The 72,089-nt window shown below is 44.0% G+C and overlaps 2 protein-coding genes across 10 annotated transcripts; both read left to right on the top strand.

Annotated features, from left to right (window-relative positions):
- Positions 1–7,826: 7,826 nt before the first annotated feature.
- Positions 7,827–9,143, top strand: LOC136355650 (uncharacterized). The gene has a single exon (XM_066308479.1). The coding sequence runs from the start codon at positions 7,827–7,829 to the stop codon at positions 9,141–9,143; it is 1,317 nt and encodes a 438-aa protein (XP_066164576.1).
- Positions 9,144–30,074: 20,931 nt separating this feature from the next.
- On the top strand, positions 30,075–49,640 carry LOC107277724 (protein virilizer homolog). Of its 9 annotated transcripts, none has more exons than XM_015775209.3 (29): positions 30,075–30,326; positions 30,480–30,599; positions 31,971–32,059; positions 32,757–32,880; positions 34,571–35,242; positions 35,320–35,691; positions 35,777–35,878; positions 36,005–36,187; positions 38,378–38,519; positions 38,599–38,780; positions 39,267–39,352; positions 39,923–39,971; positions 40,050–40,116; positions 40,201–40,679; positions 40,768–40,867; positions 40,979–41,112; positions 41,223–41,290; positions 41,374–41,593; positions 41,692–41,907; positions 41,999–42,151; positions 42,732–42,785; positions 42,861–43,072; positions 43,160–43,229; positions 45,243–45,559; positions 46,505–46,670; positions 46,739–48,169; positions 48,266–49,009; positions 49,106–49,177; positions 49,339–49,640. In XM_015775209.3, exons 2-29 carry the CDS (start codon positions 30,525–30,527, stop codon positions 49,357–49,359), a joined length of 6,600 nt encoding a protein of 2,199 aa, XP_015630695.1. In that variant the 5' UTR covers positions 30,075–30,326; positions 30,480–30,524; the 3' UTR covers positions 49,360–49,640. The 9 variants fall into 9 exon arrangements, with proteins under 9 accessions (XP_015630695.1, XP_066164524.1, XP_066164526.1 ...); XM_066308427.1 differs by having other exon boundaries at positions 48,248–49,009; XM_066308429.1 differs by having other exon boundaries at positions 38,375–38,519.
- Positions 49,641–72,089: the final 22,449 nt, after the last annotated feature.

The following is a 72,089-nucleotide window of genomic DNA, read 5'->3' as shown; positions in this document are numbered from 1 at the left end:
GATTAAATAAATACGATACCCTTAGAATACTCTCGGGTGAAATGCTACAATGGTATATTCGTGCGCTTGTGGATGAACTCTGTAACCATAATATACCAGGAGTATTTATGTGCCATTGCTGGGAATTATATTTCTATTAATGTCGTTAAGGAATACCAACACTTGCTTAGTACATTGTACTCACCCTTGCTTCAACCCCCTTTTTCAGAGTCCATTCGAAGTTCTTATCGAAGCCGGGAGTTCAATCATATAAGTTAGTCTCATTCTAACTTAGTTCTCAAGTATATATTAGATAGATGGTTTAAGTCTATAGCAAAACAATAGAATTAAGTTATTCTATAGCTTCTGCTGTAATAGTTAGCCACAATCTTGCAAATACCCTATCATTTTGTGTAAAGAAATCTCCTGTGGAGCCTTGATCAAATGTATGCAATGAAAATCCAGATTGTTGAACCTGTATCAATCTATTGATCCAGGGCTTGATACAGTTAAACATGTCGGTTTCCGAATCATTAGTTTTGGGACCCGACACATTCACATTTGCCAATATATAGCAATATCGGCATTGAATTACACAAGTTCGTCGCGCGAGTCACGGAGAGAAATTTTGAAACGGACGCACCCAATCCATTCCGATATGTCAAAAACTAATGGTTTGGTGCTTTTTAAAATTTTCCGTTCTGACAAAAAACATTGCACCCACGTATGCCAATTTCGGCATTTAATGACAATTGTTCGCCGCACAAGTTACAGAGATATTTTTAGAAACGAACGCACCAAATCCACTCCAATATGTCAAAAACTCGTGTTTTGGAGCTTTTTGAATGTTTTCGTTCCAGAGAAAAACATCGCACCCACTTGTGCCAATATATGGCAATATCGGCATTGAAAGACAAAAGTTCATTGCGCGAGCCACGGAGAGACTTTTCGAAACGGACACACCTAATCCACTCCGATGTGTCAAAAACTCATGGTTTGGTGCTTTTTGAAATTTTTTGATCTAGTAAAAAGCATTGCACCCACATGTGCAAATATCGGCATTTAATGACAATGTTCACCACGTGAGTCACGGTGATATTTTTCGAAACGAACGCACCCAATCCACTCCAATAAGTCCAAAACTGTTTTTTTTTGTTTTTGAACTTTTTGTTCTGGTGAAAAAGATTGCACCCACGTGTGCCAATATATGCCAATATTGGCATTAAATGACAAAAGTCCGCCGCGGGAGTCATGGATTCATTTTTCGAAACGAACACACGTAATCCACTCCAATATGTCCAAAACTCAAGTTTTGATGCTATTTGAACTTTTTCGTTCTGGTAAAAGCATGACACCCACGTGTGCCAACATCAGCATTTAATAAGAAAATATCACCGCGCGAGTCACGGAGATATTTTTTCGAAATGAACGCACCCAATCCACTCCAATATGTCCAAAACTCATGTTATGGGGCTTTTTAAACTTTTTCGTTGCGGTGAAAAACATCGCATCCACGTGTGCCAATATCGGAATTAAATGACAAAAGTTCATCGATCGAGTCACGGAGATATTTTTCTAAAAGAATGCACTCAATCCACTCCAATATGTCCAAACTCTTGTTTTGGAGCTTTTTGATCTTTTTCGTTCTGTAGAAAAACATCGCACCCACGTGTGCCAATATATGGCAATATCGGCATTGAATGAAACAAGATCGACGCACGGGTCACGAAGAGAATTTTCGAAACAGATGCACTCAATCTACTCGGATATGTCAAAACCTCATGATTTGGTACTTTTTGAAATTTTTCGTTCCCGAAAAAAACATTGCACCCACATGTGCTAATTTTGGCATTTAATGACAATACTTCGCCACGCGAGTCACGAAGATATTTTTCAAAACGAACGCTCCGAATCTACTCCAATATGTCCAAAACTCATGTTTTGGTGCGTTTTGAACTTTCTCGTTCCGGTGAAAAACATCGCACCCACGTCGTGTGCCAACATTTGCCAATATTGCCATTAATTGACAAAAGTTTGTCGCGCAAGTCACGGAGAGACTTTTCGAAACGAGCGCACCGAATCCACTCCAATATATAAAAACTAATGTATTGGCGCACGGAGATATTTTTCAAAACGAACGCTCCGAATCCACTCCAATATGTCCAAAACTCATGTTTTGGTGCGTTTTGAACTTTCTCGTTCCGGTGAAAAACATCGCACCCACGTCGTGTGCCAACATTTGCCAATATTGCCATTAATTGACAAAAGTTTGTCGCGCAAGTCACGGAGAGACTTTTCGAAACGAGCGCACCGAATCCACTCCAATATATAAAAACTAATGTATTGGCGCTTTTTGAAATTTTTCATTCCAGTGAAAATCATGGCACCCAAGTCTGCCGATATCGGTATTAAATGGCAAAAATTCATCGATCGAGTCACGGAGATTGATATGCCCAAGAAGCTTAATGTTTTATCTGTTGATGTGTTGCCTGTTATTGAAGAACATGATTCAAATATTGGAGAGGAATTAGTTAGTAGTAATGCTGGTGCTAGACACAGGAAGAAGATGAAGCCAAAACAAACCATTTACGTGGGCTCTTTACAAGTGGAGATCGATCAAGCTAATTGTTTGGCCATGCTTAGTTTAATTAAGCACCTATCATTAGTAACCTAGCCGCATTATTTTATTCCTTATACAGGAGCTACCATGCTAGAGTTTTGGGCCAGCTATATGGTGTCAAAGTTTGGTGGGCCTGTGTGCCTGATGTCAGTTTGAATCGTGCACTCGTGCCTGCGTGCACCCTATAAGGCCAAGCCGGTCATGTAATTAGGGGGGATGATTTTTAATGTTTGGTTCTAATCTAGGGTTTAGTCCCTCGATGAACATGTTGATGGCGATCCCATCATCTGCTATCTGTTGAAGCCGCCGATACGGTTTGGAGTAGAGCGCGTGACTAGGAATCAATTTCTTGGGTACGTACTTGATTCTTGTTTGAATCACTTTTTCTGTTTGTGCGAAAAACACAGGTGGATTGAGTTCTGATTGCTTTGGTTATTTCATCGTCATATTTTCTGAAGAAATTCTGTTCGGCCGAGTTGAAGTGTTGCATGAATACAGATATATATAATCTACTGATAATTGAGCTTGCTACACGGTTGCTGCTGAATCAGTTCATCAAGATATATACCATATATTTTGTTAGTTGTTTTAGGGAAAAATCAGGTCGCTCGCAGCCGGGTGCTCATCAAGTGGTATCAGAGCGTGGTTCATCACGGTACTGTTGAGTTATTTTGCTAAATTTCAGATTTTGCATCATGGTTAAATCTGGAGGTTCTAAAAGTAGTGGTGGTTCTCACCATGGTTCTGATGAGGAAGAGGTTACTATGCCTGTGTTTGATGCTAATTTGCTTGCTGGAGTTAAGGATGGATTGGAAAGTGCTTGTGATTATTTTGATAAATGCATAAATCAAAAATTCACGAAGCTTGAGAGGAGTATTGCTATGCTAGTCGATCGTCTGCCACCGCCACGTCAAGCACATGACAGACAGGGTCGACGTCCACCACCTGAACATCATGAGTATGATGCCGAGGATGAGAGTCCCGGGTTGCGTTCTGATGGAGGTGATTATCATCGCCGTCCACGACAACCTCCTTGTTGAGGTCCTGCTATTATGGACAGAGTTGTTGTTGATGATGTTCACCGTGACAACCGGAATCGCTGTGCTACTCGTGTTCCGTTGGATGAAGGGCTTGGTAAGATAAAAATTTCCATGCCTTCCTTTTCAGGTTGTGGAGATCCAGAGGATTATCTGGAGTGGGAGATGTATTGTGATCAGATCTTTAATAGTCACAACTATTCAGAGGATAAAAAGGTACGTCTTGCATCTATTGAATTCACCGGTTATGCTTTATCTTGGTGGAATCAATTGGTACGTGTTGGTCGTCTACATACTTGACAATATATGTATACGCGCTTGCAGCAACTTAAACAAGGTGATTTTAGTGTTGATGCTTATTATAAGGAGATGGAATTGTTAATGAGCCGTACAGGGGTAACAGAGAATGATGAAACTACTATGGCTAGATTTCTTAATGGTCTCAACGATGATGTGAAGAACGTGTTGAGATATCATATTATTATGATATACAAAGTATGGTGCACATTGCTCAAAGGGTGGAGCAACAACTAAAAAGTCGCCACACTAGTCGTTCACGTTCTTTTCAGCGAGATGGTGATGGATGTGCCGCTAGTAAGTCAGTGTCTTTCAAGCCGACTACTCCTTTTAGAGATGGGTCTAAACCTGCTGCTAGTTCGGTGAGTAAATCACAATCTAAAGTTGAATCTACTGGTGGATCTGGTTCTAAATCACGAAGTGTAGAGTGTTATACTTGTGGAGGGAGAAGACATTACATGAGAGATTGTCCTAATCAGAAGAAGGTGTTGATGACTAAAGAAGGCTATGTTTCTGAGAGTTTATCAGAAAATTCAGAAGGCGTACAACTTGATCATACTCTTACTGCAGGCTATAGAGATATTGATGATTCATCTATGGATGATGGTGCTGAAAAACAAGAATGGTTTATCTATGCTTGCACGTGCAGTACAGCGAGATGGCTCTAATGTTGATGCAAAAGGGCAACGCTGTAATATTTTTCAGTTAGAGTGCAAAATTCAAGAGAAGGTATGCAAATTAATAATTGATGGTGGTAGTTTTACTAATGCTATCAGTTTAAACTTGGTGCATGTTTTATCTTTGTCTACACGAAGGCTTTCTACACCGCGTTATATTCAATAGATGAATCAAGCGGGCACACTGAAAATTACTCATAAGGTGAGAGTTGCATTTTCTATTGGAAGCTATGTTGATAAAGTTGACTGTGATGTAGTGCCGATGAATGCTTGTCACTTGCTTTTGGGAAGACCGTGGCAGTTTGATCTTCATGCAACTCACGAAGGCCGGACTAATCACTATTCTTTTATACACCGTGGTGTTAAACACGTCCTGAAGCCAATGCTTGATAGTGCTATCAAGTCAATGGTATTTTCTGCTGTAAAGAACAAGAAAGAACCGTGTCAAATTAATCCAAAGCAGAGGACGGTTTTGTTCCAAGGGAGAGAGGATGATATGCCCAAGAAGCTTAATGTTTTATCTGTTGATGTGTTACCTGTTATTGAAGAACATGGTTCAAATGTTGGAGAGGAATTAGTAGTAATGCTGGTGCTAGACACAGGAAGAAGATGAAGCCAAAACAAACCATTTACGTGGGCTCTTTACAAGTGGAGATCGATCCAAGCTAATTGTTTGGCCATGCTTAATTTAATTAAGCACCTATCATTAGTAACCTAGCCGTATTATTTTATTCCTTATATAGGAGCCAAAGGAAAACAATCCGGCCCAGGTGGGGTTGGCTGAGGCCCAACATATTAAGGTTGCCCGGACCCCAACAATTCTTAGGCACACCCACTCGGGGAAAGACCCAATCACCCTAAAAGACTAGTCCAAGGCCTAACAAATTAAGGTTGCTCGGACCCCAACAGTTCTTAGGCACACCCACTCGGGGAAAGGCCCAATCTTCCTAAAAGACTAGTCCAATAGGGGAAGGGTGGCTCTCCCTTTTAAGGTGGCTTCCTCCTCCCAAGCTAAGAAAGGTGGGATTATTCAGCGGCTCACACGGTCGCCGCCCGACTTTTGTGTCTTTGCCAGCGGGTAATAGTGGAGGATGTCCTCATCATTCCCACCCCCTTAACAAGGGCCTAGCTCTGATACCAAAGGATAACAATCCGGCCTAGGTGGGGTTGGCCGAGGCCCAACAAATTAAGGTTGTCCGGACCCTAACAGTTCTTAGGCACACCCACTCGGAGAAAGGCCCAATCTCCCTAAAAGACTAATCCAATAGGGGAAGGGTGGCTCTCCCTTTTAAGGTGGCTTCCTTCTCCCAAGCTAAGCAAGGTGGGATTATTCAGAGGCTCACACGGTCGCCGTCCGACTTTTGCGTCTTTGCCAGCGGGTAATAGTGGAGGATGTCCTCATTAGAGATATTTTTCGAAACGAACGGACTCAATCCACTCCAATATGTCCAAAACTCTTGTTTCGATGCTTTTTGAACTTTCTCGTTCCGGTGAAAAACATGGCACCCACGTGTGCCAATATATGCCAATATCAGCATTGAATGACAAAAGTTCATCGCGCTAGTCACGGAGGGACTTATCGAAATGGACGCATCCAATCCACTACAATATGTCAAAAACTCTAAGTTTGGTGCTTCGTTCCGGTGAAAAACATGCCACCCACGTGTGCCAATATTAGCATTAAATGACAATTGTTCGCCGCGCGAGTCACAGAGATATTTTTCGAAACGAACGCACCCAATCCACTCCAATATGTCCAAAACTCTTGTTTTGGTGCTTTTCGAACTTACTCGTTCCAGTGAAATACATCGCACCCACGTCTAACAGTATATGGCAATATCGTCATTGAATAATGACAAAAGATCGTCGCGTGAGTCACGGTGTGACTTTTCGAAACAGATGCACCCAATCCACTCCAATATGTCAAAAACTATTGTTTTGGTGCTTTTTGAAAATTTTTCGTTCCAGTGAAAAACAGCACACCCATGTGTGCCAATATCGGCACTAAATGACAAAAGTTCGCCGCGCGAGTGACAGAGATATTTTTCGAAACGAACGCACCTAATCCACTTCAATATGTCGAAAACTCTTGTTTTAGTGCTTTTTGAACTTTCTCGTTCCGGTAAAAAACATCGCACCCACGTCTAACAATATATGGCAATATCGGCATTGAATGACAAAAGTTCGTCACGCAAGTCACATTGAGACTTTCCAAAACGAGCGCACCCAATCCACTATGATATGTCAAAAACTCATGGTTTGGTGCTTTTTGAAATCTTTCGTTCCGGTGAAAAACATTGCACCCACGTGTGCTAATTTTGGCATTTAATGACAAAAGTTCGTCGTGCATGTCACGGAGAGATTTTTAGAAACGAACATGCCCAATCCACTCCAATATATCCAAAACTCATGTTTTGGAGCTTTTTGAACTTATCTGTTCCGGTAAAAAACATGGCACCCACATGTGCCAATATCGGTATTAAACGACTAAAGTTCGCAGCATGAGTCACGAAAATATTTTTCAAAACGAACGTACCCAGTCCACTCCAATATGTCCAAAACTTTTGTTTTGGTACATTTTGAACTTTCTCGTTCCGGTGAAAAACATTGCACCCACGTGTGCCATTATATGGCAATATCGGCACTGAATGACAAAAGTGCGCCGCGCGAGTCACGGAGAGACGTTTTTGTTGGCGGATGGCATGGGGCCCTTCAACCAAACCTGCCGAAACCCATGGCGAAGGCTATGGAGCAAGAACTGCGCAAGGCGAAGAGTAGCGCCAGGTCCGAGGCGTCTCAGGCGAAGGGTGCAAGGCGAAGACCGTCTGCCGAAGGAGGATGACTTCGCCTTGACAAGTTCGCCCTCGCGAGGGCCGAGGAAGCCTTTCCGGCCCATCAGGCCGGCGATCGCCAGACGGCCCATCAGGGGCCCATGAGCCCCTATAACATTATGTACCCCTGTAAATGTCCCTTTTGTAAGGGTAATCATGTAAATTCCCCTGTACAACCTAAACCCTGGTAGAAAGAACCTGTAATGGGGCTATAAATAGTCCCCTAGGGCCATGTAATGGGGGGATCCCAAGTGAAATTCAAAATTTAGTACACTTCTTTTTTCCAACCACTGTTGAGTAACCACGTCTTTCGACGTATGTAGTTGTCATTTCGACAACAGCTGACACCGACCGTGGGGAGTCCGAGCGAAACCACTGAGAGCGAATGCCACCGAAGAGGGTCATGAAGGAGAAGGTTGTCAGGCGGAAGGAGAGCGACGCCGGACCGGACATGGCCGCCGAGGAAGGAGCAGAGCCTTCGGCGTCCGTGGCCGAAGATAGAGAAGCACAAGTGCCATCACAGCCGCCTTCGGCCCCCGCGCCACCACAACCGTCTTCGGCCCCCGCAACCTCAGTACAAGTGCTGAACATGGCCGACGTGGTGATGGCGGCTGCGGCGGCAAGGGCACTCCAGACCAGGGCGGAGATCCTTTCGACTAACCAACTGGTGGTGCCTCAAGCCGCCCCGTCGCAGCCGGCGGTGCCAACTGCGCTCACCGTTGTACAGGCCCAAATCAGCCTGGACCCTGAAGCACAAGCCGAAGCCGACATGGAAGCCATGCGGCAGAACATGACACGGCTCCAAGACATGCTCCGCCAAATGCAAGAACAACAACAAGCATACGAGGCGACAAGGCGGACCAAGGCCACGTCGGCTCCAATCCTTCAGTATCCGGCAGGCTATGCCCAACCTCAAGTCCGGCCACAAGTGGTGACCCAGCCCTCTCCGCCACTAGCCGCACAGCCGCCGGTGTACTTCACCGGGCAGCATCAACCACCTGGCCAAGCGCCACAATCAGTGGCGGAAGGGGCTTCGGCTCTGCAGGCGCAACTCCAAGCTTTCCTTCAGCAACTCAACCAACCCCACTACATTTCAAGCACAACCCCATCGGCTCACCCGGTGGGGAATACAAGTCAAGGTGCGCCCAATTGGTTGCCACCAATTCAGCCAGGCTCGGGACCTTCGCCGTGGAGTCAAGGACCGCAGTTCGACTTCGTCAACACTGCTCAGGTGCCAACCGTTCGGCAGCAAGTTCCAACCCCAGGCTTCGGAACAAACCAAGCACCAATCCGAGCTGCCATGATGTGGTCGCAGCCAATCTTTGACCCATCCATGGCGGCCCAGCAAGTACCACCAGTTGGAGCCGGGCAGTCGAATGCCACGGCCCAACTCCACGCACAAGCAGCGATTTCGCCCTTTGCCACACCGTACCCGCAGCAAGGTGCGGTAAACAGGGCGGGAGGCAAAAAGGGGCTGCCACTGAGTGGAGGAATCAAGACTCGTCCAATCCCACCCCAGTTCAAGTTCCCACCTGTCCCGCGTTATTCGGGCGAAACTGACCCGAAGGAGTTCCTCTCCATCTACGAGTCAGCGATTGAAGCGGCTCATGGTGACGAAAATACCAAGGCGAAGGTAATACATCTCGCTCTAGACGGCATCGCCCGTTCTTGGTATTTCAATTTACCAGCCAATAGCATTTAATCATGGGAGCAATTGCGCGACGTTTTTGTCCTTAACTTTCGAGGCACCTATGAGGAGCCGAAGACGCAGCAACACCTTCTTGGCATTCGCCAAAGGCTGGGGGAGTCGATAAGGGAGTACATGCGTCGCTTCTCGCAAGCCCGGTGCCAAGTTCAAGACATAACCGAGGCGTCAGTTATAAACGCCGCTTCGGCCGGTCTGCTTGAGGGCGAACTAACAAGAAAAATCGCCAACAAGGAGCCGCAGACGCTCGAGCACCTACTTCGCATCATTGACGGGTTCGCAAGGGGTGAGGAGGATTCTAAGCAACGACAAGCTATACAAGCTGAGTACGATAAAGCCTCCGTCGCCGCTGCTCAAGCTCAAGCGCAAGTTCAAATTGCCGAACCACCTCCCCTCTCTATTCGCCAGTCTCAGCCGGCGATCCAGGGACAGCCGCCAAGGCAAGGGCAAGCCCCCATGACTTGGAGAAAGTTCAGAACAGATCGGGCGGGCAAGGCTGTGATGGCTGTCGAAGAAGTGCAAGCCCTCCGCAAGGAGTTCGACGCCCAGCAAGCAAGCAACCATCAGCAGCCAGCCCGCAAGAAGGTCCGAAAAGACCTCTACTGCGCCTTTCACGGACGCTCTTCGCACACCACGGAGCAATGCCGAAACATTAGGCAACGTGGCAACGCGCAAGACCCAAGGCCGCAGCAGGGAACAACTGTCGAAGCACCCCGTGAAGCAGTTCAGGAGCAAACACCCCCAGCCGAACAACGCCAAGATACACAACGAAGGGTAATCTAAGTGATTACAAGAGCTGACCCGCCAAGCCAGTTGTCGAAACGGTAAAGGAAGATGCAGATCCGCATGGTCCGCAGCATCACTTCGGCGGGTGAGGGGGCACCGCAGTACGTGAACCAGCTGATCTCTTTCGGGCCAGAAGACACCAAAGGAGTCCTGTTCCCGCATCAAGATCCACTGGTAATCTCAGCTGAGATAGCCGGTTTTGAAGTCCGACGAATCCTGGTCGATGGAGGGAGTTCGGCCGACGTGATCTTCGCCGAAGCATATGCTAAGATGGGCTTGCCAACCCAAGCTCTTACACTGGCACCAGCGTCGCTCCGGGGGTTCGGCGGAGAGGCAGTGCAAGTTCTTGGCCAAGCACTTTTGCTGATAGCTTTCGGCTCAGGAGAAAACAGGAGCGAAGAGCAAATACTGTTCGACGTCGTCAACATCCCATACAACTACAACGCTATCTTCGGCCGTGCAACCTTGAACAAGTTCGAAGACATTTCCCACCACAATTATCTCAAGCTCAAGATGCCTGGCCCAACCGGGGTGATAGTAGTCAAGGGGCTTCAGCCTTCGGCCGCTTCAAAATGCGATCTAGCCATAATCAACAGAGCAGTGCACAATGTTGAGACCGAACCGCATGAGCGGCCGAAGCACACGCCGAAGCCCACCCCTCATGGCAAGGTAACAAAAGTGCAGATTGATGATGCCGACCCCACAAAGCTCGTATCACTGGGGGGCGACATGGGCGAAGAAGAAGTTGAGAGCATACTAGAGGTGCTCAAAAAGAACATCGATATCTTCCCCTGGAGCCCTGACGAGGTGGGGGGCATCCCGGCAGATCTCATCATGCATCACTTGGCAGTCAAGCCGAATATTAGGCCAAGAAAACAAAAGTTGCGCAAGATGTCTGCCGATCGCCAAGAAGCGGCGAAGACCGAAGTACAAAAATTACTCCGGCCGGGGGTTATTCAAGAGATTGACCATCTGGAGTGGTTGGCGAATCCAGTGCTGGTGCGGAAGTCAAATGGCAAATGGCGCACGTGTGTCGATTTCACAGACCTGAACAAGGCATGTCCGAAAGACGATTTCCCCTTGCCACGAATCGACCAGCTCGTGGATTCAACAGCTGGATGCGAGCTCATGAGTTTCCTGGATGCATATTCCGGTTACCACCAGATCCACATGAACCCGCTCGACATCCCCAAAACATCCTTCATCACTCCATTCGGCACATTTTGTCACCTCAGGATGCCTTTCGGCTTAAGGAACGCAGGAGCAACCTTCGCTAGGCTGGTGTACAAGGTCCTTGGCAAGCAGTTGGGGTGAAACGTGGAAGCTTACGTCGACGACATCGTCGTAAAAAGCCGCAAGGCTTTCGACCATGCGATCGACCTGCAAGAGACGTTCCACAACTTGCGCGCGGCAGGCATAAAGCTGAATCCAGAGAAGTGCGTTTTCGGCGTCCGCGCAGGCAAGTTGTTGGGTTTCCTTGTTTCCGAAAGAGGCATCGAGGCGAATCCCGAGAAAATCGATGCCATCCAGCAAATGAAGCCTCCGTCAAGCGTACATGAAGTACAAAAGCTCGCAGGCCGAATTGCAGCACTCAGTCGATTCCTCTCAAAGGCGGCCGAAAGAGGTTTGCCCTTCTTCAAGACCCTCCGGGGCGCGGGAAAGTTTAATTGGACACCAGAGTGCCAAGCAGCATTCGACGAGCTAAAGCAATACTTGCAAAGTCCGCCAGCTCTGATAAGCCCACCCCCAGGAAGCGAACTGCTATTATACTTGGCAGCTTCGCCGGTGGCAATCAGTGCAGCACTCGTCCAAGAAACAGAGTCCGGACAGAAACCGGTCTACTTCGTCTCCGAAGCACTACAAGGAGCGAAGACAAGGTACATTGAAATGGAAAAGCTCGCTTACGCTCTAGTGATGGCTTCGCGCAAGCTTAAGCACTACTTCCAGGCCAACAAAGTCATAGTGCCATCACAGTACCCCTTGGGCGAAATACTCCGAGGCAAGGAAGTCACTGGCCGGCTCAGCAAGTGGGCGGCAGAGCTATCTCCGTTCGACTTGTATTTTGTTGCACACTCTGCTATCAAGTCTCAAGTGCTAGCTGACTTCGTAGCTGAATGGACTCCAATACTTGCCCCCGACCCCGAGCCGGCCGAACAGTTCTGGGTGATGTGCTCTGACGGTTCGTGGTCGCACAAGGGGGCAGGCGTTGCGACAGTCCTCTTTTCGCCGAATGGTGTGCCAATTCGGTACGCAGCGAGATTACAGTTCGACACAACCAACAATGTAGCAGAATACGAAGCCGTTCTCCTGGGCCTAAGAAAGGCGAAAGCACTGGGAGTCCGACGCCTGCTAATTCGAACTGACTCCAAGTTGGTAGCAGGTCATGTTGACAAATCCTTCGAGGCAAAAGAAGAGGGCATGAAGAAGTATCTGGAGGCTGTTCGGTCCATGGAAAAATGCTTCACCGGCATAACGGTCAAACACTTGCCTAGAGACCAGAACGAGGAGGCAGACGCCTTGGCGAAATCCGCTGCTTGTGGTGGCCCACATTCGCCGGGCATCTTTTTCGAAGTCCTGCATGCTCCAAGTGTGCCCATGGACTGCTCCGAAGTCATGGCAATCGACCGGGAGAAACGGGGCGAAGACCCACATGACTGGCGAACCCCATTTGTGAAACACCTTGAAACAGGCTGGCTTCCGGTAGACGAAGCAGAAGCGAAGCGTTTGCAGCTCAGAGCCACGAAATATAAGATGGTTTCGGGTCAGCTTTACCGCACAGGGGTACTTCAACCCTTACTTCGTTGTATCTCATTTGCCGACGGCGAAGAAATGGCAAAAGAGATACACCAGGGGCTATGCGGCGCGCACCAGGCTGCAAGAACAGTGGCCTCCAAAGTATTTAGACAAGGAGTTTATTGGCCCACTGTGTTGAAAGTCTGTGTTGAGCAAATCAAGAAGTGCGAAAGTAGCCAGCGTCATAGCCGAAGCCAAGCCGCGCCCCAGTATGATCTGCAGCCCATTGCACCAATATGGCCCTTCGCCAGATGGGGACTGGACATCATTGGGCCGTTCCCAGTAGCGCGAAATGGGTATAAATTCGCAATTGTAGCTGTGGAATATTTCTCTCGATGGATTGAAGCCGAACCCCTAGGGGCAATCACTTCGGCAGCAGTACAGAAATTTGTATGGAAAAACATTGTTTGCCGTTTCGGAGTGCCAAAGGAGTTCATTACTGACAACGGCAAGCAGTTTGACTTTGTTAAGTTCAGAGAAATGTGCGAAGGGCTTAACCTGGAAATCAATTTCGCGTCGGTCGCACACCCGCAGTCAAATGGGGCGGCCGAACGTACAAATGGCAAGATCTTAGAAGCACTGAAGAAAAGACTTGAAGGGGCGGCGAAAGGCAAATGGCCAGAGGAATTGCTATCGGTTCTCTGGGCTCTTCGGACGACCCCCACAAGACCAACCAAGTTTAGCCCGTTTATGCTTCTTTATGGCGATGAGGCAATGACCCCAGCAGAGCTAGGGGCTAAGTCACCAAGGGTGATGTTTTCCGGGGGCGAAGAAGGAAGCGAATTATCGCTCGAACTCTTGGAAGGAGTAAGAGTCAAAGCGCTCGAGCACATGCACAAGTACGCCACAAGCACTTCGGCAACTTACAACAAAAAAGTTCGACCCACGGAGCACATACCTGGTCATCTCGTCCTAAGGAAGAAGGCGAACCCAGTAGTTGGCAAGCTTGAATCAAAGTGGGAAGGACCATACCTCATCAAGCGCAAGTCCAGGACGGGATCTTTTCGCCTAGCGACACTCGAAGGCGAGGAGTTCGACCATTCCTGGAACGCCGCCTCCCTCAAGCGCTTCTATGTCTAGAATGGGTGGCACCCAAATCGCCAACTTGTAAAAATGTACAAACTGTCATGTAAACCCTTCGGCACTATGTAAGCCTTTCGGTGAGAAAAAAAAAGAGAGAGAAAAAGAAAAAAAAAACTGGATGTAGAGCTATTATCCACCATGGAGGCCCGAACCAGTATAAAATCTCTGTGTCCTCTGCCTTCTTCTTACTTTTTGTGTGATTGATAATTTGTGGAGAAACCCTAAGGCAAACGCCTGATCAGCGAAAAGGGCCAAGGGGGCGAAACGAATCAGCCGAAGCATTGCTCGCCGAACGTTGAAACCGCAACAGCTTGTCTCGGAAAATAAATAGCCGAACGACGTTACGACCGATCAGCATAAAAGCAAAAGCGTTTCTCTCGACACAGAACGCTACAGATCGAAAACGAACGACGAAAAGCTGAAAAGTCAGTACACCTATTTCGCTAATATATGCAAAGGGGCCGGCATGTTCCGGCCTAACAAAAGCACAAAATGTGACGATGCGAAAAATAGCGAAAAGGAAATAAAGCATGTTCTTTATTAGCTTCAAAAAAATAATCGAAGAATACAAGGTTTACAACCCAATACAATTCATTTTACAAGTAAATTACATTTTCGCCCCAGTAATCATTATCCCTCCCTAAGGAATGGTCGGACGAACTAGGTTCGTCATCACTACTAATATCATACACAACCTTAAGAGGAGTAGGGGGCGAAACACAGACCAAGCTGTAACGACGCTGAGAGATCAATTCCTGGCGTTTAGTCTTCTGATGGTTTCGCCAAAAGCGAGCCATATCTTCCAAACGTCTTGAGTGAACAAGATCGTAATCTTCTAAGGTTCGCCCGGGGTGCACACGTAGCCAGTTGGCAACCTTGATAACCTTATAGCTGCGACCGTTTATCTCCATTTCGCGATAAACAAGCCGAAATGGACATCGCGTCTTCGGCAGCCCCTTCAATGCCACAAATTTCTTGTTTTGACTTCGCCAGCTCCCAGAAGGGGGCCGAATGCACGATTTTCGGCGGACCCCCTAGTAGACAGTGTAGAAAAGGCAAAACACATTTTGCATGGTAAGAGTAGGCGAAAGAAGGGGAAGGTATGGCATAATGCGAAACGAGTGAAATAAAAATATGCCAAAAAAGCATACCAAAAAGCCTTTTTTAAGGTTTAGCGGCAGTTTGTCGAATATACAACGGTTCGCCACATCTAGCGAACACCAAAAGAAAACTATGAAAATCTAAGAGAAGGGCGGAGGGCCTCACACCTCTGGGTGGTCCTGGGCATCGCCTCTACCCCCTCCGGCCGCCGCGCCTTCCTCTTCACAAAGGTCCGCCGCCTCTGCTTTCGCCAGCTGCTCCAAAAGGCGCGCCTTAGCGGCGGAGCGGCCGTCTTTCTGCCAAAATTGTTTTCGCCATGCACGAAGTGCAGGCGAAATGTCTTGCGCACTGATTTCCCAATCCCTCTTCGTGTACTTGGGGAACTCGGCGATGTGCTCGCAGCCGAACTGCTGCAGGAGGCCCATGGTAAAGGCCGCTGACACGCGCGCACAACAGTCGCCGTACGCGGTGGCGTAGTCCGAAACCGATCTGCCGGCCTGCTGGGTCCACTCCGAGAAGTCGAAGGCTGAGGCATCCTCGGTAGGGACCCCCCGCACCTTCGCGCCCATGTCGGTAAGGGCGAGGCGGAGTGTTTGGCAAGCCGTTCTCGCGGATTCGGTGATCTTCGCCATCTCCCGCGAAAACCGCTGCGACTGCTCCGCGGCGCTTGCTTCGGCCCTGCTAGCCTTCTGGCGAAGAGCCTCCATCTTCGGCTCAGTAAGGTTGTAATAGTCGATGAGCACCGCCGAATGGGCCTTCTCTTTCTCCAGTTCGGCCTTTAAGCCATAGACTTCGGCCCAGGCTTCTTTCCCTTTCTCCAGTTCCGATTGGTGCCGCTTGTTTTCAGCCTTCGCCTCCTTAAGAGTGTTGGCAAGGGCCTCCATCTCTAAATTTTTACGGCCTAGCTCGTCATCCTTGGCCCGAAGACGGCTTTTGAACCCATCAAGTCGGGCTCGCACGGTTCGCTCCGTTGAGCAGTGAGCCGCGAGGATCTGGACGCAGAATACGAGCAGCAAAGAGAACAAGTGTCAATTGTAAAAACAAGATAGAGGAAGGGTAAAGATAAAAAAAAAGGGGGGGGGAAACGTACCCGAACAGCCAGGCTTTTTATAGCAGAACACCCCTCGTCGAACTCATTCAGCTCAGTGAACAAGCTCGGGGCACTGGCTGGCAGTACAAGATTGCTTACCCCCTCCACAAAAGGAAGGAGGTCCGCACGCGTCTCAAAATCACTAGGGGCGAAGCGGGGTACCGAGAGCGAATATTCCGAAGCGGATGTCTCAGCGACCGCTCTCTTTCCCTTCACCTCAATCAGCGGCGATGCAACCGGCTGAGGCGGAGGACTGCCGAATACTTTCGCCGCGGCCGTCACAATCCTTTCCACGGAAGCCGAAGCCCCAGCGGCGGTACTACCGTCCACTCCAGTGGCGCCGAATGGAGGAATGGGGGCGGCCGAAAGATCCAGGCTGCGACCAGCGGGCGAAGTCGGAGTCCCGTCGGAGGACTCGTCGTCGCTAAAAACGCGAGCGACATCGACGAGTCCTTTCTTCTTAGCCACCTTTTTGACAGGACCTCCCTTCGCCGCTACACCTGGAGAGAACGCAACTAGGGCTTTCGCCCCTTCCAAATCCTTCCGACGAAGGGGGGAGCTATTCGACTCCACCCCGGTCTCGTTGTGACCGGGACTTGGGGTAGGAGTGTAGCCGGGGGTGTCGACGCGGTCTTCGACCGCCTCGCTCGCGGCCTTATCAGCCACAGCCTCCACCTCCTCCTCTTCCTCTCCTTCCTCCTCGCCGTCACGTTCTTCGGCATCATCCTTGTCGTCAGCGTCGGAGTCAGATGAAGCAGGAACTCTTCGCTTGCTGGGGGCAAGCTTCACTTGTCCACGCATCCGCTTTCGCGAAGGCCCTGCCTCGTCGTCGTCCTTTTGAGGATTCACCCGGGGAGGCAGTTCGCCATTGTAAACCCGGTTCGCCCGCCCAGCCGCTTGACGCGTTAACAGCTGACTATACTCGACGACCGAAACATCGTCGCTCATCCTACAGGCTTCGACTTCGGCCTGGTCGAGGGTCAACACTGTAAAAGTAGAGTGTGAAGCTATGTCAAAGGTCAAATAAGGCAAAATAACAAAGCACAGCAGTATATAGCAAAAGAACAGTCTTACTGTTCGCCCCCTCAGGAAGTATCAGGTTCGGCAAACCGTCGACCTCTTCGCCTTGTTCAACCGCGACTTGCCATGACTGGGAGAGGGGAAAAATGCGAAGCATACAAAATTCCTCCACCAAGTCACGGCAGCTAAGACGGGAGCAAACCTTCCACAGTAGAACAAACCGCGCCTCCATGGTGCCGTCCACAGCGATCTTGGGTCTCCGGTTCGGCGCAATCGCCCTGCGCTGGCACCGGAGGGCTTTCGCCGATTCAGAACCAGCCTCGAAGGGGATGGTGTGGTAGAACCACCTCGCCATCCAATGGCGGTCCCACTTCGACATGGCAGCGTTCACCGGCCAGAGATCGGACCGCTCGGGGCGAACGTTGAAGTTCACGCTCCCGAACACTGTTTTTTTCGTTCCAGCCGGGGTAATCACCGTCTTCGAGTTCACGGAGGCGAAAAATATGGCGCCAAAGAGCTCGGCGTTAGGCTCAAACCCGGAAGTCCGGCACGCCCAGTCGAAGATAGAGATCCGAACAAGCGCTGACGGGCTCAGCTGCGGAAGTTCTACCTGGAAGAGGCGAAGGATTTCCGGCAACAACACGTTGCAGGGAAACCATAGCCCTGCCTCAAAAAATACGGTGAACACCACTGTCCGATTGTCGACAGGTTTTGGCACCACGGTTTTCCCTAGGGCAAAAGCCTGCCCCTTAACCAACGCTCCGGAGCTAACCAGCTTCGCCAGCTCGACGTCGTCTACAAGAGAGACCCCAAGAAAGGCGGTGCTGTCGTCATCGACTCGGCCGGGATCTGGCCCTTTCGCTGAAGTAGGGTTTAGCTTACGTGGGGCCATGGCGAACGGTGCGTTTGCGGTGGCGAAAAACGAGATTCGGCGAAACGCCTAAGGGGTCGAAAGATGCTGTGAAAGGAAGAGACGAATGAAGAAAGCGCGCGCGGTAAAATGGCAAGTGGGGCGGTGAAAAGGAAAGAGCAGCGGGAATATATAGCCCACCCAGGCGACCGTTCGCCTACCCACCAGTAACAAAGCGCCACGTGTCGCAAGGGTAGGCGAAACGGTAAATTCCTATCGACCGAGCGGCACAGTGAAAAGCCCATGATAGGAAGGCCCAATATTGTTCCGTTCGACCCAGGAAAAAAGAATATATATAACCATCAATTGCAGGAGGCGAAGCGCGGCAAATTAATACCAGCCGCACAAATAACAAACTTCATTCGCAGGAATAATGTAGGTTTCGGCAGGAGCATCGGTCGAAAGGGGGCGCCGCATACCATACCACATGGTTTGCACGGTCTCGCCCGAAGCTCCAATCTCACCCTTGCCCGTGAGGGGCTTGTTGGCGGATGGCATGGGGCCCTTCAACCAAACCTGCCGAAACCCATGGCGAAGGCTATGGAGCAAGAACGGCGCAAAGCGAAGAGTAGCGCCAGGCCAGAGGCTTCTTAGGCGAAGGGTGCAAGGCGAAGACCGTCTGCCGAAGGAGGATGACTTCGCCATGACAAGTTCGCCCCCGCGAGGGCCGAGGAAGCCTTTCCGGCCCATCAGGCCAGCGATCGCCAGACGGCCCATCAGGAGCCCATGAGCCCCTATAACATTATGTACCCCTGTAAATGTCCCTTTTGTAAGGGTAATCATGTAAATTCCCCTGTACAACCTAAACCCTAGTAGTAAGAACCTGTAATGGGGCTATAAATAGTCCCCTAGGGCCATGTAATGAGGGGATCTCAAGTGAAATTCAAAATTTAGTACACTTCTTTTTTCCAACCACTGTTGAGTAACCACGTCTTTCGACGTATGCAGTTGTCGTTTCGACAACAGCTTTGAAACGGACGCACCCAATCCACTCCAGTATGTAAAAAACTCATGGTTTGGTTCTTTTTGAAATTTTTCATTCCGGTGAAAAACATTGCACCCACGTATGCCATGTAATATCCTGATTTTCGTTTTAGGATTTATAATTATTTAATAAATTATTTTTACAATTTATATTAAATGCTCATTAATTTACAACTAAAGTTAAATGCGGGAAGTAAAATTTCCTAAATATAAAGCATGGCTGGATTTAATTTTTATTAAATTCGCCATGATTAATTATGCTATATGGAATTTTCTCAGTTTTTCACTGCTCAATTCCTAATTTTAATAATACAGAGAATATTTCAGTAGTTATTTAAATAATAAATTAATCATTAAATGATCTATCTATAATTTTTTTAAATAGTTTGCTTGCTTATTTACTTCCCGGAATAGTTTGCATCTAGGAATTATTTGAGCTAGGAAAGTATTTTTAATAAACAAAATAGTATTTCATGAATTATATTAAGGGTTAATTGGATCCATGCCACCACAACTTTGCCGAATTAAAAAAATACTACTACTATTCATGAAATCGGGCAGATACCACTGCAATTTTCTAAAATTAGAACGGTGCCACCCGTCACATTTTTCTATGATCTCTGTCACATCACCGTCTTCGTCTCCGTCGCACACCAAACCAAATCGAACAGTGAGTCATCACTGACCGGCCGTGCTTCATATTCAGCGGTCATCGCACACAGAACAGCAACTGCCGCCGCTTCCTCCTTTCTCCCGCCAGCACTGCCGCTCCTCCGCCCTCCGAGCGCCGCCTCTCCTCCATGCGCTGGCCAGCCACACTGCCGCTTCTCCTTCCGTGCAGTGCAGCTGCCTTGCCGCTCCTACTGTGGAGATCAAGGAGGTCTTGGCGCCGAGTCCGCCTCGCCCCCATGCTGCGCATATTGAGGAGGTCTGGATGAGCCGAATTGAAGACAGCGGGGGCGGAATCAACGACGAGCTAGGAAAGGGTGCCAACAACGCGTGCAGCGAGCAGGTACAGGGCGTCGGCTGCCGTTGTGGGGTGGGCGCCGGCGGAGTGGAGGGGATCTACGGAGGGAGAAGGGAAGAGGGTGTGGTTGGAGGCGACGAGGCGGGTGGTGCCGTCGACCAGCGGGAGGCGGCGCAGGAGCGCGGGGGCCCTGTGGAAGACAAAGCGCGCGTCAGAATCGTCGGGGTAGCCGGTCTGGAGCGGCTTGAGGTAGGCGACAGTGGAAGGGGATGAGGAGGGGAAGGCGAGAAAGGAGGCGACGAGTCCCCGGCGACGGCATCCTTGGAGCGGGAGAGGTTGGCGAGCGCGTCCTTGGTGGTGCCGGCGTTGGGCGCCGCTCTGAGGAGAGAGACGAGCGCGGCGATGGAGATGTTGAGCAGCGGCCGCCATGTTCTCGAAGGCGGTAGACGGCACCGTGAGCTGCGCGGCGAGGAACGACACCGCCCCTACGTCCGCGAGCGGCGCCGGATGTCGACGATGGCGATGGTGATGGCGACAACGGTGGCCACCCCGTCGTGCACCGCGGCGGCACCCTGTAGCCTGCTGACGAGGGGGATGAGGACGGGAATGGAAACGGTGTGAGAGAGGAGGACGGAAAAAGTGACGGGAGTGGCATGGTTCCAATTTTATAAATTTTCAGTGGCATGTAACCGATATGATGAATAGTAGTGGCATTTTTTTTAATTTGGCAAAGTTACCGTGGCATGGATCCAATTAACCCTAATTAAAAAAGGTTTTAAAATCCCTCCCCTAAGCCATTGGGCCGAATCCAGCCCAACTCTCCTTTCCCATACGTCGCGCCGGCCTTGCGGCCCAGCCGGCCCGAACCCCATCCCTCTCTCTCTCCCTCTGCCGCCGACATGTGGGCCGTACATGTCGGGTTCATCCCCTACCTCTAGCTGCCGGCCAAGCCCGAGCACCGCCACCTCCCCGACGATTCCGCCGCACCCGTTCGCCCCTCGTGTCCGATTAGTTGAGGAGAAATCATCCCCTTATCCCCATCTATCTTTTCCCCAAGAACTGGAGCCGATTTCCCAGTAGTTTATCTTAATCAAACCCGGGTTCGAGTTTATCTCTCCAAATCAAACCCTAGGTTTTCCCGGCGCCAAATCCTCTCGTTTTGACCTTAGCTAAACTATATAATAATAATAAGATTAAAATAGCCTTCACCTATTGCAACGCACGGACATTTTTTCTAGTTAATTAAAATTCGAAAAAAAAAATTGGCAAACATTAAAATGCGTACAAGAAAAATTTGAAAGTGGCCCGGAGTATTTTTCTTAAATTCTCCTTCGTCTAAAAGGAGCTTAAATTATCATAGCACCGGAAATATTTATTAAGCAACAAAAACAATTCTCACAGTTTATTAAAAACAAAAACTAAAAATTAATCCTCCTTTTCCTTTGGGCCAAGTCAGGCCCAAGGTCCCCCTCCTCTCCCTCGGCTTCCTTCCTCCTTTTCCTCCAGGCCGGTACACACCCTCCTCTTCTCCTCCCGGCCTGCCCCGGCGCAAGTCTCCCCTCCCGCTCCCACCTGGGCCGCCTCCCGGTCCAAGCCGCGCCGCCTAGGCCACCTCCTGCCCAGCCCTAGCCCGCCGCACGTGCGCCCACGCGCCTTCCGCATGGGCCCCACCTATCGGGTCGTCTTCGACCTCCAGCCACCGGCCTCCTCTCCTCTCTCTCCCATGAACCCTAGTTCCTTCCTTCCTCAAATCCGTGCGATTCAAATGACTAATTACAAAATTAATTGGGGAGGGGGGAATTAATCCCCTTTCCTTCCTCTTCAATTCCCCCAAATTTCCCCCCTTGAATGGCGCCCTCAATCACCCGGAATGGCCGCGCCATTTCCAGCCACCTTTCATGGCCGCCGGCCGCCATTCTTGGTGCCGCCCTCGCCTTTCCCGTGGCGGGCTCCCTCCCCTCCACTATAAAATGAAAACCCCTCCTTCCATTCTCTCGTTTTTGCCTCCTCCCGAACTTCCCCATGGCCACACCACCTCTCCCCGCCTCCTCCTCTTTCCCCGGCGCCGGCCGCCTCCAGCCACCCCTCCCGCCGAGGCTGAGTACCGGCCGACGTCGCCCTCCACCCCAGCCACTCCTCGATTTTGTCCGATAGTCGTCGGAACGCTGCCACCGTGCCGCCCTGTCCATCCTCCTCATTGGAGCTCCTTGGGCCGCCCCTTCCTCCTCGCTCGTGCGTCGGTTAGCCGAACCACCACGCATCGCAGCGGCAAGGTCTTCCTCGGCCTTGCCTCCCCTCCGCCCGATCCGTCGGTGTTCATCGTCGTGCCTTTCGTTGTCATCTCCTCGTCGTTCCCGGCCATCGTCCTCCTCGTCGTGGTGTTCGTCCCTCCGTCAAGACACGCCCGTTCGCCGTCCACGTATCGTCAAGTGTGCCGCTGTCCCATCGCCGTCTTTGTTCTCAGCTCCGCGTCATCAAAAGTTGCGCCGGCCTCATCTTGCCTTCGTCCTATGGTCGCCGCCGAAGTGTCGTTCGTTCGTCACCACCGGTCTATCCCAAGCCATCTCCGCCTTGTCCGTTCGTTGTCGTCATTATGCACCTTGTCCTGTTGTGGTGAGGACCCCTCCCCTCGCTGCCCCCTCCTCATCCTCTCGGTGTTGCCACCGTGCACGTCGTGCACTTGTCAGTCTCAGTACCCGTGTACCGGTGTCGGCAATTGTTCGCCCGGCCTTTAGGTTGACGTGTGGGGTCGACATGTCAGCTGTGCAACTTTCTTTTCTTTTCCAGGCTGGCGCTTTACACATGTTTTATAGTTGCAAAATTAATTACAATAATCCATAAACCTCTATATAACAACATTAAACTTCGGATGACTATATCTTGGTCATGCGAACTCTGAATCGACCCATTCAAATCTCTTAATTTTTGTTATGATTTAAAGAACCCTGTGCTTTTCTTTTTATGTATTGTTATTGCTTCTTTATAAGGTTTTAGCTTTGCTTGTGTGCTTCGTGTAGCTCTTGTCTTTCTGGAGGTTCCCGAAGCGTGGTTCGCGGTCGTCACCGAAGGTTCGGAAGACCGTTCTCTTTGAGCAAGGCAAGTCGTATCATCCTTGAGCATATTTAATCCCAGTTTATAAAAATATTTTATTTTAAATTATTAAATTACCGCTTTATTTAAAGTCTTGTGTTATCACTGTTTTATTTTGCATTTCCTATTATTTAGCAATATAGGCCAAGATTGGCATTAATTGACAAATTTTTGCCGTTTGTATCGTGGAGAGATTTTTCGAAACGAACGCACCCAATCCACTCCAATATGTCCAAAACTCATGTTTTGGTGTTTTATGAACTTTTTCATTCCGGTGAAAAAACCTTGCACTCACATGTGCCAATATCGGCATTAAATGATAAAAGCTCGTCGTGTGAGTCACGGAGAAATTTTTTTGAAACGAACGCACCCAATCTAGTCCAATAATTTCAAAACTTATGTTTTGGTGCTTTCCAAAACCCACGTGTGCCAACAACATAAAAATTTGTGAAACATAAAAAGAACAAAAATATAGGTTAGATTTTTATATGCTAGGTAAGACTAATATTTTATATGTTGAAATGATGAATAGTTGCTCTGTTTTATATCTCTTATGTGTTACTTCATAGTTAAGAACTCTCTCAAGTTTTAAGTCGGAAGGCCAAATATTATTCGGGAACCTGAGAGTTGTGAGTAGAACATTGCATGATCTAAGTCTAGGTTGTTGCGAGATATCATATGTTAAAGTAGAGTAGCATGTTATCCACGGGGATTGGGTGTATGGGTAAGCCATCGTGCTAACTCACTTAACTCGAGAGAGAGAGTACTCATGCTATGCACTTTGTGTCTTTAAGATATATGGCATATTAGCAACTCTTGATCAACAACTAAGCTTTGCCTTTGCATGTCCTTTACTCAGGACGATAAAAGGTTTAATCTTGGGGGGGTTTGTTGACGGTCGTTATAGACCAATTTCGACCATCAATACTTCCAGAAATAATGGACAACTAACAATGGTTGCATGTATATTTATTTAGAAATAATCTAGTTCCACTTGTACTTGGCAAAGTATTTGCATACAGGGGATCAATTTATAAATGGAGGAGAAATGATGGAAAATCACCGTTCAACCAAACAGAGCCCGACATGTGGCCGACATGAGAATGGATGGGCCCACAAACCTATTGAATCACCTACAATTGAGCCCAACCATCATGCCACTGGGCTGAGGTTCCATCAGAAGACGTCCAAGAGGAAGCACTGGGCCAGGGAAGCCTGCTAGGGGTCGGCCGACCCCTGGGTTCGGCCAACCCCAGGCTTGGCTCCGCTGTGCTAGGCCCAAGCCAATGACGGTTACTACTGACCTTCCAATGACAGTTTTACCGGTTTTGGCGCCTCCAATTGTCATACTTCAACTATAAAAGGACCTCCTGTCTTCATTTCAACACACCCTAAGAAGGAATCAAGTGAAGAAACTCTCTTAGTTTACATATTTTGCTCTAGTGCTAGTCTCTACTATTATAAAAATTGAAGATGTTTCCGCGGTTCGTCATCCGATGTTTCCACGGTCCGTTATTCGTGTTTGAGTCGGTTATAAAAATTGATGATGTTTCCGTGGTTCGTAATCCGTGTTTGAGTCGGTTTTAATTGTATGTTTCGGTTTTAATCTATATCTCTTCTCTACTATTATAAAAATTGAAGATGTTTTTGTTGGTATTTTGGTACGCCATCCGTGTATGAGTCGGTTTTTAGGTTCGTTTGCTTTTAAGATCCGGATTTGAGTTGGTTTTGAAGATCGTTTGCTTTTGGCAATACATAAGGAATCATAAAAGAAATCTGTTTAAAAAAACTCGCATGCTAACTTGAGACGGTCGGACTCCTAACAACAGCTCATGATTTTCTATATATATATATATATATATATATATATATATATATATATATATATATATATATATATATATATATATATATATATATATATATATATATATATATATATATATATATATATATATATATATCCAAGCGAACTCCCACAGTGAATTTTATCTTAACTAAACCATATAACAATAATAAGATTAAAATAAACTTCACCCGTTGCAACGCATAGGCATTTTTTTCTAGTAGAGTTAGAATTAGAATAGTCTTCTTGAGTTCTTCAAGTCTTCCGGAGAATTTGAGTATGGTTCTAGAAGTTCTTCCCTCTCTTGTAAGACTTTATCCATTAATAAAATATTCTTCTTTATGTAGTTTGGTCCTTTACTATGTTTGCATAATTATTCAAGTACCAACTTTAGTTTATTCTTGACTCTCATTAATTATGTGGATAACTTGCCAGAGATATGGAATGGTATTGGCTTAGTGTTCATTTATATGGTTGCTCTATGTCATCTGCAGAGATGTAGAGTAATATTTAGTAATGTAAGCGTGGTGCTTAGATTATTAGATATCATTAAGTGGTGCTATATGCCACGGATCTATAGAGATAGGCCGCTGATGGTGACAGCTTAGTACGGGTATTCCTTCACGTGCGTATATAGAGTTAAGAAAGGTTCCTAGTGCGGGTACTCCTCTGTATCTATAACCGATTGGATAGCCATGACAGATTGTCGTAAGAAACTCGGCAATATGGGGTTGTTTCTCGATATACCAGGAATGCATAGTTTGGGGGTATTAGCCACATAGTTGTACATTAGCAAGTGTACATTAGCCACATAGAAGTATAGAAATGATGCTTTTCTTATTCTTCTCTACTTTACCTAGACTTAATTTAGTGAGAGTATTGTAAACTATTCCTTTTATGTGTCAAATCTATCATTATCCTCAATTGATTAACCCCTGCATTAGACTTAGGCATATAAGTGTGATATGAATTTATAACATAGTACTCTCTTACCATATCTTCCCTTGGGATTAAATAAAGATGATACCTTGGAAATACTTCCGGGTAAAATGCTACAGCGGTATATCCGTGCACTTGCGGATTTATATATGTAACCCATAAGAATATCGTTTAATATTTCTGGCAACATTGTTTGGGATTAAGTTCCTACTAATATCGTTAAGAAATATCAACAATAATAAACAACGTAATGAGCTTAGGTCATCCCATACTAGCACATGTGGTTGCACGGTATATAATAGTTGGTGACATAAAGTTGGTCCTTAGTCGACTCAGGCAAACACTCCACCTATCGGTATACAACTACCACTATATGTATACCACTTGCCGCCCAAGTCTTAAAACATATTTTTCATCATATTAGTTCAGAAATAACCAAAGTATACATCTTTGTCCAGAAGTTACAAAATCCCCAAAATGTTGAGTATAAATGATCCATTATGTTTCAGGTATAGTTTCTAAGCATGGCTAAGCATATGGCAAATTTATAAGCATGTATAATACCCGTTTGAGCACTTGACGACTACTCTAAACCATCCTAAGGTTACAATTAGTGGTGAATACAAGTTTCAAGGAGGATTATGCAGCAAATAGGTCATAGCTAACATCTACCACATTTCAAATAATGTTTTAGCAAATACGCGTGCAATTTTGTAAAGAAAACATTTCATTTCCCCGAAGCATAGGTTTCAATATGTTCAAAGGATGAGGGGAGCACTTGCCTTTCTCCGATTCAACCTGATCAGCAACTAAAACCACTCCTTCACCGTTGTCGTGCTTGTTATCTATACAATTATAACGTGTATGCATGTAAATACAGAAATATGCGAAAAATCCAAAATGCTATAGATTATGTATATAGAATAGGTAAAGAATTGAGACTCAGTTATTACGTTTATGTATCAGAAAAACGGCTTGTAGTCCTAGTTCGGTAAGATTGTAAAGTAGTTCTAGGAGATTTAAACCATATTGGGTTAAATCTCTATCTTGTTAACCTGTCTCCTCCGTCTATATAATGAGGACAGGATGTTCCTTGAGGGCATAACCACAACCTAGATCGTCAGATCAATACAACAACCGACGGATACAATACCTAAACAGGAGTAGGGTATTACTTCTCATCGAGAAGGCCTGAACCTGTATAAACCCTCATCTCATCACCCATCCACTTTAGATACTTTGCGGAACCCCCTTTTCGTATTGTTGAATTCTAGTTTCGACACTTTATTTCTCCTTAGCTTGCAGAGGTGGGATTAAACTTCCAACAACTACTTGCTCGCTGCTACTGCTGCTGCTCGGCAGTCGGCACTGCTGCTTCGCTGCACTATTACTGCTGCTGGTCGCCAGGCTAGGACCAAGGACAGTTGAGCTGCTGTTGCATGCATGGTAGCTAGCTTGCTTACTTGGCCCAAGTAACGAAGTGGCCCATCCCTCTCTTATGTCATCTCTTTTTCTTGTTTTTCTTCTTTATCGATTATTATTCCAGGGTGTCACAGAGGTGTACTGCCTTCTCCTGCTATCATCGGCTTTAGGGAATTCAGACTTCAGTACGGGTCCTTGCCGAGTCATACTAAAAGATTCCAAATAGAGTTTTTGATAATCTTGAATAGCTTCACTCAATTTGGCCTTTTGATCATCAAATAACTTATCTACTACTCCGACATGGTGAAAATACTCATCACACCGGACGTGCCAACAATGTGTTGGTGCAAAATTTAACACCTCCGCACGAAGGCTTGGAAGATTTGCTTCACTTTCCTTTTAGGTCCTAAAATTTGGGTTCAGGACATGCCAGCTGATTTGATCCTGCAATTAACAAGCATGGGCGGATCCAGGAATAAAAAATTAGAGGGGCTCAGTTACACAATTTCTTCAATCTCCAGCCATTTAGGGACCTTTAGTTTATCATTCATGGTGAAAAAATCGAAGGGGTGCTTCGGGGGTATCCATAGGTCTTGTGGGTATAGGGGGGACTTGAGTCCCCACTTCACCCACGTTGGATCCGCCCCTGTTAACAAGATAAACAATAGAAAAGGTCCCGATCGGCCAATGGCCGATGTTGTATCGTATCAGCCGATGTTGGATCGAATCGGCTATAAGTCGTATAAAATAACGATCATAAAACTAGATTTAGATTGAACATAAATGCAAATAATTATTCTTTGGTAAAACCAATCCTATAGGTCAAACCCAATGCAGCATAAGATTGATGAAATCAAAGTTGAATATTATACAATTATATGATCTAAATAACTAGTCAATGAACATGAGAAGTATGAACAAGACCTAAAGCAATCATGATCGGCTTAAAAATGAATAGCATTATAATAACTAATTCAATCTTTCTCTTTAATATAAGCAACGATGATAGATCGGACTTAACCGGACAAACAATATTAATTGCTAGTGACAAAAATCATACAAATTGATAATTATATATATTCATACAATAGCCGATGAAATTACTTAGGTTATAGATAGATAATATATCGGCCAGTCTTATGTAAATATATCATACATAGTTAAATCTATTAGAACAAACCAAAATTGGACTTAACTAAGATAGTGCAAAACTGATAGTATGCTTAATAGATTTATAAGTGTGATACAATTGCATAAGACGATACATATAACAGATAAGGTAAAGAAAGAACACACAAACTTAAATCTAAAATAGCTATATTAGGTAAGATCGGCTGAAACCCCAATTCAACACCTATCGGCAATTATAAAGCAAGTTAGTTCTTACAACTTTGACTATAATTTAGTAGATCAAACCTATAATTTAGTATATCAAACCTAACTGATGCAACATCAAGTAATAATAAAAATTGATAGGTCTAGACAAGCAAACAATTGATATTCATGGTGGTAGATACATTAACTAATCTAAAGCAACACTATAGTTTAGTCAAATATCACCATAGCCAAATTTGGATCGATCGATAGAAGTTAAATAATATTGTCAACTTAGATTAGCAAATGTATATGATAAATAATGCTTATATCTACTGGATTAGAGTTTGAGATCCATCCGATGGAAGCACTAGCCCCGACGATACAAACAAAATTGACGGAACTTACCTCGTTGCTAGACATCAAACTCAAACGATGCAGCCCAACTCGAAATAAGAACTCGTCAAGATAAAAACTAGGTGGCAATGTGCCAAAAAATATATTATTGAACTGTTGTTATTACAAAAGACCCTGGGTATATATATTTATACCCATGAGCAAATACTAATACTTATCGAACACAACGCAAACTTTTCTAAAGATAAAAGTAAAAAATTACAAGCCCAATACTGGTATCTAAAACACACTTTCCTAAAATATAGAAGGAAGAAACAACTAAGTCTGCTAATTGATAGATAAATCACCATGTCAGATTTCTCCGAACTTATTCTCTTCTGGATGATATTTCCTTAATTGACCAATTTTCTTATCCTGACAAGAACTCGACTTCCAGCTACTGACAACTTCCATCGGCAACTTTTATAACTTCCAAAGCCGATATCAATCGCAGCCGATTCCACTTGCTTGGGCCTTTAGCCGATGTAATCTATATTTCTTGGCAACCGAAATCATGCCATTATTTCCGTTTTTACTTTCTCCTTGACTGACAGTATATGCCAAATTTTGCCGAACGTCAGCACGTCCTCCTCCTCACCATCCTTCGTGCTCATCAGCGTGTCGATCTTGTTGGTGTCCTCCTTCTGCCAAATCAAGCACCCGTCGTCATCGTCCTCGATGCCATAGTAGGCGATCTTGCTAGAGTAGTCCTGGTCGGAAGCCATAGAAGTGGTGGCTAGTAGCAGCAGCTTCCTTGGTGACCCCGCTGTTCTACCTCCAAGCCACCATCCATCATTGTCCCATGTTTCTGCTGCATCTTGTCGGCGTGCGGCCGGCAGCACCATGCTTCATGCTAGGCGGGTACCTCATGGTACATGATGATTGGGAAGAGAGAAGAGAGAGGAGAGGGGGAGAGAGAGGAGAGGAAGAAAATGCTAACCACTAACATGTGGGCCCGACGCGACTCAGCTTACCACGTCAGCTAAAACCAGACATAATATTGGCTAGATGATCTTGTTTTTTAAATTAGAGGACCTATTGTATCTCGTATTAGAGTCCGCGACAACTTGAGGGACATAAATGAACTTATTCAGCGGCCAATGCCATATCCTAGCGAGAGCGTAATGGGCCTATCGACTCCTTGCGATTGTGGCCTTCTTTATCGATCTTGCTGCCGTCCCTGGCCTGCCTGGCTGCCTCGACACCCGTCCCGTCTCCTTCGCCCGCCGCGGCGCCGCCTGGGGCTTGGGGCCAATCACCGCGACGCGAGCGGCGGTGCAGGCTGCTTCCGCCGCATACTCCTTGCGGAAGTCAATCTCTCCGTCCCCTCGGCCTCGACTCCCGGAGGTCTCCTTGCGAGCTCGCCGACGCCCGCTGCCGCCCGTGCCGATCTCCTTCCCGCGAGCAGCGGTGCCGTCGTCCTGCTGCTTCCGCCTCCGGTGAGCACCCGTGCCGACGCATATCCTCTTTCTTTCCCATCCCCTCTCTCTACACACTTTTTCCCTCTTTGCTTTAACCTTGTCTTCTCTTCTAGATCTGGAAGCTCTTCTTTGCCTTAAACCCTAGTGCTAATAACAGAGTTTTTTCCCAAGAAAATTTGGGCACGTTAGGTTCCGCGTCCGCCCCTGACGAAAGCAATGGGACGCCCGGAGCCTGTGGTTTTGTTTGCACAGACGATCCTCCACTCCCAGCTGGATGAGTATGTAGACGAGGTAAGCTTTTCCAAATACTTCTTTTCCGTCTTAATCTTCTCTGTTTGTGGTGACGCTACTTCTTCGTGATTATACTTTTGTACGTTTGGCTTGATTGTTCGTCCTGTTCCATCGGACCGTACGTTCTCAAATCTTGCGCACGATTAGGCTGAATATTAGGGCTAGTTGGTGCATACTGGTCTCTAAAAGAACTTCTATTTTCCAAAGAGGTTCAATGTAATGGGCCTGTTTGGGGGAGTTTCTAGTTGCTGCAGCTTCTCCCAGAATCAGAAGCTCCCCCAATCAGTCCAGCTTTTGGTCCAGATTCTGAGAAGTTATAGTTATAGAATCCAGGAAATGAACTATCAGCCAGAAGCTGGGAAATCCAGCTTTTCCAGATTCTCAGAAGCTGGCTACCACTCAATTGCGTCTCAGAATCTTAAGATCCCCTAAATAGACCCAATATATGCTGTGAAAAAGGTTTACAGTGTTTGATCCTGCTAGTGTGTCAAAGTTTTTATCTGAGACAATCTAGTCAAGTTGATCAGTAATGCGGTAATGCCAAGATGTAATATAGTTGACATACCAACAGTACACAAGCAATAGATCGAATGCCTTTGAGCCCATGAAGACTGGATCAAGTGTTGTTGTGTCCTTTTCAAACGATGGGATGCACCTTTTCACCTACCAATGGTGTCAATTGATTCTGATGGTTACCCTGTAAACCTTACTAAACAAAAAAAAATCCCCTATTAGTTCATCAGTAGTCAGCTTGATTCTTTTTTGTTGCTGACTCATTTCAGACTACTATGCATGCCTAACAAAGATGAATTTGTATTTGTTTGAACATCATTTGTTTTACAATAGATAAATTTGCCAGTGTTTTGTTATAGTAGATGTGACAAAACTTCAGAAAAGAAGACATGCAGAAAGCTTTCTTACATGGTACTCCCTCCGTACTCGTAAAGGAAGTCGTTTAGGACAGTGACACGGTCTCCAAAACACAACTTTGACTACTTGTTTCTATAAAAAATATTTATTGAAAAGTGATATATGTATACTTTTATGAAAGTATTTTTCAAGACAAATCTATTCATATAATTTTTACATTTTCAAACTCAACAACTTAAGAGTTATTCATGATTTATATTCCTAAGGTTTGACTTAAACATTGTCCTAAACGATTTCCTTTACGAGTACGGAGAGAGTACTAACTACTAACTGCCCATGGGAACCAAACATCCACAAGTGTTCACCATTGGGACATTTGTTCCCTCAAGAATATAACTTACAGTTTATAGGGAGGGAGGAAAGGAGAGGCCCATTTGGCCTCTTTAACTTCATATTGTATTTTCTCTCCTTGTGTTCACTTCATTCTTCTGTATCACACAGGTGTTATTTTCTGAACCTGTCGTGATCACTGCTTGCGAGTTTCTTGAGCAGAATGCCTCTCCTTCTACACCAAACATATCCCTTGTAGGGTGAGAAACACTTCTCATGAATATATTTTTTGCAATTTCATCTTCTTGTATATCGCGAAATCAACATGTTTCTCCATGTGCATACCCTGTATAGGTGAACTAGGATACTCCTTCCATCCCAAAAGGTAGCTATATTTTGGGATGGAGGGAGTAAAATATGTGTGTGTGTAATTTATTTTGTTTTTGTCTGTTAGAAACATTGGCCACTTTTGTAATTACTTATGTAGTGGTTATGAACATTAGTATTTCTTAATGATTTGACTTGTAGGTGGATGACTATCACATGACTAAAGGAAAATGTTCTTTTTTTTGACATAGGTAGATGTTACCTAGCTGAAATCAGTATTTCTTATTTTTATGAACTCAACAATTTCATTTTTCTTTAGATTTTCTGAGCAGCTTGTAACTACAATAGGACATTCTCCATTTTTCAGTGTGCATATAGAACATGCCTATATTTATATTATACCTGATTTCTGATGTACTTTTAATATGCTAGGCTAATGCTATTTTGTTGATATGTAAATAAGCACAAGACTCCAGTTTCTATGGTATGAGAGATGTTATTAATATCTACTGGCTAGCTGTGTGAAGAATATGCTCTCACATTTTGTTATGTGTTAACAACATTTTTCACTTTTTGTTCATGTGTTGATAAGCCATTTTCCCTAATTAACATTGATCATTTTATATTCAGGGCTACATCCCCACCTTCATTTGCTCTGGAAGTCTTTGTTCACTGTGATGGGGAGTCCCGATTTAGGCGCCTTTGCCAGCCTTTCTTGTATTCACACTCTTCATCCAATGTGCTAGAAGTTGAGGTACAGCTTCTGATTCTCGGTGTACTTTGTCCATTATTCTTAGTTGGTGTTAGTGTCTTTTTTTTATCTATAGTTCAATGGACCCTACTCCAGTTCGGAAGCAACAGCTATTGCAGCATTTTCAATGTTTGTGTTATTTTACCAAGTAAAGTTCATTTCTTTGCAACAACAGTGAATTTGGGTCCTTGAACTGAAGTCTGCACATTTATGCCCCCAACACTTGTATAATAAGTCAACAAGGTCCAGGCATTACCTAATTGGTAGTCTTACATATGCTATTTTGAAGTGGGAGTTTGTTCATCCCTCCTTGACTAACAGAAAACATATCCCACCTCTAGAAAGGACCTAGAGAAAAAAACTAACTCGATAACCAACTGATTGGATCACAAAAGAATGAATGTTTATGGAGTATTGCTGTAATACAATACATTCTAGTATCCCACTACCTGGAGTAGCAACTTCGCACCTCTGATATACTACCTATACAAAAATAATACACTCCTTTATTACTTGAGTATATTAATCTGCATGGCTACCATGGCATATTAAGGCTGTGTTCTTCCCCCTTTTTTCCCAACTCACCTCCCTCTTTTTCCGCGCGCACGCTTTTCAAACTGGTAAACGGTGTGTTTTTTGCAAAAAATTTCTATTGGAAAAGTTGCTTTAAAAAATCATATTAATCCATTTTTCAAGTTTTTTAGGCTAATACTTAATTAATCACGCGTTAAAGGGCAACACCGTTTTCTGTGCGTGGTACTCCACCTCCTGAACTCAGCCTAAGTGACCATGACATCTGAGGGGTGCCAGGAAGGCACGGTGATGCTGTTGCATGGCCAAGGCGAGGTGAAGGGCAGCAGGGATGCATGAAAGTGCAGAGCGGAAGGTAGAATAGAGCACAGCAGATCAGTTGATGAAGCATGGGGAGCAGAACAGATTGGGGATTGATAGGCAAGAGAAGTGCAAATCAGAGCAAAAAGGAGGCATGGAACAGCACAAAGAGATGACTAGCAAAACAGATCGGGATTGAGAGGCAAGAGAAGTGGAAATCAGAGCGAAGGGAAACAGACAGCAGAGCTGATCGGTGGTTGGGATGAATGGAACCTGCAGATCACGAAGTTTCCACAGCATGGATGAGGAAGCTTGGCCAGTGGAACAGGCAGGTGAAGGAAGGCCAGCATGGCAGAGGCAACCCTCCTGGCGAACACCCCCCCTGCCTCGCTCTTTCATCTAATCCCATACGGCCAAGGTTCTGTGGTGTCAAGTGTCAACCATGTTCATGTGCTTAATTCAACTCCGATCCGAATTCCATGAATATATTGCAAAGAACCCCATAACTTATAGGCTGTTTTGATTAACCTTCAGATTTGCCCACAGAACTACTAGAAAATTCTAGACACAAACTTTCTCCACAGGATTTTCTAGTTTACTAGTTTGTCTGCCATGTGAAAGGGGAGTAGAAATGCCAGATATAAGATATATCTCGATTCTTTTAGCTTATGGTTGAAGTGCCCTATCATCATTTGCTTACATAGGGTTTGAATATTCCTCCAGTAACTTAACACAAGTTTAAGGACATAAATGCTCAGTTTGCTGGTTCTGGTACTAATATAGATTTTTGTCAAGTGGTATGCCTACCTGCTATTTTTAGTTTGCTGCTTGAGCCACTTTTCTTTCAAATTCTATTTTGCAGGCTATCGTTACAAATCATTTAGTGCTTCGTGGAACTTATCGCAGCCTTACTCTTGTAATTTATGGGAATACCGCTGAAGACCTTGGCCAATTCAACATAGAACTAGATCTGGATCATTCTCTTGCGAATGTGGTTAGCTCTCCATCAGAGGGAAAGCTTGAGGACCTGCCACCAGCACTACATTCATCCAAATTTACATTTGAAGAATCATTATCTTCACTAAAACCATTGAGTTTGCAAGCTACAGAGTTGGATTTATCTATTGAAGTGAAGAAAATTCTACTTTTAGCTCTTACAATGTATCAGATACCAAATGTGGAAAACCTTATTCCTAACCTACAAAGTGCAGTTATCTCAGCTGTTTTGAAATACATGCCTGCTAGCACTAACTGCATGTCACGCAATTGGAATCGGGACCCCGCAAATTGCTTCGCTGAGGATAATGTCGATTCTCAGGGAACTAGTAACACTCTTCTAATGGAAGCTAGCAACGAGCTCTTTGACATTTGGAAAAATGTCAATTCTATTGTAGACAATATTACTTTTGATGATAATGGCCTTGCCTTCAGACTAGAAGAGTTGCCCACGACTAAACACCTATTCACGTTGTTTGATAGTTGTTTCCCATATTACAGAAATTGTTCATTACTTGATCTAGAGTGCCCTTTTCAGGTAATTTATCTACCAACTTTCATTACTTGTTTAATGTAACTACACAGCTTACTTATCTGAAGCCTTTTTAATTTCAGAGTAAGCGGCTAGTTTTCTCTTTGAGTTTGGTTCTCCTACTATGTTCCTCAAAAGAGAGCTGCTTTTATTTTGTTGATGCTGGCGGAATGGAGCAAATCATTAACCTGCTTTGTTGGAAGACCTCAATATCTCCAGCTACTACACTGCTTGTCTTAGGTATTGTTGAGCATGCTACTCGGTATGTTGTCGGATGTGAAGCTTTCTTGGGATGGTGGCCACGGAGTGATGACAACAATATACCTATTGGCAGCAGTGTTGGCTATTGCTCTTTACTGAAGCTTCTACTGGAAAAGGAAAGACATGATATTGCCTGTCTGGCTACATATGTTCTACAACGCCTGCGTTTTTATGAGATACTATCGAGATATGAGGTTTGGAAATTTCTTTCAACACCTAATCATTTGTCTGTTTTCATTGTATTGTGTATATTGTATGAAGCCTTTAGTTGATTTGCAGTCTGCAGTGGTAAACATTGTGTCAAACCTACCTTCTGAAGAACTTTCTTCTGATGGAGTTAACTTTCTTAGTTCTGCAAGTATTGAACTAGCTGAACTGCTGGTAAAGTTTCTAAACATGTCTTTTATCAGGCCAATATCAATACACAGGATATGTATGTCCTGTCATCCTCCTTGCATGTGAAGTGGGCTATCAGTAGTATAATTATACTGACAAATATTAATGCAGAAAATGATAAATATGTGTGTCCCTATTGAAGATCCTTCACCAGTGCTTACTGCTAGAAGAATATGTAAATTTGGTCATTTGGAAGGTTTATTGTCATACAACTTGACAATTGGTCTTATAACTTCTTCGAAATACAGTTTCCTGCAGTTCGATGCTGATCCATACATGTTATCTCTTATCCAGGTAATACTGTCTAACCATACACACTTGTTTTTCTTTGCATATTGGTTTATCTCTGTGCATTGTAAGCCTTTATGAAGATTTATATGAGAGTGAGTTGGATATTGGGCCACATATTACAGAAGTTTCACTTTGGACTAGGTAATGTTTCCTTGCTGTTGAACTTTGACCACCCTTCTCCATTCCTATTCTTATCAAACTCCATCTAGCTTCCTCCTTGATCAATGGTGGAGGCAAGGAGAATGATTAGGAAGCATGGTTCCTGTGCTTTCACTATTGTCCACCTTGCACCATCATCTGTGTGTTCTGGTGCTCTGTACTGTGCACTAGACTCAAGCAACCACTACCTGGAGTGCACCAGAGTGACAGCACAGACCACTGTGCCCTTTGCTGAGCTGCTGGACATTGAACCCTGAGCCCGAGCCCCCAGATATACTTGGAATCGTAGTAATCAGCTGTAAGGTCCTAAACACTGTCTTCAAGCTCACCATTGGACCAAAGCTTCCCCACTCCATGTCCTCTTCATCTTGGGCCCTTCTGATGTTTATCCAGGAGGACGCAAGTGGGAACCTCGAGAGAAGAGAGTGAGAGATGGAGAGGGAAGATGTGGCTAAAATGCAACAAAGGAATGTTACCTGGTTCACATAGAAAACATTCCCCAAGGGGTGGTCTGAAATGAAACTTTGGTAATAATATGTGGCCAATGTGTGAATGCTTGTTGTCAATCTGCAAGTCCTGCTTTTGTTGAAATTAACTATAATTATCATTTCTTTACACGATAGCATGAACAATAGCTTATTGTCTATGAAATGAATGTGTTGCTTAATAGTCTTTCACCCACAAAGGGCCACCTTTCATCCTTTTGTGGACTGGATGTAGGTGTCGCTGGACAAGTTCCAACAGGTTACATTAGTATTTTGGTTAGGGTTAAGTCCAATATAGGTTCTAATCCTATATTACATACATGTGTCTATGGTTTGTCATGTGGCATCCCATTCAGGCTGGTAGGCCCCACTGGGCATACCCTACCCATGAGAGCTCCAGCCACCCATGCCTATAGCTCCACTTCGGCGCCCACCACCCTTCTCTGCCCATGCCTGCCAGAGAGCAGCAGCGGCTGTGGCATCCTCCCAGCCCCTCCTTCCTTCAACCCATGTCGTTGTGATAAACCCTCGTCGGATGTGGCCCATGGTGAGCCCCCTCGGTGCCGGTGGCGGCAGACTCACCATGGAAGGATCACGTTGGCGGAGCAGGAAGCACACTTGGCACCTTGTCACTGTATGTCGTTGACAGTGTGGCTGATGTGGTTGCTCCGTTGGAGTAGATCTGGTAGTTGGATTAATTCATGCTTGTTTGTTGCGTTGCATGCAAATCCAAATGGATGTGGCAGTTAGGACCTCGTGTGTGCATGTCAACAAAAATAGTGCAGCATGCCAACTAAATCTGCTCGATCGGTGTGTCGGTTCTTTAAGCCGGACTCGATGTCATTGATGGTGGCCTTGAGAGCCTAGCAGATCAGCTAGCGGCAGCTTTGAGGCCATCTCGGCGTGGGGTAGGGTGGTGGTGTCGGGGCCATTTCGGCAGCTCCAAGCTGTCACAGCCGCTGGCCTCCTCCGAGCTCCCATGTTGCCACCACGGGCCTCTTTTGGAGTTGTGAGAGAGGGAGAGAGAAAGAGTGGGAAGGACGAAGAAGATGAATGGGACAGTGACACATGGGGCCAACTAAAATATTTTTATGAACTTGTTGACTAGATTGCCACATGTGTGTCACGCTGAAGCAAAACCACCTGATATGGCTTAGGGGGTATTTCGTCTGGTTTGAAAAGTTGAAGGTTGTTAAATGTCCAGTATTAGAGTTCAGGGGGTTAGATTGAACTTTTGCAAGTTGAGGGGGGTAAATCGGACTTGAACCCTTTTGGTTACTATGCTAACTTATATCCTATTTTTATTTTTTAAGACCCATAAAGCAATATTATACTGAAGTTCGTAAATATTATCTGCAATGAACGATGCTATGCAACAGCAAATTCTCCTTTAAAGTGTAGTAGCATTTTCATTTTATGTTTGTTGCAAACTTTTCTCTTTGTCAAGGTATTCCTGCTATTCCTCATTACTGCTTGTTATCAGCAGACGGTACGCTTTTTTGTTTTTCAGAAATGTGAGTTGTTCACTTTGGTGTTCTTTTTCAAGCAGGAAAGAGGTTTTTTCCCCCTGTCAGCAGCCTTGTTGTCATCACCAGTACTGCGGTTAGCGAGTGGACCTGCTGCTGAAATTTTGATGGAGATAGCATCATCAATTGAAGCCCTTGTCCTCTCCCTTCTTTTTTGCCGTTCAGGTTTGATTGGCATTTTCTTAAAACTGGTATTCATCATTTTTATACATTGTGACATGAAATCTTCCTTTTCTGTTCTCAGGGTTATCTTTCCTGCTCGGTCAGCCTGAAGCAACTGAGCTTATACTTCTGTCCCTTCAAGATGGTGAAGATATGAGTAAAACAGAATGCATGACTCTAAGACAGGCCTTTGTTCTTCTGTCAAAAGGATTCTTCTGCCGCCCACAGGAAGTTGCAATGATCACAGAGCTACACCTTAAAGTGGTCTGTGCAGGCCGACCACATGAGAACTTTTATCCTTTTTTTATGCTGATAAAACATTTGGGAATACATCTGAATGGTAGACACTGCTCACTAGGATGTGAATATGGAGAATGGGTTATGTCAGGGCATTAGATTTGGTGAAAATGCAGGGTGGATTTTACCTAAGAAAGTGTTATCTTCCCTGGTTGTGCTCGAATCATTAGTTATATGCCTTGATGCGTAGTTTACACCATGCATTTTTTTTCTACATTTTGCTCCCACTAACTTGTATGCTTGTGTTTTACCTCAACTTTTGTTCCGACTTGAAAGCATTAATTCAATCATTCTACTCATCATGTCATCCACATTATCAGTGCAACATTGGGCTGTAATAATATTGTTTACATAATTGCTTCAGGAACATAGTTTATTTGCATACAACTTATTAAACTTGAAAGTTTCAACTCTTCTTAGTCATATTGATGATTTGAATTATTTGGTCTGTAGGGAAGTGCTGCCAATAGGCTACTTGCAGTTCCTCCAAATTCTGATGAGCTTTTGTGGGTTCTTTGGGAACTTTGTTCTATTTCTAGGTCAGTGTTGAAGTCATCAGTTTTTACTGAATAATACTCCCTCCGTTTCATATAATAAGACTTTTTAGCATTGCCCACACTCATATAGATGTTAATGAATCTAAACACATATATATGTCTAGATTCATTAACATATATATGAATGTGGATAATGCTAGAAAGTCTTATAATATGAAACGGAGGAAGTATATGATATGTGCTTGTGATCGAAAGTCCTACATGTGTGCAAAATAATGGCTAAGCCTATGCATTGCCATTTTGATATTATCACTGTCTTGGCCCATTTCTAACTTTTTTTTTTTGGCAGGACTTGCATTCTCTGTAATCAAGAAAATTCTAAAACTGTCTGAATGTTTTCTAATATTGTAAATTTTTAACACACATTCTTACTCTAAAATAAAAAGTACTAAAACTTTGATCTGTATAATGAAACAAAACAGTGATAAGAAGTACTGTAATGTTGCTTTGAATGTGGAAAGGTCACAGAGAAGCTAGTTTTCAGTATCTTCTTTCTATAGACTTTTCTGTATGGAATAATGCACATGTTTATAAACATTATAAGTGATGCAGGTCTGATTCAGGTCGCCAAGCATTATTAACTCTTGGTTTCTTCCCTGAGGTGCCATTGTTTGTCTGCATTAGTAATTGTATATGCAACTTATTTGAGATGTTGAATGATGCTATATTCCTGTCACAGGCAGTATCAGTTCTGTTGAGTTCTCTCTCTTCGTACAATGACCTTGATTCAGTCACGAATAAAAATGGTTAGTAAGCAACATTCTTCTAGACATTTCATTTTTGAAGTTTGAATATAGCTTACATCTCCATGTTGACTTAACCGGTATCAGGAGGGTCTCCTTTGGGCCATGCCATCTTCCATTCGACTGCGGAAATTCTTGAAGTTCTGGTTGCAGATTCAACTGCTTCATCACTTAAATCATGGATTGGATTTGCTATTGATCTCCATAAGGCTTTGCATTCATCTTCTCCTGGTTCAAATAGGAAAGATGCTCCAACAAGGTTGCTTGAATGGATCGATGCTGGTGTTGTGTACAAGAGAAATGGCGCTGTTGGGCTTCTCCGTTACTCCGCTATTCTAGCTTCTGGTGGAGATGCTCATCTTTCTTCTGGAAATGTGCTTGTCTCAGATTCAATGGACGTTGAGAATGTAGTTGCAGATCCAAATAATACAGATGGTCAAGTCATTGATAATCTTCTTGGTAAGCTTGTCGCGGATAAATATTTTGATGGAGTTGCTTTGTGCAGCACTTCTGTTGTTCAATTAACGACAGCTTTCCGCATTTTGGCGTTCATTTCGGAAGAAAAGGTAAGCAGCTCATTCCGTTAAAAAACCTATTTGTTCTTAACTTCTTATTTGCAAAGAGTGGATGCCATCCTTTTTTGTTGTTTTGAAGGCTGTAGCTTCATCCCTTTTTGAAGAAGGCGCAATCAATGTTATATATGTTGTCCTGATGAACTGCAAGTCTATGCTTGAACGCTTGTCCAATAGTTATGGTTAGTATGTATTTATCATGCTATTAGTATGTATTTATATTGTTAATGAAGTAAATCAAACTTCACATCCTATTTCTGTGCTAACTGATGTCACAATTATTTTTCCTTAAGATTACCTCGTTGATGAAGGCGCTGAACTCAGTTCTACTACAGAATTGCTTCTAGACCGAACTCATGAACAAACCCTTGTTGATCTCATGATTCCCTCACTTGTCTTGCTGATAAATCTTCTTCATATATTAAATGTAAGATGCTATCTTCTGTTATTTGTGATGTAGATGTATGCTTCTGTGTATAATCATGCTATTGCTTCCAGCTACTAATTTCAATAATTTTGGATTTCTTTATTTTGAAGGAAACAAAGGAACAGTATCGCAACAAAAAGCTTCTTACTGCTCTTCTGCAGTTACACAGAGAAGTCAGGTAGGTCATGGATATAATCCTTTTGTCCCCTACTGCCCCCTCTCCTCTCTCTCTGATATACATCTGCAATTTCATTTTTTCAGCCCAAGACTAGCAGCATGTGCTGCAGATTTGTCTTTCATGTTTCCTAGTTTTGCTGTCAGTTTTGGTGTTGTTTGCCATCTTGTTACGTCAGCAATTGCTTGTTGGCCATTGTATAATTGGGCACCTGGTCTGTTTCATTGCCTTCTTGAAAATGTTGAGGCTACTAATGCTGCAGTACCATTAGGTCCAAAAGATGCATGCAGTCTCCTTTGCCTTCTGGTAAGTCTTTTACTTTTTTTGGGTAACGAAAGTACAGGCACTGCCTTGTACAATTGTATTTGTTCTTGTTGCTTATCAGGTTTTGTCTGCATTTGAAGGGTGATCTTTTCCCAGATGAAGGCATATGGCTGTGGAAAGTGGAGGTTCCTTCTCTGACTGCCATTAGATCTTTGAGTACTGGTACGGTCCTAGGTTGTCAAGTTGAAAAACATATGAACTGGTACCTTCACCCTGAGCATGTATCCATACTACTCGTAAGATTGATGCCGCAACTTGATCGACTTGCATGTGTCATTGACAATTTTGCTACTTCGGTATGTCGTGGCTTTCAATTTCTGTTTTGTTTCTCACTCAGTGTCAAACAACTTTCAACCGTAAATACTTGTGTTGACAACTGTGTGACAGGCCCTTACGGTGATACAAGATATGCTTCGTATCTTCATTGTCCGTATTGCCTCTGAAAAGATTGAATGTGCTGTTGTTCTTCTTCGTCCGATCTTTATTTGGTTAAACAACAAAGTTGATGAAACTTCACTGTCAGAGAGAGAGATCTTCAAGGTAATGTGGACTAATTATGGCTCGCTGTTATGACAATGCATGATTCATAATCTTGCCATGAATCAAAATTAAGATTCAAATAAATTCATAATCTTGCCAGTGCATGACTGTATGTGATGAATAATTTTGGTGAATTTTTTTCCATCCGGTGAATCCTATCAACTTCTGTTCTTGATGTAAAAAAAGAGTAAAATTGCAAAGTTCTCAGGAGAGCAGGGGGCAAATTTGCAAGGGTATACATGCCATTTTCAGCAAATCTAACATCGTTTGGATGACTTAACATAACAGGGGTAAACCATAGCTTCTTTTTAAAAAAACAGGGGTAAAATCACAAACCCTAAAAAACAGGGATAAAATCACAATTGCACTTGAAAGTAGGGGTAAGAACACAATTGCCCCATGATCTTTATGGACTGGCTGGAAGTAATCACTGCAGTACGAAATTTCAGTACAGTACTATTTGCATGCCGTTTGTGATAACAGATGCACACAACATTCAATTTTCCACCCAATTTAGTCTTCTCTTCATTTTATGCCGCCACTCAGCATCACTAATCAGTTGCTTAATGTGTTGTTTCAGGTTCATCAGTTGCTTCAATTTATTGCAAAACTGTCAGAACATCCAAATGGCAAGGTGAGAGGTTCTCTGCTATTCATGGGCCATTGCATTTTTTTTTCTCCTACTCGTCTCATTTTTCTTGTTATTCAGGCATTGCTCTGTAAAATGGGAGTCGCAAGGATTCTTAGAAAGTTATTACAAGAGTGCAGCAGTATGTGTTATATGGAGGACAACATGATTTCTGATAAAGGGGTCTACTCAAATGATCTCCTTATGCTAAGATGGAAGATTCCTTTGTTGAGATCTATTGCATCCATCTTTAGTACCCGGCCATCTAGTAAAGAGCCGACTACTGTTGAAGAGTAAGAGATATACTGTGGCATTGTTTATTTTTAGGTGTATAAACACCTTGCTTGCATGTTAAAACTAATTATTTTCATTGGAACTAGGCTTTGGAACGAGAATGCCTGTGTTGAAGAATGCTCTTCTATCATGTATCACCTCTTGATGTTATGCCAGGTGCAGTTTCTTTTATTTCTTTCTGGAATAAGTTTCTGCTTGTGCAAATATGGTTCTAAATGTTTAGTAAATCACTAATTTACTTTCCACTTCTTTGTTTGATTTCCAAGCTACCCTGTACATTTGAAGTCAGGATGTGTAGCTCAATGTTTCGTCGTGGTTTCTTCAGTTCTGTCTGAAATGATTCCAGCAGAGCTCTTGCTCACATTGGAAAAAAAAAAATTCCATGTACCTCCAGAAAAATGATTATTTTATTTCTGTTCCTTGATCATTTCCAGAGCATAGTTATTAAAACCGGACCAGACCGGCAGTCGGACCGGAAAAAACCGGAACCAGAGCCCCTACCGATCCGGTCCAGGTAAAAGACCGGCATGCAATTGACCCGGCTATGAACCGGTTAGACCGTCCGGTTTTGGGTGAAAACCGCTATTAAACCGGAGAATAAAACCGCTTTGAACCGGCCTTATGGCTGCTATCCACGCGTGCAGGGTGCTGGTGGGGGAAAATGAGGGAAAATATGGCTTGGGTGGGAATCGAACCTAGGACCACATGGGAGTTAGTAAACTCCCCTAACCACCAGGTTACTTCGTCGCTTGTGTTTACATAGAATGACTAATATATTTAAGAGTTATTGAACCGGATTAGACCACCGACCCAACCAGTTGAACCAGTGAACCATTGAACCGAGAGCCTCACCGGTTCGATTACCGGTCCGGTCTCAATAACTATGTTCCAGAGTCTTGTTCCTCAACCCATTGAAGTTTTCTTTTGCACCCAATATTTCATGGGCAGCTTGGTGCCATGTGGTCGCCACGTGACTTATTTGTGCCATTTTGTTTTTTCTACACCATGAAATGATCCCACTTTGTTAGCTCCTTGCTTAGGCAGGGTTATTATATTCTTGCTTATATGTTCTAAGTTTATGATCTCACAACAACATTTCATGACCTGAGGCCATGATGGGATAACCACTGCCTGGATGATAGCCGGGCGGCATTGGCTACTGGAGAAGGGATGTAGATTTAGACTAGGGAGAAGAACATTGGGGGAGAGATTAGACTAATTGATTTCATTCCTTAATACTCCCTCCTTCCCAAATTGATCATCATGTAATAGAATCCAAAATTTCTCAAATTGATCATTATATAACTGCATGGACACAGATTTCATCATAATACAATTAATGCAGTATGGAAGAATGTGTGCATGCTAGGGTGTAATTGGCTTGGGGTTTTAATCGATGCATGCATTGTGGGAGAATGTGTGCATGGTGTCTTGATTGATGTGATTTAAATTGTCCTTGGTCTTGGTGCATAAACTTATATGATGATCAATTTGGGAAGGAGGGAGTACATCCCTTCTCTAGTAGCCGATGCCACCCGGCTATCCTCCTGGCGGTGGTTATACCCATCATGGCCTTTGGTTGTGACACATCATTTGAAACCGAACATGGAAAGATTTCGATGCACAGGTTTTGATAGTACTGGGATGTAAAATGGACAATTTTGGAGTTGTAGGTGACAATGATACGGGATTTAAAATGGACACTTTTTTGGGAAAAAATGTAGTCACTGACATTTTGGTCTGACATATCAGCGACTGCAACTTTTCAATTGCATTTTTGATGCACTCAGTGGTGATGGAATTTATAAGAAACACACACTTGTGGTTCTTGATTTTTGTATGCATCATTCAGTAGAGGTGAAAGTGAGACCCTGAAGGATTAGCTAACTGCTTATAGAAGTTGAGGGTGTCAACATAATAAGGTAGGGTGGGCAAGATTTTCCAGTTCCCCCCTGTTTGCCTAGGGTTGTTTTCCAGTTCTCCAAGGTCATGTGAAAACATGTCAAAATCCTTAGGTACCACAGGAATCCTATCATAAGATATATTTAATGCAAAAATATGTCACTTATACTGTGGTGTTTACTCTTAAAGTTATACTTCTAATCCAAGAAATTAATATATGTACTAATTATTATATGGCACTTATCATGCTCTAATATGCCATGTCAGGTTCTGCCAGTTGGACGGGATATGTTTGCATGTTCTCTGGCATTCAAGGAGGTTGCTTCTTCCTATTCCTGTAGAGGCGCAGTAACTTCAATATTTTCACAAATCCAAACTTCTAACAAAGATGAGTCCCAAAAAAGTGAGAGTGAGACCTGTCATGACACGTCAAAGGTGGATAATTGGTGTGGCTTTTTCCCTTTGTTGAAGTGCTGGAAGAGGCTCCTACAATATATTTGTGCTAATCGTCCAACAGATTATTTGGTAGAAATAGTTTATGCCTTGACACTAGGTGCTATTGCCCTCAGCCAGTCTGGTCAAAAGTAAGCATTGTTTTTCTTTCTTTTGAATATCTTACTAATAAGTTTTAAACAAGTAATATCAATTGGGTTTCATTCTGATGTGCAAGCATGCCAAGCATATCTTTGCAGTCAGTGCTTCACTAGACTGCATGCTGATTCTCCAGAACTAATAAATTCACATGTTAAAAAACAATTTGTATATAAATGCTGGGAAGCAAACTTTGGACCTAATGAATTCACGTGCACATGGGATGCTCAACATCTACATATGATATTTTTAGAGAAGATTTCTATTCGACCTGTATATTATTAAATATGGGCTTAGATTTAATCCAAAATCTATTAAAATATAATGTTTTGAACCAGCCGGCTAACTGGTTAAACCGCAGTTGAACCAGCAAACTAAGAACCAATGGACTGACCCAGTTTACCCACTGTTCTGGCGAAATCCGGCCCATAGGTGGCTATGACTCGGATGGTGTGTGTTCACCCTTCTTGCTTCCATTATTGGTGATTTGGCCACCTCATCGTCTTGCAGCATGCAATGCTTTAGTGATACTGAGGATCAGTGATTACTAGGGGGAAATGGTGGAGGAGCACGCTATAGGGGGAAAGAGGCCATGGTTGGGCACGGGGCGGGGGGGGGGGGGGGGGGGGGTTGGCTCTGTGAATATTCATGGTTTGAGGGGAGTAGTGGCACTGTGAGCAGTTTGGGGTCCTTCGAATGTGACAATGCCAGAAAGGAAAGGGTAGAGTGTTCAGTGTGTGTGAGAGCCAGGGTCTGCAAGACTGCAACAGCGACAGGAGAACAGAACAAGCTCCCTTTTTATATAGTTCATGACTTTAGATTCATATAGCTGTGAGAACTTTAAGTACATTTTATATTATTGATGCTTATGTTTTGACAACAGTTTTTTTATGGATAGACATGCACATAAATACTCACATAGTTTACGTTGCTCATAGTCTTGAAGGTACCATCATATTGAGGCGTCTATTTGGGCACCCCTCTGTTCCTAGTTCATCAGAGGCCTCTGATGAGGTTACTTTTTTATTGAAGACATTTCAAGAGAAGATATGCCAGGGGTTTGACAATTGGTCGCCTTACGTTGGGAAACCTCTTTTACATCAGGTATTTTGGTTTTTTTCTTCAATATTTCAGTTTTCTGGCCTGTTTCTCACATTGATCATAATTCAAAGGTACGGAGCTCTGTCAGATTGCTATGCTCTATTATTGAGAATTCTGGACCATTCACGGATTCGGTACGGATGGTTCTTGAAGAGAGCACAATACCAGTTGGGGTGTTCCACAATATTGTCATGACTTCTCATCTAATGCCTTCCATAGACTTTGTGTCAGTAAATGATGATCCTGCTCTTTTATTTACCAATGCTTGGAAGGCTTTTGGTGATTTTGCAGAACCTTTTGGATGCCAAGTGTCTGACTTTAGCAAGAGGATGGTGTGGGAGTTGCCTGATTGTTCTATTGATAAACAGCTAATCCCGAGCCAATCTGCCAGGAGAAAACTGGCACTAGGAGATAGCGCAAGTAGACGTGTAAGGGACAATCAAACACATGAACCTAGTGGACAGTTCTCTCGAGGTTTAAATACACCTAGTGCCTCTATAGGTCATACGCGTAGAGACACTTTCCGCCAGCGGAAACCGAACACAAGTAGACCACCTTCAATGCATGTTGATGACTATGTCGCAAGAGAGAGAAACATAGAAGGTGCAAGCAGTGCATCAAATATTGTAAGTTCTACTCCACGTGGAGCACTTAGTGGAAGGCCTCCATCCATTCATGTAGATGAATTTATGGCAAGACAGAGGGAACGTCAAAATCCTGTTCTAGCGCCATCTGGGGATGCAACTCAGGTAAGAAGTAAGGCAACTTTGGATGACAATGTCTCTACCAAGCCAGAGAAACCGAGACAACCAAAGGCTGATCTTGATGATGATCAAGAAATCAACATAATCTTTGATGAGGAGTCAGGATCAGATGATAAACTTCCTTTTCCTCAACCAGATGACAGTCTGCAATCACCACCTGTCATTATTGGGGAGAACTCTCCAGGTCCCGTTGTTGATGAGACAGAAAATCAGCAGAATGGAATAAATCTGTTTTCTGGTACAGTTGTATCTGAGAGTGATGAAGCTTGTGAAACTGTCATATCTTCACAGACAGCAATCCGTCAAGAATCTAACATCCCTTCTGAGCGAAAATTTTCAGTTTCTAGCCCAGAGAAGGTCATGTTCCCCGATCATGCGGACGAATCTCCATTTATCTCTCCTACTACTGGATTGAAGGTTATACCTGGTTATAGCACACATGCTGCACAAGCAACACTGCGACAATTACCTCCAAATATGCATCGGAAAAGAAGCCCACATAAGCTGGCTGAGAGTTCGGTGTCCTCTGGATCTCATGGACATGATCGTACACTTTACAACAGCCAGCCACCTTTGCCACCGATGCCCCCACCAGTTTCTTCTACGTCTCTACAAAATCCTGATTCAATTCAAAGGCAACCATCATCTTACATTGCTAGAGATGGGCCACCACCTTTTCCTCCTAGTTATCTAATGCAGTCTTTTGACGCTTGTATGCCTTCATTTGTGGGGCATCAGGTAATAAATGTCTTAAAGTTTTAGTTGTTATGATCCTGCTGCCATTTTGACTTGCTGTTGTGATTTAAATTCTACAAGATGAATTCCCTTTTTCAGGTTCAAACTGAAAATGTCCTACCAAGCACCGGTGATTCATCATCAAATGCATTGCCAAGTGTTGATGCCAAGTTCTTGTGGAGCACACTTCCAGTAAATAGGATCCCTATGGAACACCTCAGCTCTGGTTCATCTACTCGGCCAGTGTCACCCCTTCCTCTACGGCCAGTTCTGGCAACCCAACATGCTGCAATGGACTCTGGGCCTCCAGGATCACTGTATAATCAAGGAGGGTCTGGTGTTCTCCAGCCTTCTCCACCTGCATCCCTTATCAATGATGCAACTTTAGGGACAAATCCCGCATCTGGTGGTGCACTTGCTTCAAATTCTTTGCCATCACTTGCATCACAATATATAATTGGTAGGCCTTCAACTCCTCCATTTTTTGGCACTCCTCTTCAAATCCAACTCTCATCTGGCCTTGCACAGAGTGTCTCTAATCCCCAGCCTTCTCTTTCCTCAATGCAACCACGAGCACCACCACCACCACCTCCACAGCCACATCCATCTCAAACATTCCAAGGTTCTCTTCAACAACCACAAGAGCAGCCAATGCCATATCCACTAAATACTATTCAGCCTCAGGTGCCATTGCAGTTTCCGAACCAGCTTCATGTTCCACAACTACAATTTTACCATCAGACTCAGGAGTCTGTCTTGCAACCGATTGGGCAGAGTGCACAACAGCAGATGGACTCTGGGATGAATTTAAATCATTTTTTTTCATCTCCAGAAGCTATTCAGGTTTATTTGATTTTTCTTTTCTTGGAATTACATGCTAGAGATCCTCGATGCCAATGGTTAGACTGATTTTGACGTCTTCTACTCTACTTCTTGCAGAGTCTGTTGAGTGATCGTGACAAGCTTTGTAAGCTTTTGGAGCAGAACCCCAAACTCATGCAGATGCTTCAGGTTAGATGGATGGATTTTGCGTGTTCTTTAGTGCGTTATATAAGTGCTTGGTCTCAGTAGGGGCACAGCGTTTTTGGTTCGAGTACAAGGTTTGCTGGATTTGTTACTGTCATACCTTAACTACCTGCTGAATGAGTATCTGCTTTTCATTTGACAAACAGGATCGTATTGGCCAGCTATAACTGAAATGGGAGGCGCCGGTGCGATGTGCCTGCTTGATCACCATGTTGCCAATGACAAATTAAGTCTTCTCTTTTTCTTTGTTCATATCTGTGAGCTAGGGGCAAACATGATGAGGTATTTATTGTTGCGATCCTTGGCAATGCGTGCAATATGTGTAGTGTTGCTTTCAGTTTTTGACCGATATTAAATTGGTTCATAAGCTCATCCTACATGGGCTGTGTGTTGAGAATGAATGCTTCTAACAATCCTTTAAAATCACGAGATGCCACTTTATCAGAAATTTGGATAGCTGAAGACCGTACGGTATGAATTGTTTTCTGACCAAATAAAATTGTTTAGAATCCAAGAATAGGAACTGAAAAAAAAAGGTGCCACCTAGTACAATTGTACAACACTTGAAATTTGTTTTTTTTTTGAACTTTTTATCTTTTAATTTTAGAATTAAATACTTTCAAAACTTATTTTCATGATCTAAACTTTTTGGTTACGCCATGCCAATCTCGCTGGATTCCAACATTATTTGATTACGCTGGTCTGTTAGTGTGGCAGCGTTGTTTGGCCTTGTCACCTTGATTGACGTGATGACAAAATTATCACGCTTGCTACGCGTGACATGTCAGGGTTGTTTTGTCAAGCTAGATAAGTAGGTATGGTTAAAAGGGTTGTTTTGAAAATAAGTGCTGGAAGGGTTTATTTAAATAAAAATTAAAAAAGTTAGAAAATTTTAAAAATTGACAACGCTAGCACAGCCTTGCCGCATCGAGACGCTGGCAATCCATGGCTGACACTGATACTGTTCAGAGCGCTCACTTTTCATCAATACGAAGTAATCTCACGTTCACTACTCAGACCAATCAATCATAAACTTTCTTTTGAACGGAAAAGATCTAAGTGCTGACCGGAAAGACCTGCAGACTTTATTTTGGATGGATACCAAAATCTCAGTGCCATTTTGGATGGATACCAAAGCGTGACTTTATTTGGCTAAATAGTAAATGTGCTACTCCATCTATCTTAAAATATAAGCATTTTTAGCATAGTGCCACGTCAACCATTTACAACTTTGACTATTAATAGAAAAAAATAAAAAAATATCAATCAAGTAAAATTGATGTTACTAGATTTATCATTAATCAAACTATTATAATATGCAACTGTTTTTATTTAAAATATTTTATTCTTATAGATATTGTTGGTCAAAGTAGCATGTCGAAAACTGAAATTTGGATAGCTGAAGACCGTACGGTATGAATTGTTTTCTGACCAAATAAAATTGTTTAGAATCCAAGAATAGGAACTGAAAAAAAAAGGTGCCACCTAGTACAATTGTACAACACTTGAAATTTGTTTTTTTTTTGAACTTTTTATCTTTTAATTTTAGAATTAAATACTTTCAAAACTTATTTTCATGATCTAAACTTTTTGGTTACGCCACGCCAATCTCGCTGGATTCCAACATTATTTGATTACGCTGGTCTGTTAGTGTGGCAGCGTTGTTTGGCCTTGTCACCTTGATTGACGTGATGACAAAATTATCACGCTTGCTACGCGTGACATGTCAGGGTTGTTTTGTCAAGCTAGATAAGTAGGTATGGTTAAAAGGGTTGTTTTGAAAATAAGTGCTGGAAGGGTTTATTTAAATAAAAATTAAAAAAGTTAGAAAATTTTAAAAATTGACAACGCTAGCACAGCCTTGCCGCATCGAGACGCTGGCAATCCATGGCTGACACTGATACTGTTCAGAGCGCTCACTTTTCATCAATACGAAGTAATCTCACGTTCACTACTCAGACCAATCAATCATAAACTTTCTTTTGAACGGAAAAGATCTAAGTGCTGACCGGAAAGACCTGCAGACTTTATTTTGGATGGATACCAAAATCTCAGTGCCATTTTGGATGGATACCAAAGCGTGACTTTATTTGGCTAAATAGTAAATGTGCTACTCCATCTATCTTAAAATATAAGCATTTTTAGCATAGTGCCACGTCAACCATTTACAACTTTGACTATTAATAGAAAAAAATAAAAAAATATCAATCAAGTAAAATTGATGTTACTAGATTTATCATTAATCAAACTATTATAATATGCAACTGTTTTTATTTAAAATATTTTATTCTTATAGATATTGTTGGTCAAAGTAGCATGTCGAAAACTGTGTCAAGATCTTAAAAATATTTTGGGACAGAGTGAGTAGTTTGGATTGAGGCAAACTAATTGGTAGTGCCCATATTTTATTTGGCTAAATTCTAGAGGTTTTATCACTATAATATCAAATTTTGGCTTTATATTGGTCTCAATCTAAACATGAGCTACATTACCAATTTATTGGTAGCGCAAAAGTTCCATCAGATGCCACAAAAGTACAACTGTGATCTAACAGAAGGGCAAATTGTCCATCCAAATCCACATCGTCACATTCAGAAGAGGCTGGGAGAGGGTAGGACTGTAGGAATCAGAAAATAATCGGTTCGCTGGACCACGCTTATCGCCTATCTGGAGTAGAAGCGATTCGGGACAAGCGATGCGATCGGACGAAAGCCTGGATGAAACGACTGAGAAATTTCTTAAGCACGTAAAGACCAGGCTGTCATAATTTGGACAAAATTTAATCAAGAAAGAAAAACACTACACTAAAAATATGATGGCCGTTGAATCCTATCCGAGACAAAAGTGTATTAAGGCCCCTTTGAATCGCACAATTGGAAAAACAGAGAAATCGAAAAAACACATAATTCTGATAGGAATGAAAGTGTAAAATAGAGTATTGTAAAACACAGGAATGATCATTTGATTGGATCGCAGTAAAAACACATGAATCGGATAAGATAGATAGACTCAAAGGAAATTTTCAAGGTTCGAGCTCTTCCTAAGTTTTCTTCAAAATCTACATGTAGTGAGCCATTTCATTGGATTTTCATAGGATTTGGAAAACTCCAATCTTTTGAATCAAATGGCCACATAGGAAAAATTCCTATAGTAGTTTAATTCTATGAAATTTTTACATAAATCATTTGATTCAAGTGGGTCCTAAAACTTCCAAAGGAATTGTGAATATGAGGCTGGATCCCTTGATAGAAATCCTCCAAAATATGGAGGAAAATTTCCTATCATATGAAATTCATTTGAACTGATCCTACCATCCAACTAGGGAAAGTATATGGTGGAAACCACATGCTAGATGGAAACTTGGAAACTTTTTTATAGAAGTTATCAAAAAATCTAAAACAAAATCACATGTGGTAATAGGAAAACAAACAACCCTAGAGAAAGTTTCATGAACAAACTCAAATTCGTTAATAAGATATAAAATTGACAAATAATGCTATTCCTATTTCTTTGTCTTATTTTTCTCTGTTTCTCAGTTTTATATCTCAAAAGTGAAGTTGAGTTTATTTTTGGAACTTTGCATGGTTGTTTAATATTACCTTAGCTATTTATAAGATTTTTTTTTCAAATTTTGTCAAATATCTCACAATAAACAACCATGAAAGTTCCAAGGATAAACTCAACTTTATTTGTGAGATTAAAATTGAGAAACAGAGGAGAATAAGACGAAAAACAGGAATAATATTATGATAAGGACATCACTCTTTTGGATGCACACGCTACTCCTCAAGTTGTTTTGCAAGGTCCGATCACTAGAGCTCACGCCGAGCAATTAAACTTATAGGTGAGCTCGTTCCTAAGTACTTCTTTCTGTGCTCTTGAGGATAGATTGCTACCTAATGATTTAATTATAATCATTCATCTGCAAACGAGGTGTTGTTTTTCTTGTTCTTGCTTGTGTTCTTCGATTCATACGTAGGAATTAGCCTTCTCGGTGAGGTCAATCAGGTTTCGCAGGGTTGATAACCAGAGGAGACGTGGTGCTGCGATTGCAGGGTTCAGATCGTGTTGATCAGGAGGCGGATCATGTGTGTCAAGTTTCCACCAAATCGATATTTATCTTCACTTGATAAAAAATTGGGCATCCCGTTGCCATCATATTATTTATTAATTTTATATCTTGTTACCAAAGTTATATTTGTTCATCAAACTTTGTAAGGTTGTTTGTATATTTCATATTTCTATTTCTCTATATTTGCTATAAAATTCATTCCATTCAAAGGAGCTCTAAAAGTTATTATATTGGGATGAAAATGTTTGGGGACAGAGGCGCTATAAGAACTAGCTGGAAATAGCGCCTCCTCCTGCATTCGGCGTTGGCGTGGATAGCAGCGCGTGCCGACGCGTCAGCAAGGCGCTGGATGGCAGGTGGTTTTCGCGAGCTCTCCTGTGTCCACGTCCTCGCTGGTGTTTTTGGAAAGAAAAAAACCCTTGAATTACCTGATAATTTGTTATAGGTCCCTGGTTCTTAGCTCTAACGCTTTGCGTTCTTACTTAGATGATCTCTACAAAAAACAATATTCTATACGAAGAAGCGAAAAATCGAACCTTGCTCTGAAACATAAAATATTAGGGGCGTTTTTGCAAAACAGAAACAACCCTAACCCCCTTCCCGAAACCCTAGCCGCCACCATTCCTTTGCCTCCTCCCGCTCCGCTCTCTCTGTCTCTCTCTCATGCCCAAGTGACGGCCGCCATCGCGTGCCGCCCCCTCATTCTCTTCTTTCCGCAAGTGACGAGCTCCCCCGCGCACTCTCTGCTGCTGTGCCTGCCGCTGCTCGGCATGTGGGCCACTGCCGTCGCTCGGCATGCGGGCCACTGCCGTCGCCATCCTCTCACTCCCGCCGCCGCATCCGCCAAGGAGGAGGCCTGGACCACCGTAACTGGTGACTCCGGCCTCCTCGCCGGCAGATCCGGCCCCTTTGAGGCGAGGGTGGATCCAGCCGCCTCGGGGCAAGGGAAAGCCCTCTACTCTCTACTCTTCTCCTGCTACACCTAGAACCGCCCTCCTCTCCCTTGCTGCGATGTAATATACAGGAATCAAAAAGTTCAAAAACCACCAAAACATGATTTTTGGACATATTGGAGTGTATTGGGTGCATTCGTCGCAAAAACTCACTTTGCGACTCGCGCTGCGAACTTTTGTCAATTAATGCCGATATTGCCACTCGTGATTGCGTTGTTTTTAACCGGAACAAAAAAGTTAAAAAAGCACCAAAACATGATTTTTGGACATATTGGAGTGTATTGGGCGCGTTCGTGGCAAAAACTCTCTTCACAACTCACGCGGCGAACTATTGTCAATTAATGCCGATATCGCCACACGTGGGTGCGATGTAATATACCGGAAACAAAAAGTTCAAAAAGCACCAAAACATGATTTTTGGACATATTGGAGTGTATTGGGTGCGTTCGTCGCAAAAACTCACTTCACGACTGTCACGCCCAGAAATTTAGCCCAAATTTTCAGACTATTTTGTGTATTAAATCCCTGTCCAGGACCAGCCAGGGTACACAAAACAACAAGTAATATACAGTTCCAAACGTAAATAAAGCGTAAAATACTTACAAAAGAGGCACTTAGTCCTCGCACCGAAACGAAAGCAGCAGCAGCGGAAAAAGGCGATCCTAGCGGGGCTTCAGCTCCACTCCACAGGCAAAACTCAACTGGGGTCTGAGCCGTGGTCCTCTAACTCCATCTTCAGCTCAGAAGCACTACACTTCTGAAAAGGGGGAATAATAGCAAGACTGAGTACAACCACCGTACTCAGCAAGCCACACCAACGATGCAGACGTGTAAGGGGATACAAGGATGGTTTGTGGCTATTTGCATAAAGGCAGTTGTAAAACATTTTATTGAGCAAAACAGTAAAACTGTTGAGTAATTAAAGTAACATTAAATCTCCACTGATCAACGCTACACCACGTTGAACAGGCCCAACCAACCCACCTGAACTACAGTGTATTGGGTCGATTTATTAAGATGGGACTAATCACGGTGAATCTGGTCGACCGCCCATAACCGCGGGCACGGCTATTCGAATAGTTTTACTCTGATCAGAGGTGTACAACTGTACCCACAAGACACAGCCCCACGACACGTTTCCGTGCGCCGACATGCCACCACGACATACCGGAAAGAGGCCGTGACAGGACCCTTCGCATAACCCCCTCTAGCCAAGCACACCACACCTCAGGTTTCACCCCCGTCCCCAGCGGGCAACGGGCAGTCCCCTCTCGTGCCTAGGTGAATCCGGAAGCGACAGAGGCCGTCGCAGGGCCCGCCCCGCTCCATCACGCCCACCCTTGCCTGGATGCGTCGACTAGAGGAAAGCTACGCTACAAGCCCAGCCGTTGCCCACGCTGGCTTGTGGTAAGTACGATAAGTTCTTCCAGGGCATCCTGCGAACCGGTCCTTAACTGCCATGGGTGCGACCAGCAAAACCATGCACCCACAGCCCACCATTCAGTCGCATTTTAGTTGGGTAATTACGACCATGAAGCATGGCCAGGTGTCTCGAGCACGCAGCTCATTCTGATACTAAAAAGGTCTAATATTGTAATTATCCCATCAACTGAACTAGTGGTAATTAAGCATGGCTAAGCATATAGTTCTAGCTAGGTCATCAAAGTAACACAAGCTAGGCGATTTATTACCCATGGTTGACAAAGGACAGATATCAAGTAAACATGGCACAAGCGAGCAGATAGGTAAAACCCTGACCCCATGTAATTAGTAAAACATGCATATTTATTTGCAAACAGTAAAACATTTGTAAATTGGGATCAACATGCTCAAGGGGGATGTGTGACTTGCCTTGCTTCTTCACTTGGATCTTCTGAACTCTTATCCTTGCGAACGCGATCTTCCGAAACGACGGGAACTACACTCTGGCACGCAAAATGAGGAAAAACTCTAATAAAAACCAAGGAAACAGTACATAAAAAGTAAATAAACATGTAGAGCTCAATTTTAGATGAGTTTTGCAAGTTGAATGGCCCAATTTGGAGTTCGTATGAATTAGATATGAATTTTAGAAGTTTTGAGCCATTTAAATGAATTTCTAGAATTAAACTCGATTTATTGCGCAATTATTATTTATTTTTACAAAGGAAATGGACTTCGCTGACGTCAGCAAGGGGCGGCCGGCGCCGACACGCGGGCCCCACACGTCAGCGAGTCAAAGGGGGAGGGCGCACGGTGGACATGGTCCACACGTGGCCTCGGGTGCGCGTCCACCACGTGGACGGCCCAGATCGGCCCAACCCGATCGGGCGGCTGAGGAGAGCGGTGGCCGGGCACGGGCACAGCCGGGGCTGGCCCGACCGACCATAGAGGGCGGCGGCGCGCAGTCACCGGCGACGGCGGGCGGCGGGCGGCACAGGGAGCGGCGGCGCGCAGCGCGGGAAGCGGCGAGAGGAAACGGAGGCAGTGAGGGAGAGGGAGGTGGCGGAGCTCACCGAGGGGCACGGCGACGGCGAGAGCAGCCGGCGGAGGGAGGCGGCGGCGCTCCACAGGGCGACAAGGAGGAGGGGCTCCCGGCGGCGAAAGGCGGCGACCGGGTGGCGGATGGGGAAGAGCGGGACGCGGCGAAGCCGGCGATGCAGCCGATGCGTCGCAGCGGCAACCGGGGTGAAGGCGAATGGCGACCGGAGGCGGAAAAAGGCGGCCGGTAGGGTGGTATGGCGGGGAGGTGGTTCAGGTGGTGGAGGGGAAAAAGGGATCGGTGGCCGGGCTTGCCCGCGCGGCGGCGAAGCCGGCTGCGGTGGTGGCAGGGCGCGGGAGCGGCTCAGGCGGCGACGACATGCGGCTGGAGGCGGTTTAGGGTGGTGGCGACTCGGGTGCATGGTGGAAGGGGAGTTTCGGCGGAGGTTTGTGCAAATGGAGCGGTGGCCGATGTGCGGCGAGGCATGGCGAAGCCGGTGGTGTAAGCGGCGCAGCGCGGCGGTGGCTACGGCGACGGCGGCGTGCAGCCGGAGCTCGCCGGAAAGCAGCGGAGCGCGGGCTCGCGCGGGGAACACGGGAGAGGTAACGAGGAGCTCGGGGAGGAGAGGGAAACGGAAGAGGAGAGCACGAGGGTGCTTTTTATAGGCTCGGGGAGGAGAAATCGTGGCCGGACGTGGCGGATTTGAAGCGGCAACGGCCGGCGACGTGGGCGACATCGTGGGCGAAGTGGGGCTCGATTTGGCGCCAAAAAATTGGGGAAAAGTGGGGGATTTGGTGGAGGAGGTGGAGGGGAACCGATTTTATGCGGTTTGGGCGCGAGGGCGCGAGCGGGAGGAGCCGGAATCGGCGGCGACGTGGGTGGCAATGGCGGCAATGGCGGTTTCGGCTCTAGAGGCCGAAGGTAGAGGAAGGACCTGACAGGTGGGGTCGTCGGGCCCACCTGTCGGGGAGGGAGAGAGGGAGGAGAACCAGGGGGTTATTTAGACTTTGCGCGAGGGGAAATTGATCGGACCGAAAAGGGAGGGGTCGGCCCGAGAGGGAGAAGGGAAAGAGAGAGGGGCGAGCGGGCCAAGGAGGGGAAAGGATCTTGGGCCGAAAGCGGCCCAAAGACAAAGAGGGGGAATTTTATTTGTTTTCTTTTTATTTTAATTGATTAAATGAAATTTGTGCTATTAAAATTATTTCTCGAGCTCCGAAAATTCACGGAAAATTCCGGAGAGTATTTTAGGGCACAAAGAATATTACAAAATATTCCCGGCCAATGATTTTTAAGGGAAAATTTTAATTCTCCCATCAATTCATACGAATAAATTGCTTTAACTTTTAATATAATTTCTAGAAATGCATTATTAATTGATTTTTAATCCCGAACGAAAATCGGGGCGTTACAACGACTTGCACGGCGAACTTTTATCAATTAATGCCGATATTGCCACTCGTGGGTGCGTTGTTTTTAACAGGAACGAAAAGTTGAAAAAGCACCAAAACATGATTTTTGGACATATTGGAGTGGATTGGGTATGTTCGTGGCAAAAACTCACTTCGCGACTCGTGCGGCGAACTTTTGTCAATTAATGCCGATATTGCCACTCGTGGGTGCGTTGTTTTTAACATGAACGAAAAAGTTGAAAAAGCACCAAAACATGATTTTTGGACATATTGGAGTGGATTGGGTGCGTTCGTGGCAAAAACTCACTTCGCGACTCGCGCGGCGAAATTTTGTCAATTAATGCCGATATTGCCACTCGTGGGTGCGTAGTTTTTAACACGAACGAAAATGTTGAAAAAGCACCAAAACATGATTTTTGGACATATTGGAGTGGATTGGGTACGTTCGTGGCAAAAACTCACTTCGCGACTCGCGCTGCGAACTTTTGTCAATTAATGCCGATATTGCCACTCGTGGGTGCGTTGTTTTTAACAAGAGCGAAAAGTTGAAAAAGCACCAAAACATGATTTTTAGACATATTGGAGTAGATTGCGTGCGTTCGTGGCAAAAACTCACTTCGCGACTCGCGCGTCGAATTTTTGTCAATTAATGCCGATATTGCCACTCGTGAGTGGGATGTAATATACCGGAACGAAAACGTTCAAAAAACACCAAAACATGATTTTTGGACATATTGGAGTGTATTGGGTGCGTTTGTGGCAATATCGGCATTAATTGACAAAAGTTCGCCGCGCATGCCGCGAAGTGAGTTTTTGTCACGAATGCACCCAATACACTCCAATATGTCCAAAAATCATGTTTAGGTGCTTTTTAAACTTTTTGATTCTGGTATATTACATCCCACCCACGTGTGGCAGTATCGGCATTAATTGACAAAAGTTTGCCGCGCGAGTCGCGAAGTGAGTTTTTGCCACAAACGCACCCAATACACTGCAATATGTCCAAAAATAATGTTTTGGTGCTTTTTGAACTTTTTGATTCCGGTATATTACATCCCACCCACGTGTGGCAGTATCGGCATTAATTGACAAAAGTTCGCCCCGCGAGTCGCGAAGTGAGTTTTTGCCATCAACGCACCCAATACACTCCAATATGTCCAAAAATACATCGCACCCACATGTGGCAATATCGGCATTAATTCAAAAAAGTTCGCCGTGGGAGTCGCGAAGTGAGTTTTTGCCATCAACGCACCCAATACACTCCAAGATGTCCAAAAATCATGTTTTGGTGCTTTTTGAACTTTTTCGTTCCGGCTAAAAACAACGCACCCACAAGTGGCAATATCGGCATTAATTGACAAAAGTTCGCCGCGCGAGTCGCGAAGTGAGTTTTTGCCACAAACGCACCCAATACACTGCAATATGTCCAAAAATAATGTTTTGGTGCTTTTTGAACTTTTTGATTCCGGTATATTACATCCCACCCACGTGTGGCAGTATCGGCATTAATTGACCAAAGTTCGCCCCGCGAGTCGCGAAGTGAGTTTTTACCACAAACGCACCCAATACACTGCAATATGTCCAAAAATAATGTTTTGGTGCTTTTTGAACTTTTTGATTCCGGTATATTACATCCCACCCACGTGTGGCAGTATCGGCATTAATTGACAAAAGTTCGCCGCGCGAGTGGCGAAGTGAGTTTTTGCAATTAATGCACCCAATACACTCCAATATGTCCAAAAATCATGTTTAGGTGCTTTTTAAACTTTTTGATTCCGGCATGTTACATCCCACCCACGTGTGACAATATCGGCATTAATTGACAAAAGTTCGCCGCGCGAGTCGCGAAGTGAGTTTTTGCCACAAACGCACCCAATACACTGCAATATGTCCAAAAATAATGTTTTGGTGCTTTTTGAACTTTTTGATTCCGGTATATTACATCCCACCCACGTGTGGCAGTATCGGCATTAATTGACAAAAGTTCGCCCTGCGAGTCGCGAAGTGAGTTTTTGCCATCAACGCACCCAGTACACTCCAATATGTCCAAAAATCATGTTTAGGTGCTTTTTAAACTTTTTTATTCCGGTATATTACATCGCACCCACGTGTGGCACTATCGGCATTAATTGACAAAACTTCGCCGCGTGAGTCGCGAAGTGAGTTTTTGCCACAAACGCACCCAATACACTGCAATATGTCCAAAAATAATGTTTTGGTGCTTTTTGAACTTTTTGATTCCGGTATATTACATCCCACCCACGTGTGGCAGTATCGACATTAATTGACAAAAGTTCGCCCCGCGAGTCGCGAAGTGAGTTTTTGCCATCAACGCACCCAGTACACTCCAATATGTCCAAAAATCATGTTTAGGTGCTTTTTAAACTTTTTTATTCCGGTATATTACATCGCACCCACGTGTGGCACTATCGGCATTAATTGACAAAACTTCGCCGCGTGAGTCGCGAAGTGAGTTTTTGCCACAAACGCACCCAATACACTGCAATATGTCCAAAAATAATGTTTTGGTGCTTTTTGAACTTTTTGATTCCGGTATATTACATCCCACCCATGTGTGGCAGTATCGGCATTAATTGACAAAAGTTCGCCGCGCGAGTCGCGAAGTGAGTTTTTGCCACAAACGCACCCAATACACTGCAATATGTCCAAAAATAATGTTTTGGTGCTTTTTGAATTTTTTGATTCCGGTATATTACATCCCACCCACGTGTGGCAGTATCGGCATTAATTGACAAAAGTTCGCCCCGCGAGTCGCGAAGTGAGTTTTTGCCACAAACGAACCCAATACACTCCAATATGTCCAAAAATCATGTTTATGTGCTTTTTAAACTTTTTGATTCCGGCATGTTACATCCCACCCACGTGTGACAATATCGGCATTAATTGACAAAAGTTCGCCGCGCGAGTCACGAAGTGAGTTTTTGCAATTAATGCACCCAATACACTCCAATATGTCCAAAAATCATGTTTAGGTGCTTTTTAAACTTTTTGATTCCGGCATGTTACATCCCACCCACGTGTGACAATATCGGCATTAATTGACAAAAGTTCGCCGCGCGAGTCGCGAAGTGAGTTTTTGCCACAAACGCACCCAATACACTGCAATATGTCCAAAAATAATGTTTTGGTGCTTTTTGAACTTTTTGATTCCGGTATATTACATCCCACCCACGTGTGGCAGTATCGTCATTAATTGACAAAAGTTCGCCCCATGAGTCGCGAAGTGAGTTTTTGCCATCAACGCACCCAATACACTCCAATATGTCCAAAAATCATGTTTAGGTGCTTTTTAAACATTTTTATTCCGATATATTACATCGCACCCACGTGTGGCAATATCGGCATTAATTGACAAAAGTTCGCCGCGCGAGTCGTGAAGTGAGTTTTTGCCACAAACGCACCCAAGACACTGCAATATGTCCAAAAATAATGTTTTGGTGCCTTTTGAACTTTTTGATTCTGATGTGACCATGGCTACCACGGATGCAAGCATTGCACACATCATGGATGAACAAGAAGATATCGAGATCAAGTACTCCAAGTGCTGGAATCCGATTCGGCCACCTACTACACTGCTGACTTCAAACGGCCACCGAATCTGCATACGACCTCCGTTTTCGGCCCGTGAATACTTGATGGAAAGCTCTCGGAGCCCTCTTTCTAACGGATCCAGTCTCTTCTCTGAATTCTATCTCGTGTGGCCAGAATCACAGGAACAAGGTGTTGCATCACCTATAATGGGCCTATGGGCTTGTAACTTCATTTGGGACCCCGGCCCAGGTGGGGCCCATGTGGGGTGCGCCCCAAGCTGGTGGAGCACGACCCTAGGCACCCCTAGGTCGTCCTCCCACCCCTATATATAGCTAGTTACCCCTTCAGGGTTTCTTGGGTTTTGTTAGATTAATGTTTAGCCATTGCTACTTGCTTGCAGCGCGCGTGTCGGCTAGACCGTCCGTCTGCTTGTTCTTCGGAACCCCAACTTATCATTTGTATTAAATTCCTATTTGCAATATCAGATTGCTTTTATCTTGTTCTTGCTTGTTTCTTCGATTTGCTTGCAGGAATAGGGTTGATCTGCACCGGCAAGATCAACAACCCACGGAGAGGTGTATCGATCGCTAAGGCGCAACACAACGTCTCGTACGGTTGTAGTCGGATCGTCAACGTTTCTCCCAAATCGTAGTTATCACAACTCACCGAAAGATCGGGCCAACAACAGCCATGAGTGTCGAGAGGAACTCAGGGTTCATCAGGTGGTATCAGAGCTTTCGTTGCTCGGTGAGTTTTTATCTTCCTATAACCAGAAAATAGCCATACAAAAAAATTCGTATCATTTACCTAGCCATATTGTGCCATTGCATTGTTCTTTTCAGTTTTTGCTTTGTTGAATTTTGTGTTGCATCGTCACGTCGTGTTGCTGGTCTTAGCGTCTAGTTCGTTTAGAGTTTCGAGTTCTGGTCACGTTTTGTACCACAGTCGTCGCTGCCACCGTGTCTCTGTTGTTGTCGGGACCTACGAAAACGGAATCGGCTCGCTGCCACGGTTCTATTTTTGTAGTTTTCAGAAGTTTCTGTCGGTTAGTTTTGGAGTTCTTGAGTTGCATCTAGAGTTTGCCGATCCTTGTGTGTGTTTGTTTTGGCCGTGCCTGTGTCGTGCACGAGAGGAGGAAGGTGAATTACCATATCTGATTTTGGAAGTAGTCAAGATTGTTTTGGAAAGATATAGTAGATTAGATTGGTTAAAAATCAGTTTCCTTTTTATCCCATACACCAAATTCGGCTGCCATCCACTCCACCTCCTGGCCGAGTCCCACTCGCCCCTTTGGCCGAGTCCGACTCCCTCCCTCTCTTCCACGGTTCCGAGTTGTGTCAAACACCTTGGCTAATTTTTGTTTGGTGTCGGTTTCGAGATCTGTTTGGAAAAACGGAACCGGCATAAATTCAGCATTCCATTTTTTGTATAATTTTAATTTTGGGTTTAGACTTTTATATTTGAGTCCCTGTAAATTTTATATTTATGTTTGAGTCCCTGTAATCTTACATTAAGGTCCTTGAGTCAGTTTTTGTTAAAAAAAATCAAGAAAAAAGTGAGAAAAAAAAGGCAGAAAGGTGCAAAAAAAAAAAGAGAAAAAAAAGCCGCACAAAAAAAAACAGAAAAAAAAAGAAAAAGAAAGAAGAAAGAAGAAAGAAAGAAAAGAGAAAATACTGTTATGTTTGAGCTAAACTTCATATATCAGAGTTGGGCATGAGTTGTTCCTAGTGCTATCTTGTGGTATCGTTTGTGTCTAGGCTCGCGTCTCTAGTACGTTCTAGCCTAGGACCAGCACGGTACTTGACTTTGAACAATTATTCAACTTTGCATTATCTGATTTGAGCATTTGCTATTCCTTTGCTACATATTTAAGCCTACCCAGAGCTCCACATATTTGATTACAGCCGTACCGCAAGTGTTTGCCAAGGCATCGATACATCCAACCTTCATTGGGGTGCTTGGTTGAGTCGGTGTATGTCACCATTCCACTTGCATTGGTAAGATCTTGTAAGAGCTTGGTTAAAAGCTTGAGTGTGTGCGATTTTTGAGCTGCCACTACCTAGTAGTTAATAGGAACGCGCATATTTTTGTGTATGTTTCTTGTTTTCTACTAACAATGGCAGGGATATGCAAGATAATTGGGGATAGCTGTGCTCAACATCGACATCTTCGTCGAGACATGAGGAGGGATCAACATGACCATTATGAGGTAAGTGATGATGTTCTAGGTAAGATCAAATCTGCACTGCCTTATTTCGAGGGAGACTATGATCCTCGTGCTTACATTAATTGGGAGCTAGCGGTTGATAGTGAATTTCAAAAGCATGTCTTGTCGGAGAAACAAAAGGTTATGTGTGCCTCTAGTGTTTTAATTAAACATGCTTCTAATGATTGGAAATATCGTTGTAGGCATAACAAAATACCACAATCTTGGAAAGACCTGAAACAATATTTCAGAGATGTTTATGTTCCCATGTATTATGCTGACATTTTGTTCAACAAACTGCAATGTTTAAAACAAGATACCAGAACTGTTACTTCATACTATCATGATATGCAAGCTTGTTTATTACGTTGTGGTTTAGATGAATGCGAAGAAGCTAAAGAATTGAGGTTTTTATGTGGGCTTAACAAAGAAATTCAGGACATGCTTGATTGTCAAAGATATACATCTCTTTCTCATTTGTTACAACTTGCTTGCAATGCTGAAAGTAAAATAGAGGAGGACATGAAGAAGCAACATGCTATGTTTTTGTCTTCTATTACTAACCATTTGCAGGAAGTGCATAATCATGAAAAGGAGGAGAGAGACATGAAAGAGCCGCCAGTCCCATTGATCACACTCAAAGTCGAGGCACCTCCATTATCTGAAGAGGGAATCAAAGGTAAACTTAATGGTGCTGAAATTAATAAAGGTGAGTGTGTTGTTAATGAATTGAATTTGTCCACTTTTCATGCTATAGCAGAGCAACCATTAGTGGAACCAACTGCTGAGATTCCTTTGTCACAAATTGATTTGCTTGCTGTTCCTTGTGATAAAGAAGAGTTATGCGATAATGCTTCACTTATATCCATGCCACAACTTGTGAATGAACATGCTATTCCTACTGTTAATTCATACTGCACTGATTTTAAGCATGTTGTTCACATTGCTAATGAAGTAGAGGAGCGTGAATTGAGATCTTCTTTAAATACTTTGGGCTATGTTCAGTTTGATGATTTTTGTGAGCTCGATAATTTCAAGGAGAAATTATTTGCTAAGTCTGATTTGCCATATCCAACAAATGTTATATTTCACATCTTTGGTGAATATAATGATCTTGGAATATATTTTGTGCATAGAGTTTACATCTGCTCGGATTTAGAACCTCCTGTACATGTGGATAAAATATGCAAGCTAGAGAAAAATGTTATTGCTAACCAAATTGTCTCGAGTTTGCCTTGTTTTGATTGGAAGAAACAGGTTGTTGTAAATGGACTACGCAAAGAGCACCATATGGAAAAACCGAGGACGGTTTTCCGTGAAGAAGGGGAGGATGATGTGACCATGGCTACCACGGATGCAACCATTGCTCACATCATGGATGAACAAGAAGATATCGAGATCAAGTACTCCAAGTGCTGGAATCCGATTCGGCCACCTACTACACTGCTGACTTCAAACGGCCACCGAATCTGCATACGACCTCCGTTTTCGGCCCGTGAGTACTTGATGGAAAGCTCTCGGAGCCCTCTTTCTAACGGATCCAGCCTCTTCTCTGAGTTCTATCTCGTGTGGCCTAATTGAAAAAAGTTCGCCGTGGGAGTCGCGAAGTGAGTTTTTGCCATCAACGCACCCAATACACTCCAATATGTCCAAAAATCATGTTTAGGTGCTTTTTAAACTTTTTGATTCCGGCATGTTACATCCCACCCACGTGTGACAATATCGGCATTAATTGACAAAAGTTCGCCGCGCATGCCGCGAAGTGAGTTTTTGCCACGAATTCTCCCAATACACTCCAATATGTCCAAAAATCATGTTTAGGTGCTTTTTAAACTTTTTGATTCTGGTATATTACATCGCACCCACATGTGGCAATATCGGCATTAATTGACAAAAGTTCACCGCGCGAGTCGCGAAGTAAGTTTTTGCCACAAACGCACCTAATACACTACAATATGTCCAAAAATAATGTTTTGGTGCTTTTTGAACTTTTTGATACCGGTATATTACATCCCACCCACGTGTGGCAGTATATGCATTAATTGACAAAAGTTCGCCGCGCGAGTCGCGAAGTGAGTTCTTGCCACAAACGCACCCAATACACTGCAATATGTCCAAAAATAATGTTTTGGTGCTTTTTGAACTTTTTGATTCCGGTATATTACATCCCACCCACGTGTGGCAATATCGGCATTAATTCAAAAAAGTTCGCCGTGGGAGTCGCGAAGTGAGTTTTTCCCATCAACGCACCCAATACACTCCAATATGTCCAAAAATCATGTCTAGGTGCTTTTAAAACTTTTTGATTCTGGTATATTACATCCCACGCAAGTGTGGCAATATCGGCATTAATTGACAAAAGCTCGCCCCGCGAGTCGCGAAGTGAGTTTTTGCCATCAACGCACCCAATACACTCCAAGATGTCCAAAAGTCATGTTTTGGTGCTTTTTGAACTTTTTCGTTTCGGTTAAAAACAACGCACCCACAAGTGGCAATATCGGCATTAATTGACAAAAGTTCACCGCGCGAGTCGCGAAGTAAGTTTTTGCCACAAACGCACCCAATACACTACAATATGTCCAAAAATAATGTTTTGGTGCTTTTTGAACTTTTTGATTCCGGTATATTACCTCCCACCCACGTGTGGCAGTATCGGCATTAATTGACAAAAGTTCGCCGCGCGAGTCGCGAAGTGAGTTCTTGCCACAAACGCACCCAATACACTGCAATATGTCCAAAAATAATGTTTTGGTGCTTTTTGAACTTTTTGATTCCGGTATATTACAGTGGCAATATCGGCATTAATTGACAAAAGTTCGCAGCGAGTCGCGAAGTGAGTTTTTGCCAAGAACGCACCTAATACACTCCAATATGTCCAAAAATCATGTTTTGGTGCTTTTTGAACTTTTTCGTTCCGGTTAAAAACAACGCACCCACGAGTGCCAATATCGGCATTAATTGACAAAAGTTCGCCGCGCGAGTCGCGAAGTGAGTTTTTGCCACAAACGCACCCAATACACTGCAATATGTCCAAAAATAATGTTTTGGTGCTTTTTGAACTTTTTGATTCCGGTATATTACAGTGGCAATATCGGCATTAATTGACAAAAGTTCGCAGCGAGTCGCGAAGTGAGTTTTTGCCAAGAACGCACCTAATACACTCCAATATGTCCAAAAATCATGTTTAGGTGCTTTTTGAACTTTTTGATTCCGGTATATTACATCGCACCCACGTGTGACAATATCGGCATTAATTGAAAAAAGTTCGCCGTGGGAGTCGCGAAGTGAGTTTTTGCCATCAACGCAGCCAATACACTCCAAGATGTCCAAAAATCATGTTTTGGTGCTTTTTGAACTTTTTCGTTCCGGTTAAAAACAACGCACCCACAAGTGGCAATATCGGCATTAATTGACAAAAGCTCGCCCCGCGAGTCGCGAAGTGAGTTTTTGCCATCAACGCACCCAATACACTCCAAGATGTCCAAAAATCATGTTTTGGTGCTTTTTGAACTTTTTCGTTCCGGTTAAAAACAACGCACCCACAAGTGGCAATATCGGCATTAATTGACAAAAGTTCGCCGCGCGAGTCGCGAAGTGAGTTTTTGCCACAAACGCACCCAATACACTGCAATATGTCCAAAAATAATGTTTTGGTGCTTTTTGAACTTTTTGATTCCGGTATATTACAACCCACCCACGTGTGGCAGTATCGGCATTAATTGACAAAAGTTCGCCGCGCATGCCGCGAAGTGAGTTTTTGCCACGAATGCACCCAATACACTCCAATATGTCCAAAAATCATGTTTAGGTGCTTTTTAAACTTTTTGATTCCGGCATGTTACATCCCACCCACGTGTGACAATATCAGCATTAATTGACAAAAGTTCGCCGCGCATGCCACGAAGTGAGTTTTTGCCACGAATGCTCCCAATACACTCCAATATGTCCAAAAATCATGTTTAGGTGCTTTTTAAACTTTTTGATTCTGGTATATTACATCGCACCCACATGTGGCAATATCGGCATTAATTGACAAAAGTTCACCGCGCGAGTCGCGAAGTAAGTTTTTGCCACAAACGCACCCAATACACTACAATATGTCCAAAAATAATGTTTTGGTGCTTTTTGAACTTTTTGATACCGGTATATTACATCCCACCCACGTGTGGCAGTATCTGCATTAATTGACAAAAGTTCGCCGCGCGAGTCGCGAAGTGAGTTTTTGCCACAAACGCACCCAATACACTGCAATATGTCCAAAAATAATGTTTTGGTGCTTTTTGAACTTTTTGATTCCGGTATATTACATCACACCCACGTGTGGCAATATCGGCATTAATTGACAAAAGTTCGTCGCGCGAGTCGCGAAATGAGTTTTCGCCACAAACGCACCCAATACTCTCCAATATGTCCAAAAATCAAGTTTAGGTGCTTTTTGAACTTTTTGATTCCGGTATATTACATCACACCCACGTGTGGCTATATCGGCTTTAATTGAGAAAAGTTCGCCCCGCGAGTCGCGAAGTGAGTTTTTGCCATCAACGCACCCAATACACTCCAAGATGTCCAAAAATCATGTTTTGGTGCTTTTTGAACTTTTTCGTTCCGGTTAAAAACAACGCACCCACGAGTGGCAATATCGGCATTAATTGAATAAAGTTCGCACCGAGTCGCAAAGTAAGTTTTTGCCAAGAACGCACCTAATACACTCCAATATGTCCAAAAATATTGTTTAGGTGCTTTTTGAACTTTTTGATTCCGGTATATTACATCGCACCCACGTGTGACAATATCGGCATTAATTGAAAAAAGTTCGCCGTGAGAGTCGCGAAGTGAGTTTTTGCCATCAACGCACCCAATACACTCCAATATGTCCAAAAATCATGTTTAGGTGCTTTTTAAACTTTTTGATTCCGGCATGTTACATCCCACCCACGTGTGACAATATCGGCATTAATTAACAAAAGTTCGCCGCGCATGCCGCGAAGTGAGTTTTTGCCACGAATGCTCCCAATACACTCCAATATATCCAAAAATCATGTTTAGGTGCTTTTTAAACTTTTTGATTCTGGTATATTACATCGCACCCACATGTGGCAATATCGGCATTAATTGACAAAAGTTCACCGCGCGAGTCGCGAAGTAAGTTTTTGCCACAAACGCACCCAATACACTACAATATGTCCAAAAATAATGTTTTGGTAATTTTTGAACTTTTTGATACCGGTATATTACATCCCACCCACGTGTGGCAGTATCTGCATTAATTGACAAAAGTTCGCCGCGCGAGTCGCGAAGTGAGTTTTTGCCACAAACGCACCCAATACACTGCAATATGTCCAAAAATAATGTTTTGGTGCTTTTTGAACTTTTTGATTCCGGTATATTACAGTGGCAATATCGGCATTAATTGACAAAAGTTCGCAGCGAGTTGCGAAGTGAGTTTTTGCCAAGAACGCACCTAATACACTCCAATATTTCCAAAAATCATGTTTAGGTGCTTTTTGAACTTTTTGATTCCGGTATATTGCATCCCACCCACGTTTGGCAATATCGGCATTAATTGACAAATGTTCGCCGCGCGAGTCGCGAAGTGAGTTTTTGCCACAAACGCACCCAATACACTCCAATATGTCCAAAAATAATGTTTAGGTGCTTTTTGAACTTTTTGATTCCGGTATATTACATCGCACCCACGTGTGACAATATCAGCATTAATTGAAAAAAGTTCGCTGTGGGAGTCGCGAAGTGAGTTTTTGCCATCAACGCACCCAATACACTCCAATATGTCCAAAAATCATGTTTAGGTGCTTTATGAACTTTTTGATTCCGGTATATTACATCACACCCACGTGTGGCAATATCGGCATTAATTGACAAAAGTTCGTCGCGCGAGTCGCGAAATGAGTTTTCGCCACAAACGCACCCAATACTCTCCAATATGTCCAAAAATCAAGTTTAGGTGCTTTTTGAACTTTTTGATTCCGGTATATTACATCACACCCACGTGTGGCTATATCGGCTTTAATTGAGAAAAGTTCGCCCCGCGAGTCGCGAAGTGAGTTTTTGCCATCAACGCACCCAATACACTCCAAGATGTCCAAAAATCATGTTTTGGTGCTTTTTGAACTTTTTCGTTCCGGTTAAAAACAACGCACCCACGAGTGGCAATATCGGCATTAATTGAATAAAGTTCGCACCGAGTCGCAAAGTAAGTTTTTGCCAAGAACGCACCTAATACACTCCAATATGTCCAAAAATATTGTTTAGGTGCTTTTTGAACTTTTTGATTCCGGTATATTACATCGCACCCACGTGTGACAATATCGGCATTAGTTGAAAAAAGTTCGCCGTGAGAGTCGCGAAGTGAGTTTTTGCCATCAACGCACCCAATACACTCCAATATGTCCAAAAATCATGTTTAGGTGCTTTTTAAACTTTTTGATTCCGGCATGTTACATCCCACCCACGTGTGACAATATCGGCATTAATTGACAAAAGTTCGCCGCGCATGCCGCGAAGTGAGTTTTTGCCACGAATTCTCCCAATACACTCCAATATGTCCAAAAATCATGTTTAGGTGCTTTTTAAACTTTTTGATTCTGGTATATTACATCGCACCCACATGTGGCAATATCGGCATTAATTGACAAAAGTTCACCGCGCGAGTCGCGAAGTAAGTTTTTGCCACAAACGCACCTAATACACTACAATATGTCCAAAAATAATGTTTTGGTGCTTTTTGAACTTTTTGATACCGGTATATTACATCCCACCCACGTGTGGCAGTATATGCATTAATTGACAAAAGTTCGCCGCGCGAGTCGCGAAGTGAGTTCTTGCCACAAACGCACCCAATACACTGCAATATGTCCAAAAATAATGTTTTGGTGCTTTTTGAACTTTTTGATTCCGGTATATTACATCCCACCCACGTGTGGCAATATCGGCATTAATTCAAAAAAGTTCGCCGTGGGAGTCGCGAAGTGAGTTTTTCCCATCAACGCACCCAATACACTCCAATATGTCCAAAAATCATGTCTAGGTGCTTTTAAAACTTTTTGATTCTGGTATATTACATCCCACGCAAGTGTGGCAATATCGGCATTAATTGACAAAAGCTCGCCCCGCGAGTCGCGAAGTGAGTTTTTGCCATCAACGCACCCAATACACTCCAAGATGTCCAAAAGTCATGTTTTGGTGCTTTTTGAACTTTTTCGTTTCGGTTAAAAACAACGCACCCACAAGTGGCAATATCGGCATTAATTGACAAAAGTTCACCGCGCGAGTCGCGAAGTAAGTTTTTGCCACAAACGCACCCAATACACTACAATATGTCCAAAAATAATGTTTTGGTGCTTTTTGAACTTTTTGATTCCGGTATATTACCTCCCACCCACGTGTGGCAGTATCGGCATTAATTGACAAAAGTTCGCCGCGCGAGTCGCGAAGTGAGTTCTTGCCACAAACGCACCCAATACACTGCAATATGTCCAAAAATAATGTTTTGGTGCTTTTTGAACTTTTTGATTCCGGTATATTACAGTGGCAATATCGGCATTAATTGACAAAAGTTCGCAGCGAGTCGCGAAGTGAGTTTTTGCCAAGAACGCACCTAATACACTCCAATATGTCCAAAAATCATGTTTTGGTGCTTTTTGAACTTTTTCGTTCCGGTTAAAAACAACGCACCCACGAGTGCCAATATCGGCATTAATTGACAAAAGTTCGCCGCGCGAGTCGCGAAGTGAGTTTTTGCCACAAACGCACCCAATACACTGCAATATGTCCAAAAATAATGTTTTGGTGCTTTTTGAACTTTTTGATTCCGGTATATTACAGTGGCAATATCGGCATTAATTGACAAAAGTTCGCAGCGAGTCGCGAAGTGAGTTTTTGCCAAGAACGCACCTAATACACTCCAATATGTCCAAAAATCATGTTTAGGTGCTTTTTGAACTTTTTGATTCCGGTATATTACATCGCACCCACGTGTGACAATATCGGCATTAATTGAAAAAAGTTCGCCGTGGGAGTCGCGAAGTGAGTTTTTGCCATCAACGCAGCCAATACACTCCAAGATGTCCAAAAATCATGTTTTGGTGCTTTTTGAACTTTTTCGTTCCGGTTAAAAACAACGCACCCACAAGTGGCAATATCGGCATTAATTGACAAAAGCTCGCCCCGCGAGTCGCGAAGTGAGTTTTTGCCATCAACGCACCCAATACACTCCAAGATGTCCAA

Source organism: Oryza sativa, chromosome 3, assembly GCF_034140825.1.
Source record: "Oryza sativa Japonica Group chromosome 3, ASM3414082v1".
Lineage (NCBI taxonomy): Eukaryota > Viridiplantae > Streptophyta > Magnoliopsida > Poales > Poaceae > Oryza > Oryza sativa.
Note: the sequence above shows the minus strand (reverse complement) of the source record. Positions and strands in the feature narration are given on the sequence as shown.

What these genes read in the sequence shown, in the direction of transcription:
- LOC136355650 (XM_066308479.1), top strand. Translation starts at nt 7,827, where the DNA reads ATGCCACCGAAGAGGGTCATGAAGGAGAAGGTTGTCAGGCGGAAGGAG.
- LOC107277724 (XM_066308424.1), top strand. Translation starts at nt 30,525, where the DNA reads ATGGGACGCCCGGAGCCTGTGGTTTTGTTTGCACAGACGATCCTCCAC. An exon ending in CGTTCATTTCGGAAGAAAAG is followed by an intron (nt 40,680 to 40,767) that starts GTAAGCAGCTCA and finishes GTTGTTTTGAAG; the next exon opens with GCTGTAGCTTCATCCCTTTT. An exon ending in TTGACAATTTTGCTACTTCG is followed by an intron (nt 41,908 to 41,998) that starts GTATGTCGTGGC and finishes ACTGTGTGACAG; the next exon opens with GCCCTTACGGTGATACAAGA.